The sequence below is a fragment of the Dermacentor silvarum genome, unplaced genomic scaffold (genome assembly GCF_013339745.2).
Source record: "Dermacentor silvarum isolate Dsil-2018 unplaced genomic scaffold, BIME_Dsil_1.4 Seq706, whole genome shotgun sequence".
NCBI classification, from domain to species: domain Eukaryota; kingdom Metazoa; phylum Arthropoda; class Arachnida; order Ixodida; family Ixodidae; genus Dermacentor; species Dermacentor silvarum.
The window spans coordinates 40,302-112,390 of record NW_023606656.1 but is presented as its reverse complement, the minus strand read 5'-3'; the positions used below and the strand labels follow the sequence as shown (position 1 = coordinate 112,390).

The window sequence follows — 72,089 nt, the reverse complement described above, 5'->3', positions numbered from 1 at the left end:
TGCGATACCGGCCGGCACGGCCCTAAATATGTTTGGAGTCTCCGGCTTGCCAGTCCATCCTTGGGCACAAGACGGGACGCATTTTTTTCCCGTAGGGACAGTCGCTTCGGACCCTGTACGCTCGCTTAATCGCGTGCACATTTTGCGGGGGCGAAAGACATCATTGTTTCCCAGAAGACGTCGTCAAACGCAACGAATCGCCGTCGGAAGGGCGGCTTGGTTGCCTTCACACGTTTGCAGGGCGAAAGGTTCCCTCGTTTCCCTGAAACCACACCGAAACGCAACCAGTCGTCCTTGAGGTTGTCCTCCCGGGTTGTTCGGCGCAATGCTGGTTAACCGATGCCTTCGTTCGCAACAGCCTTGGCGCCTGTCTGCTAATTAGGGGGCGAGACTCAACTGCTTCACACACTCGAATTCCTTCACTAACCTCGGCGCGCGTTTGCCACGCCGAGTATGTGCGCATATTCCGAAACCCTCGCAGCAGACGAAACCGAAGCCACCGAAGCGAGCCGAGTAAAATCTACCGCTTGCCTATCACGTGAAGGCCTATTTCCCATCATCCCATTCCTCCAAATTTTTTATGACTAGGCTTCAAGATTGTCACGTGACGCTCCCTCCTAGTTTTTTTCCTTCCTCCATGGGTTTGAGGGTAAGTAGATTTTATTACGGAGTCCCACGCCATCTGTGAGGGAGCTTGCCGCAGCAGATTTCTTGGGAGAGGATTATTCCTGCAACCCCATAGAATATGATTCTGATCAGCTGGATCTGTGTCGCAATATTTACATTTTGAATTATAGTCGTCTTTGGATAGATAAAGTGCGGAGGAATTGGGTGCTTGTGGGGTGGTGGCGCCCTCTCTTGCGCTGGTACCAGACTGGCGTTTCGGAAGCGATTTTCGCAAGTTCCCGCATATCCCTGGCTCATACCCGCATATCCAATGTGGGTATGCGCCACACGTGATTTTATTATCGTTAATCGTGACGTAACTGACGAGCATGTGATGTTATTATTGCGATATCAATTATATGGACTAGAGAGGCTCACTTCAGTGAGCGGCTCAGAACGGCTCATCTCACTGACATGAACCGGTTCATTTGAACGTGTCACCGGTTCACTTAAACGTGTAACCTGTGTTATGCATATTGTATAGTTATCTGGCTTTGAAAAAAAAAACGATATATGCATAATTTAATAACCGTGTTATTGGTATTTTCGCTATGTTTGAGAATATTTTTACATATATTAAAAGCGTGTATTTTTAGTTGTAATAAAACTTTCTTTTCTGATATTGGGGATAAAATGCAAATGATACTGTGACAGGCAGAATGCGACGTACTTTTTTCAGAAAAAAAAATATGTAACTTCATCGTCATTACAGAAGCTTGTCTGTTTTTGTGGCACTTTAACATCAACTTTTGTCAAAATAAGAACACAGAATGATTGTACATTATGTTTCAACTTTATTCATTTATTCACATACGTACGTTCACTATAATATTAGTAAGCTGTAACGCCGTGCAAAATGAATGTAGAAATCATTTCTTGAAGTACAATACAAAAATCATACGAAAGATGCACAAAACTGCCGCACGTACCTTTCTTTTTTTCTTCTCTTGTGTGCACGCGCGATACTGGCGATCATGCCATCATACGCCAGGCCAAAAAAAAAAAGAAAAAAGAAATGGAGTTCTATTACAACACAACAGATCATTGGCCTCCTTTTAATGACGTGCTAATGATACACGCTCAGAAAATGCACTGAAGTGGATGTCATGGGCGACATTTTCATGACTACACTAGTTAGCACAAATGAAGACCAGGACGTAAACTGCACGTTCACCTGTTGTCTTTAAAGACACGGAAGACAATCTTCGAATTGTTATTAGACCAGCGCACGATGTGCGATCGGTGAGAGTCGTGAGACATCGTTCGAACAGCAGCAGGCAACGAACGGTACCATCCTTTGCCAATTAATACTTCTCCCCTCGGTGGCATCGGGTGCCACACCATAGGACGCACAAAAAGCCAAAGGGACTGCTGCGCACACTACACACTGCGAGCGAGTACCAGTAGCGCGAGTCTGCCCACACCGGTCACCATTCGTCGGTCAGAAATCCAAACCTCGAAACCCAGCAGAAGACCCAGCTCTGACGGAACGGTTCGGCACGGCTCATTCAAGGAGAGAGAACCGGCTTCCTCACTTCGAAAGGACCGCCACTCATTTACCGAACCACGGCTCAATCGCTCTTCAAAAGAGCGGCTCAAGAGACCCGGCTCGTTCCTGAGCGCTCTCTAGGAACGGTTCCTAACGCTCACGGAACGAGAGAGAGCCCAGCCGGCTTCATCTTTCCGAAAGAACCGCCGCTCACTTACTGAACCACGGCTCCCTCGATCTTCAAAGAGCGGCTCCTGAACGCTCAGGAGCGAGTCGGATCTTTTGAATAGCGAGGGAGCCGTGGCGAAAAGAGCGGCTCTCAGGAGCGACCCGGATCTATTGAGCCGCTCTTTTGAAGAGCGAGGGAGCCGTGGTTCAGTAAGTGAGCGGTTGTTCTTTCGTTCTTCAGCCGAAGGCACGGAGCAAGAATCTTCCTCCGTGGCCGAAGGCGAGGGGGTGACGTCATACGAGGGGGTCCGTATGACGTCAACGGCGATGAAATCGTGGCCGCGCTCCGGACGCTGTATGTGCGAGTGAAAGGGAGCGAGGGACCCGGGCTTTCACGGGGAGCGAACGCACGTCGGAGACCAAACGCGCGTTCTGCGCCGTGCTCCCTGAAGGTACAATGATGATGATGATGATAAGTGGTTCTTGATGGAAAGGGAAAGGTTGGCGCTATCTTCTGCAGCCCTTGAGGGAGCACGGCTCAGCGCCAACGGGGAGGGGTAAGTGGGAGCGAAAGAAGGGATAGAGTGGAGTCGCCATGGCTGGGCGAAGCAAAACCGGCAGGCATAGGCGGCACGTTTCAGGCCGAGATGGAAGGCCTTGGTGTGCTGCAGAGTCTGCAGGGGTGTTGTGCCAGGCCGGTCAGGCCCGGGGTGGGGTGGGAGGCCGTGAGGCCTTCCCGCTTGTAGAAATGTCCTTAGAGGCGTGCGGAGAGCCCTGACGAGTCAAGGAACTCCACGACGCCTCGAAGTGCAGAAAGGTGGTGTCGGCCGGGGAAGAGGAGATCTTCCTCCTTGCCAGAGGGGAGGCCCAGGCGGCGGAACTCCTGCAGGAGTGGGCCCCGCTGCTGGAGGTACGCCGGCCAGGCCAGCAGGAGATGTTCGATCGTCTCCGGCTCCCCGCAGGAGCTGCAGGCCGGGGACGTCGCTCGTCCCAGTCGGTAGCTGCGTGCTGCCGTCCAGCTGCAGCCGATGCGGAGCCGGAGAAGGAGCGAGGTCTCCCTGCGAGCCAGGCCTCGTGGCTAGCCATTGTACTGAAGGGCTACAGAATTAAGCGTCTGTTTCCTCCTTTCCATATATAGAGAGCAAACGCAACTAGTTCCGTCGCGCGAAAGGCTGTGGGGGGACGGGAGGGAGGGGAGGCGACATTTAGCTGCGGCACCGAATACGTATTAATATAAAAAACGCCGCGCGCGTTCGGTGCGAACGCGGGCAAAACGCCGACGGCGTCGACAACAGTTCTGCGCGTTGCTGGTGCTGTTGCATGTCCAAGATTATACAGCTGATAAAACTACTATTCTTACTCCGTAGAGCTCTCTACTAATTTGCTTACAACAAATTATTCAGGACCTTAATCGAGAAAGTGTAAGAATTGTGTTGAAGATGAATATGCAGAAGACAAAGAGAATGTTCAATAGCCTGGCAAGGGAACAAGACTTCAGGATCGCCAGTCAGCCTCTAGAGTCTATAAAGGAGTACGTTTATCTAGGTCAATTACTCACAGGGGACCCTGATCATGAGAAAGAAATTTGCAGGAGAATAAAATTGGGTTGAAGTGCATACGGCAGACAATGCCAAATCCTGACTGGGAGCTTACCACTGTCGTTGAAAAGAAAAGTGTACAATCATTGCATTCTACCGGTGCTAACATATGGGGCAGAAACTTGGAGGTTAACAACGAAGCTCGAGAACAAATTAAGGACCGCAAAAAGAGCGATGGAACGAAAAATCTTAGGACTAACGTTAAGAGACAGGAAGAGAGCGGTGTGGATCAGAGAACAAACGTGAATAGCCGATATTCCAGTCGACATTAAGTGGAAGAAATGGAGTTGGGCAGGCCATGTGATGCGTAGGATGGATAACCGCTGGACCATTAGGGTTACAGAATGGATACCAAGAGAAGGGAAGCGCAGTCGAGGACGGCAGAAAACCAGGTGGGATGAGGAAGTTAGGAAATTTGCAGGCGCAAGTTGGAATACGCTAGCGCAAGACAGGGGTAATTGGAGATCGCAGGGAGAGGCCTTCGTCCTGCAGTGGACATAAAATATAGGTCGCTGCTGCTGCTGCTGCTGCTGCTGCTGCTGCTGCTGATGATGATGATGATGAATTTGCTATCGCAATTGATGCTTCTCCTTTCGGGTGAAACTGCGACAGTTTTGATGTCATGACCTATCAGTCATGTTAGTCATACATTCGCAACCTTCCATGCCAATTTCGGTATATACCAAGTGAACGAGGCGGGAGTTTTCGATATTGTTTTTGTGCGTGACCACGATGACATGACATCACATTAGACGTCGACAGCCCGGGTGTGGTATCGCGCCTCCACGATCTGGTGTCGGGGACTCGCACGGCGAGGCGGCCGGACGCGCATGACCTACGCGGTGAGCCCTAACGGTCGGGGCGCTAAGCGCCGCAGAGAAAACGAGAAGACGTCTGCTGTTGGGGACCAAACGACGACTCAGTTTATTTGTAGAGGGGGAAGGGATCAGCGTTCACGCTGATTACAACATTAGGCGCGGCGGGGCGCAAGTAGTCAGAAGCAATGCTAAACCGAAACAAGCAGAATACAACATAACCTCTCCCTTAAAAAAAAAGAAAAAAAAAACTGAAAGTATCTTCCCTCGCCAAAGAAGCATAAGTGGCAGGAGAAGCACCGTAGGGTGAATTGGACTAGGAACCTTAAGATATTTTGAAATATCACTTGACAAATGGAAAGAAGTGCACTAAGTACAGACATTATACAATAGAAAACGTCATCGCTAACAGTATGTTCGGAAAGACATGACGCAAGTAACTCTCGCACAGAAAAATGCACAACTGTACATAAAAACACTGGGAAAATGTAAACACTGCAAAATGTACACATTGCAAAATTAAATGACATACCCGTTCTTTAGTAGCGTTGTACACCAAGGTTGCATGAAATGAGGAAGAAATGTGAACACTCGAGTGACCTGCTTGGAGACACAAATATGTGGCTCACTCAACTGGAAGAACAGGTGGGAAATCATCATCAAGAGATGAGTATAATCGCTAGAATTACTCCCTTTACTTATGTTCTCAAAAGAACGTGGATGAGCATTGTATTTCACCAGTCTGGAAGCATTCCAACGCTTGCCATTCTCAAGCTGGAACGTGTATCGACCTATTTTGCTTATGTGTCTTGAAAGGACATAAATATTGAGGACCAGATTTACGCGAGTTCCGTACTCGTACAATATCTCTTGGTTGAAACTGAGGAATTCATGTTCCACGATGACGATTTACGTACGTTCTGACCTTTTTCCGCTTTTGTAGCGCGCGTTTTTGAACTTCCTGGTGTAACTTCGGAGAAGCAAATTCTGGATGAATAGGAGGCATGTTAGCGACATCCTGTCGACTGCTCGGTTGACGACTATGGAGCGGCATAGCCGGAGAGAGAGACAACTGTAGTGATGTGTGACGTAAACCTGTAAATTGCCAAGTATTCTAAGACTGCAAGCCTAAGGTCACGGCGTTCCAATAACGCAACCTGAATGAACTCTTTTGAGGACGCGGTTGAATCTCTCTACCTGGCCGTTTGCCTGAGGGTAGTAAAGAGAAGACAGGAAATGCTTAATGCCTGTCTCCTTCAAAAAGTTTTCGAACTGAGTGGAAACGAACTGTGCTCCATTGTCGGACATTATTGCGTCAGGAAAACCTTCACGACTGAAAATTGTAATAAGAGCGTGCATGATAGCCTCGCACGTGACTGAAGACATGAAAGCAACTTCCGGCCACTCTGAATGATAGTCAACTATGACTAAAGCAAAACGTGCGTTCACGATCTACAGGACCTATTATGTCTATGGCTAATTTTCCCATGGTCTCAGAGGCCATTCCACAGGTTGAAGTGGAGCGAAAGAAGCTTTGGCAAATTTATCTGCTTGTTGACAAACAAAGCAGTTCCTCACAAGTTTATCAACTTGTTTATCCATGTGAGGCCACCAGTAGATTTCTCGTAGTCTGAGTTTTGTTATAGTAATGCCAAGGTGACCTTCATGAGCGATGGACAGTAGTTTACGACGCAACGAAGCTGGAGAAATGATGCAATCTCCACGGAGTAGAAGATTATCCATGTAGAATAATTCAGACTGTAAGGATGCATATGCCTGTAAATCTGGAGAAAGATCGGAAGCATTTCTCCAGCTATGTACTATTTTATCTTTCAAACCTTGGCAAACAAATCATTCTGCGCAGCTGTCTGCAATTCTTCCTTTCAAACTGAAACGAAAGAAACTATTTCCTCATCTAGCACCGATTCAGTTTCAGGAGGAACGGGAAGACGCGACAATGCATCAGCTATGACATTTTGATCACCCTTGCAATACTCAATGTTAAAGTTGTAGTAAAGTAACCTTGCATTCCACCGTAAAATTCTTAGTTGTCATTGTCCCGAGCCCTTCGAGGCCAGTAGCGCAACTAGAGCTTGGTGATCAGTACGTAAGGTGAACTGTGTACCCCATAAGTAAACATGCCAATGTTCACAAGCAAAGAGGCAAGCTAATGCTTCACATTCGCCTACGGAATACCGTCGTTCTGCAGAAGTTAATGTACGAGGTGTGAAAGCCACTGTAAATAGCTGCATTTCTGCTGAAGGACGGCTCCCAAACCAGCGTCAGAAGCATCAACAGCAACAAAAATGAGTAAATGTGGTTGAAACATGCGCAGTACTGGACGCGCGAACCAATACTTCCTTGATAGACTGAAAGCTGTATTGAGTATCTTGGTCCCAGACAAAAGCTTTTCCTTGCCTTAAAGGTTTCCTTAGAGGCTCTACAATGTCAGCATACTGCGGAATAAATTTTGCATAATATCTCGTCAGGCCCAGAAATGAGTGCAAAGCTTTCTGATCAATTGGCTCTGGAGCTTCTACAATAGCCTTAATTTTATCTTCCATCGGCAAAATGCCTTGTGCGGAAATTTTATGGCCAAGAAAAGTTAATTCAGGAACACTGAATACACACTTGTGATTCAACTGCATGCCTGCATTGCTTATTCTAGAAAGGAAATTTCGCAAGTTTCTATGGTAATCACGTTGAGTACGACCCCAAACAAGTACATCATCAAGGTACCATAATCTACCCGGACAGTCTTCTAACACAGATGACATGATATGCTGGAAAGCCGATGGCGCAGATGCCAAACCGAAACTCACTTACTTAAAGCGAAAAAGACCCTCATGAGAAATAAATGTGGTAAGCTCACGGCTTTTCTCGGATAACAGAACCTGGTGATAAGCGGACTGGAAGTCAAACTTACTGAACACAGTAGCATCAGCCAGTCGATGCAAAAGTTCATCAGTCCTGGGAAAAGGAAAGGCGTTGACGATGATCGCCTTGTTGTGTTCTCGAAGATCGACGCAGAGTCGAATGGTATTGTCCTCTTTCCGAACCACGACGAGCGGAGAGATCCACTCGGACGCTGACAGTCGTTCGATGATATCGGCTGATTCTAGACGATGCAGTTCGGCGGAGACTTGCTCACGGAGAACCAGGAGTAGCGGACGTAGTTTCGCTGAAACTGGATGAACAGAAGGCCGTAGAAGAATGTCATGGATGAAGCCTTTTACAAGTCCTAGCTGACCTGAGAACAGATGAGCGAATTCCGCTGGGGCATTTTGCGGTAGAAACGAAGACTTGATTTTGCGAACAACCGGTGTATCGGTCACTTATTGACACGAAAAGGAAGATCCATGAACGTCGATGCCAAGGGCTTGTATCGCGTCTAGGCCCAGAAGTAAAGTGCCTTCGTCAGTGACGTCAAATGTCACGTTTTCAGAATTGTTGCGGTATTTCACAACCACGGAAAAATGTCCTGAATGCAAAATTTCCTGTTGTAAATAGTTGTTGAGTTGGAGACTTGAAGCAGATAACGGGAAGACCTTGAAATGTTTTTCGTACGTAGCTCTCAGCGAGACAGTAGCTCCGGTATCCACAAGAAGCTTGACTCCCAATGAGAACTTCGGCGAAAATTGTTGTCGCACGGACGTTTGGTGCTTGTATTGTCAGCACTGAAGAAACTGTATTTGGCGAATCTGTTGCAGCAGCAGAAGAAAAGAGCTGAGCTCTGGCTGGAGACGCGCGATGCGTTCGGTTCCGTGAACGGCAAACTGTAGCATAATGTCCGACTTTCTTGCATGCGCGACAGGTAACGTGCTTAGCCGGGCAGCCTGGATCGTATACGCTATGTGCTGCGTTGATCCACACCGGTAGGAATGGACAGTGGCGTCTTGACTGGGCTTGAAAAATTCTTGCCGAGAGCCATGTTGGTCGGCTTCCCCAGATCGCGACTTTACGCCATGTCGTCGGGCGCCATCTTAGACTCGTGTGGTTGAAGAAGAAGCTTGGCGCGGACCGCCATCTTGAGTACCCGGGCGAGAAAGGCGATGGTTGGCGACACCATCTTGCCGCTGAGATGAAACGCGCTGTACTGTAGATCTGGTGAAAACTTAAAGTTCCTTGTGAACTTGTTCAACCCTTCGCCCAATTTCTTATGCTTTCTTGAGCGTCAAGGATGGTCCCTCGTAGAGAAGTCTCTCGCGTATTTTTGTTGACGCGACTCCTTGCAGAATTTGGTCGCGGAGCCATTCGTCGTGCCAAGCGCCGAACGCGCAGGCTGGAGCCAAGCGATGAAGCGAAGTCACGAAATCTTGAAAAGACTCTCCTGGCTGCTGTCGTCGGTCTCTGAAGATAATGCGATGGACGAGGCTGTTTGTGATGTCTTCGTAATGCTTGTCCAACACGCGAATGATATATTGGAAATATAACGTAGCGGGATAGCTGATAACGCTCAGAATATCCGTGCCATACTCGGCCTCGATTTAGAAAAAGGCATTCGATACGATCGCCCACTCGTCCATCCTGAAGGCGATCGCAGACCTAGGGCTCGGGCGTCGGTTCTACGACTTTGTCCGCTCCTTCCCCACCCAGCGCAGGGCCGTCCTCCGCTCCGGAGACCTGGTATCGGAAGAAGTCGAAAAGCGGGGAATCCCTCAGGGGTCCGTCCTCTCGCCGACGCTCTTCAACCTTGTGATGATCGGGCTCTCCGAACGATTTTGGCGCTGAGCCGTGCTCCCTCAAGGGCTGCAGAAGATAGCGCCAACCTTTCCCTTTCCCTCAAGAACCACTTATCATCTCCGAACGACTCTCGAAGATCGTCGGGTTAAACCACACCGTCTATGCGGCCGACACAACCTTCTGGTGCTCCACGGGGTCGGATGGCTTCATCGAATCCGCTTTGCAGGAGGCCATCGAAACTGCCGAGTCCTACCTCGAACACACCGGTCTCAAGTGCTCCCCCACCAAGTCGGAGCTGTTGCTATACTTGTCCAAACGCCGTCGCGCCAAACCCAAAGGGTGGAAACCTCCGACCGAACGCAGTGAGTGGGCATTGGGAAAGCAGACGCAATTATTTGCATAAACAAGTTGTGCTTTTTCGTGCAGGTTAGGCCATCTGAGTACTTTTTTTTCCCAAACGTTCTGATAGCATTGCATTGCTGCTATTCCCATGCCCAAGTGTGCTATCCTTTATTGTGAACGACGGCGTTCATGTTTGCAAGATGCTCTTGCTCAGTGGGGACGTTGAGCTTAATACGGGTCCCCTCGGAGGAGAATGTTGCAAACAGCACAATGACATACTAACCGCTATCTCAAATCTTTCTAAGTACTTAGACAGTCGTCATGATAATCTCAATAAATCAATTGATGGAATGAAAGAAAATCAAAGAATACTCGATTCCAAGGTATGTGAACTTATATCACGATTAACTGATCTTGAAGGCAAAGTTAAATGTCTCGAAAAAAATCACAGCATATCCACGGGGTGAATGATGATGAGTGGGCGAAGCTCCGGAGGGAATCATCGGATCTCCCGCCTAAGGGGACGCTAGCACAAACGCGTTAGAAACGTGCAGCACTCTCTAGTAAGGGGGAGCGGCCACAGCGTCTTACGCAGCCATTTACACATGCCGGAACGTGCACCGCGTTTGCCGACGCCATCACATGACTGCTGAGAGAGTATACCCCCCGTATTCATAAACGCTCCTCGACTTGAACTCCACTTGCCACCGCCTTGGGCAGTGCGTTCGAAACGCGTTGAAGGTAAGGCGGAGAGGCCACAGCGTCTTACACCAGCTTCTTACACGTGCCGTAACACGCTAGCACAAACGCGTTAGAAACGCGCTACAAACGCGGCCTTTCTTTAATGTTGGGTATTTATAGCCATCGTGGTGCGTTTGTCCATGTCCGCTTCGTGGCGTAGTGGACGAACGCCGCGCGCTCGGAAGCGAGGGGTCCCTGGTTCGATTCCGCGCTACGGACACAACTTCGGAATTTTTTTCTCATTTTTCTCAGACTGGTTACACACTACTACTACTACTACTACTACGACGGGGACGGAACGGGTGCCGCTATAAGGAGCTTCGCCCCTAAAAGAGAAGAGAGATAGTTCTGGCGGCTCGTCCGCACATGGGTAGGCAGCAGAGGCGGCAGGGACCGGCAAGGGCATGTACGCTCAGCGGTATGCTGCTATCCCACTCGCCTCCACGAACTCCACGAGGCTGTGTAGTGCGGGGAGATGGTAGCGGGATGGGAACAGCAGGTTGGTCAGTGAGTCAGCAGGAAGTCCCTGCAGTCTATAGGCTCGGATGACCTTCGAACGTTCCTGTGCTAGGGCAAACCAAACGACGACTCAGTTTATTCGGATAGGGGGAAGGAATCAACGTTCGCGCTGATTACAGCATTAGGCGTGGCGGGGCGCCAGTAGTCAGAATCAGTTCTAAACCGAAACAAGCAGAATACAACAGCCGGTCCCTAAAGTGCTTCGCACTTTAAATAATCACCGTCCACCACTGATGAGACAATGTTTAGGCCGTCAGATTCTTCTTTATTCTCTCGAGCGAGAGCCCCACCACACATGACCAAAATGTTGATGATGAGCATGTACAGATGAGACAATGAAGCGTAAGAATAATGCTAACAATATATATATATATATATATATATATATATATATAATATATTATATTGTAAGGGAATAAAGGAGACACAGAGACAGCACCCGTCCCTGGGCCAGCTGTTCTATTATCTCCTCGTCGTGTTTTTTTCCCAGCGCCCGCCTTGCGAGCGCCCGCGGCCAAGTTCACTTCGTCTTTACACTCGGCCGCGCTGCAAGTTTTCGGCGCGCTTGGAATCGCTCAACTAGAGTTACTGTATAGGCTCCCTTCAGGGAGCCATAGGCAGCAGCCACTGGAGTCGGCGGCGTATAACAGATTTCGCTCGTGACACTGTGAAAGATGCCTTACTATTTTCGGTGGGGTTGGGACAGTTCAGCACGCAACACCTCGTCGTACTGCAAGCGCTGCCAATGCGTATATGACATTGGCTCTACAATTCACCCGAGAATACTCTTGTGATCACACGTCTCTCGACCAGCAGCATTGAAGAAAAAGCAAAAAGAATAATAACAGCGCCGATGTCAATTGTGCTTGACCTGCCGGAACCCGCGGAGGGTTGGCTTCTCCCCAGCGCAGCGGAACCACTTTTGACCACGTGATGGCGCTCGGCGAATAGTAGTGCTCCCAGAAGCGCTTGGGTTTAAAGTGGAAGGAAACATCAACAGATCAGCCGTAGAGATAAGCAAGAGACGATTAGAGTACTGGTGGAAAAAAAGCAGGGAAAAGATGGATACGACCTGATCTCTTAAGATAATAGGTAGCGGTACAAGATAAATTTTTGAAAAAGAAAAATAATGACAGGTATACAAAAATGCTAGATAAAGAACATGTATAGTATACCTCATTAAATCAAGCAGGCTAGGTGACTATTTGTCACCGCCCCGTTTCAAAGGGGATGCCAATAAATCATCATCATCATGCTGGAATCACTGGAGGCGGAGCGAGCGGCGCGCAGAAAACAGTGGCGCAACTCTGGCTCCCTGAAGGGAGCCTATACAGTGACTCTACACGCAACTTGTCCAGGTACTGAAGTCGTCATTTGTGAGCCGTCCAGAACGCAACCAGCTTCTCTGGCGGGCGGCACTGGCTGTTGCGGGCTGATCGCAGGTCTCGCCGACGATTATCCCGCCGCTCAGTGTTATCAATTTCAGCAGAAGTTGAGGAGATTCCCTTAAAGGGTGCTCCGTTGATTACTGCGAGTGGTCAAGTCTTCCCCGCTTCTCCTCAGGTTTCCAAGGACTATCAGAGGAAGATTTCGAGAGGCTGTCCAAGATGGTGATGCTCTGAATGACTGGAAAGCACAGTCGGAGCCATTCTGAAGCGGCGCTTCGTCGCGGTGGCCTTGGGCGCTGCACTGACTCCGAAGGGAGCACACGCCGACAAGTGCAGCAGGGGGGTTCTCGGAAATAGGTGACCGTGGATGGCCGCTTGCTTGAACGCCATCTCTGGTAGCAGGCATCGGAACTGAAGGATTTCCAACGACACCCTGGAACGCCTCAATTACAGTAACTATGTACAAGGGATGTAATTATACTACAGAGGTGAGACACACATCGTTTGTCCCGCACGACATGCTCCCTAGATCAACGAAATATAAGCACCAAGAAAACCGGAGAACAGCAACTACATGTCGTCTATAAAGTCGCGATAAGACGGGTATATATAGTAATTATTTTGAAACCACATCAATACTCTATAGGCACTGCAAAGTTTCGGCTCGCGCCACCCACAGAGCAGCCACCTCAAAATATGAAGTGTCTGCCATTTACGGTCTTAAAGAGGAAAACTCTTTAAGCATAACGTTTCTATACGGGCTGAAAACGAGCGCCTTACAATTTTCATTTAACCCCTAATTAACACAGACATTTCGAAATTTGCTTGCCCATAAAAGTCCTCACATTTCATAATTGTGTTAAATATTTACATAAAACCATGAAAACTGGCATTTAGAGTTTTTGATCGCTTCTAGTCGATATAACAGCTTCGCTGCAAAACTTGCATGGGCCTGCGCGCCATTGTGCTGAGGATGCGACCGCGCCTCGGTTCACGGTAGATTACGTCACATTGCGCAATACGCTGGCTTTTTTCGAGGCGACGAAGCTTACGCTTTGGGAATCGTCAACAACATCTTGTCTCGCTACTAAGACACTGTTAAGAATTAACAAGGGCCAAGCACGTGAGCTGTTGTTATGCGAGGCATTCTAGTCAAGTTGAACTCCTGTTTTCTGTATACCTGCACCGTATGCGCCCATATTCGTGGGCCCATCCCGAAGATAGGGCAGTGTAAAAATGGGGCCGCTGGGTCAAGGAACCCGTGTTCACTGCGCATTGTGCACAGGAAGGCATACTTGCGACATTGCGTGCATATCTCTTTGCTGAAAAGAAAAGAGTCAAGGAGGCTGTACTAGTAGCTTCACTTATTGCAAAGACCCGAGTGAACGACGCAGCAGTATTCACCACTCGCAAACAACAATTGAAAGAATGCGATTCAACCGGCAGTTGAGGGCGATCATCTTTCTGGGCGAGTGGTGGGCGAGAGCAGGCGGCGTAGCAATAGCGCCGGACTGATGAAATTTTTTCACTGCCCAAACTTGGGGATACCACACGTACCTGCGGGCCACGTCATTAGAGAGGCTGCGGGACCATCTCCGGGATGGGTTGACGAAAAAGGCGGGGCGGAAAAGCGGAGGGAACATTGTTTTCCAAAATTGCAACAAGGGGCCTCTCGCGCAGCACCGAAGAGTGCGAGGCGGCCTGCAGCCGCGTGGGCCTCATGGCGTGCGGCGAGTTGAAGGCGCTGGGCAGCATGCAGCAGATGCGCGCCACGTTCGCCAAGGGGGGCTGCACGCTCACGTTCGCCCTGCGCGAGAGAATCACCCCGTACGTGGTCGACAGCGTCGACAAGGCCGTGGCGCACGTGTTTCCGGGAGCCAGGCAGGCCGACTGCCGCGAGGTGAGTCCAAGCGGGCTCTTCTTTTAACCGCTAACATCAATCAATATTTGAATGAATCAGTAATTGACTGCGCTTGAACGTGTTCATTCTGTCTTGTCCATTTTCCCGTCTTGCGCAATCAGTGACACTCCTTAAAAATTAACTAGCTAGGCCCGCAAAATGATTTGGCAAGTTTCGCTAGTTAACGTTTACGCAAATTACTTTATGGAAGATATAGCAATTTACGAATCGTAGACGGCGACTTGGAAAATCATATCCACTCGGAAATAATTTTGAGAATGGCCCCAGTTTGGGATATGTATTGCCAAAATATCCGAGCAATGTCCAGTAATTCTTGAGCTTCGTTGTATAAGAAGATTTTCCGCCAGAAACTAAGTGGATCTGCGGTGCATTTTTCCCACAGCAGTTATCTGAAAACTGGGCCAAATTAAGTTTTCCCCCAGTCGCTGTGCCTTGTGAATCCACTGGCTTCGATTTCTGTATCGCCTTATTTTCGCCAATGTAATTAGTTAAGAAGCTAATTAGTAGAATGTTAATTATACAAATATTCATTTTGATTCTGAGTGTAAGTAACGCCCGCCTCTTTGTGTAATGCAGCTTACTTCAAATTTTAGCTTAGCACTTTCTTGGTTTTATCATCAATTGTTACTTTAATGCTTCTTTAGGTCATTATTTATCAACTTGTACGAGCGTAGAAATTCGCTTGCGCAAGGTGGTTGGCTGTCTCCTATATAGTATATGTGTGATAATAAACGATTGTTGGAAGTGAGTGCTTTGGCTACGTCTGTCATACTGCCTCTGTAGCTATCGTGCGATAAAAGGCTAACGTTTTTAGAAAATCTGCTAATGTTTAGTAAAGCACCCGGTATATTACCAGGTGACGCCAAGATATTTCTGTTGGGAGTGGACGGCGTAAATCGTGGTGTACGTTTAGTTGCGGAAGCTGGATCGTAGTATGAAGTACCATTGTATTAATTGTTCGTGCTGAGATTCTACCTGTGGTCACAATAAACAAGATATATTTACTTTTGTAGCGTTAGCTACACTGGCCTAGCCAAGCCCGTTTCGCGCGGCACATCAAGAGCCGTGCTGCGCATGCGCAAGGATCAGTGATGTCACACGGCTTGCGCACCGGAGCCACCGGAGCCACCGGAGCCGGCACCTCTCGCGCACTCCGCCGCCGCCGGTCTGCGCATTCCAGAGGAGTGACGTCGTAGCCGTGGTAGACGCACTGGCGCCGGCGCGCGCTCGCTGTGCAGTCGCCGTCTGACACTGAGCTGGAGCCGCTGCGCTTCTGACTGGCGTTTGCCAATGTGGTATAGCCATGGAGAAGGAGAGCGCAAATGCTGCTCAACAGCGCAGAAGAACGGAGAAGCTTGACTCATCGGATCCCGAAGTAGTTGCCTGGCAATTAGCGGTTGAGCGTAGGAGACAACCAGGAAAGCTAAGAATAATCAGCTGAACCTTTGCTAACGCTACGTATATCCTGGCATAGCCGAGCTAAGCCACTGCAACTTTTTTATGTCGGCGAATATCATATTAGAGTGGTCAAATCGCCCTTAGGAAGACAAACGAACAAATTGGAAACACGAGCATGTTCCCGCTGGTTGATGTTTACTGCTACAGTATATACGTGTGATTTCGTTCTGACCGATTCTGTTGGCGACATTAAGTGGTACAAAACGGAAAGAGCCCTTTATTCACTTCCTCGGTTGCGAATATTAATTAGTGTTCTTTAGTTCTTTCATATGGCCCGCATTGTTTGTGATAAAAATTTGGAGGACGCTTATGCTTCGCCTTTAAAAGCGTAATGCGATAGCATTCAAAGATCCCCGAATGCTTGTCAGGCCTCCCGCCAACTGCGGTTTTCTTTTTTCTCCACCTTCGCCTCTGCGCGCCGCTGCCGTTTCACGCTGCCGAAGAGGCGAGCGCCATCTGGATGGTGTTTCTGGAAGTAACCTATCCGGGCGTGCCACTGTATGAATGGTAGAAATGCTGGCAAAGGGGTTTGTGTTTGAGTTTCCTCGTAACATAATTGTTTTCTGGTATATTCAAATTACAACCCGACGCTATCATGCCTGTAGGTTGTGGTTAAGTCGTACTTTAGGATTTTTCTGCGCATTTTACTTTGAGAAATTCAATTAGCTCACTAACACCCTTGCGCCATGTGGAGGGCCTACGTGGTCGGCGTAGTTCGGGATGATTTTCTCCCCCACGGATGCCGGTGCTTACGTCGACACCGACGCCGGATTTTCTGCGACACGGGGCCCTTATCACTATTCGGTTAAAACGTGCTTAGTATAATAAAAGAAAAAGAAAGCGATTTGAGATCACATGGATCGAGCTCCCTTTATTTCTTTCGACAACAATTCTGGACGAGAGCAACGTTATTTTGTAGCCCTGCCTAGGCTACGGCTTTGGATTGCTATATATAGACCTTTTTAACAGGCGAGAAGGAAAAGGCGCGCGGTGAGCCTTTCCTTCTCTCTGGCTTGTGCGAGCTGGCGTGGCGCTGCTTGAATGTGCTACCGTCAGGAGACCGTTTACGGCGCACACTTCAGGTCGAGAGAGGAGGTGAAGCGAGGAGAAAAAAAACGTAAAAACAAATAAGTCGCAGTTTTGCCTGAAAGGGGAAGCATCAATTGCGATAACAAATGAGTGGACAGCTATACAAAGTAAGCATATTAGTTTTATCGTTCGTATGAACTTGTTAACATAGGCACACTAACTAAATTAACAAGCATATGTTGCCACGCGCGCACAAACCAGCATGAACGCATCTGACTCGATGACCGCGGGAACTCGCTGTGAAAATGCTGGAGTGAGTCAGCGCGGCAGCGAGCAAATTGAGCTTCGTGCCGCGCTCACATCAATGCGATCTTAGCACCGAATACACAGGGAGGGCAGACTCCGCCCCCGCCGCTTTCAAGATACAGCCGCGCGGGCAAGCACGCTTGCGGCGCAGTGAGACTTTACCACTGAGCCACGGAAGCGCTTACTATCAGGCAGCTGAAAAATGCCCTATAAGCGCGCTTGAGGCAGGCGCGCAGGCACAGACGACGAGCTGCGGTTCAGACAAGGCGCGCAATCAACGCGATCCCGAGCCTCCGCCAGTATGATGGCGCCATCTAGACGCCTGCAAACGCAGCGTGCCGGAAATGTAAGTTGCATATGTCGTTGCATGTTGCGTGTAACTGGACCTGGTTAACTCAAGCAGCCTAGGTGACTATTGGTCACCAGGCCATTTTGAAGATTCCAATAAATGATCATCATCATCAACAACAATAATGTATCGTGCGACGGGTCAAGGGATGTGAGATGTGCGCCACGTATTCTGAATACCTCTTCCGTACACGTCATGGCGTCTCCTCGCAAGGCACGCACCGCTGCTGACGAAGCGAATCGTGCAGCTACGTGCGCGGCTACAAGAGGCATCATCGGGCTCAGCAGACTGCTGTGCAAAGTGCATTACAAGCCGCAGCTCGCCGTCGACGCCGGGCGGACAGTTCAGATCCCTTCAGTTCAGTTCAGTTCTGGGGGATACCCCCCCCCCCCCCCCCCCCCCCGCGAAGACCCTGTTGTGCGTAGTGCCGAAATTGGGGCTACTCTTGAGCCGCTCCAACCGCTTACGCTGTGACTGTGCTGCGTGTACCGCGCAGGCATGTGACTTTTTTATCACCTGTGGACTTCATACGGAGCCTCACGGTGATGGCGACGATGATGGCGACTCCGTCGGCGACGCCCACGGCAGAAATTCGCCCAGGGTGCCCATATAATTGCTATCGCAATAAAAAAGGACTAAGGGATGTGACCACAATATTACGTCTAAATATCTCGGCAGCTCGGTTGAAGCGTATAAGAGGCCTTGTCGGCATTGTTCCACTTCATTCTTAGTTTTGAGATTAATTGAGTCCATAGTGTTGGCTGTGTGTGTGTGCTATCTGACTATTTCGTTGCTACGGTAGCCACTTTTCGCGTGTGCGTGTGTTTTACAAATGTTCGAAGTGTGCAGAGAAACGTTTCCTTTGGTGTAGCGGTGCTGCTTGGGCAAAGGCTGCTCATGCTGCGGAGTCTAGCGAACAACTCGTTAGGAAATTCTTATTAGCGCGGTCAATCATGTTAATCAAGCGATATCGTTTATCCTGTGTTCCTTATTTTCAACGAGTGTGTCTGAACCATGTGTACGTTTCTGCAGTCCCTGATTTGCCTGCTTTTGCGCCTAAATGTTCTTACTCATACATAAGACGACGCAAATTAATAATTACTTTACAGGGTTATAATACGAACCTGCTACTTCTAATTATTCTATTATTTTAGTATGTTGTACTTGAATTGGCTGGTTATTGAAAATAATTCAGCCCACATTTCCTGATGAATGGAATGTTTCTTGTTATTTCATTTAAGAATTGCAGACAGGAAAAATTTATTACTGCTCAATGGAGAAGCCAAATACAATTCCTCTGCTGGTTTTACGTAAAACTTGACATGCTGGACACTTACCTTGAAGTCTGGCCAGGAGTATTTCTGCGATTTTTATGTGCATTCTGACTATGCAACTTTTTTTTCCTAATTGGAGTTTCACTTTCCTTTTGGCAAAGGTATAGCTGCATCCCCGTCACTATCAGTGCTTGTATGCACACTGGAAAGACACGAAAACAGCCTGCTTCTCATAAATATAGTTTTGTTTGACATATTTAATCATTTAAACGTTGCAGCCGTTACCGAAACACGAACCGGCAAGGATCTCAAGAGGGTTGCATAATCCGGTTTTAAACACCGCGGTAGCATCACCGCGTCAATAACATGTTCACGACGCGAGTAAGAACATCCTAACGAGATGTTCACTAGACTCGGTAGCATGAGCAGGCATTGTACCACTGCATAAAGTTGACTCTGCCGCTGTAGCGTCGGTTATGCGGTGAAGCATAATAAAAGTGGCAAGGAACCGCTACGCAATCTACAGTTACTAAAAAAAAAAAAATCTGCGGCAGACTTAAATATAGGCTCAGCCAAACCAGCTAAACCATTTGCTTTAGGTAATACTATTAATAGCGACCAGCACAGCTCACCCTCAGCGCGCTTGACGCTCCAGCCAACCATGTGCGACATCAAATGTGGAGAAAGCGTGCCTGGACTTTGATGCAAAGCGGCTTCTCAAGAGGCGCCCATGGCAGATAATGCAATTATGTGCAAGCGAGCTTACGAGGGAATACTCCGAGTTCATCGGTTTCCATGCGAGATACAAAACGACATCGAGTTACGTATATGGGTGCTGGCACGACATGGTAGAACTTACGTGTAAAAGTGTCGCTTCACTCTCGAAAAATTAGGCTAGCTAATCTGGCTCGATCGCGATGGAAAGTGTGCCATGTGAACCCCTATTAGTCTCTTGACCTTAAGTGTACTCAATTCTTTCAGCCTCGATACGTGTCGACCCTCCTGTCTGAATTAGACACATTGAGAGCATCCTCATTTTCCATGTGTCCCATCCGCTGTCCTTTCACTTTGTTTGCTTTTTTAAATATTTCCGCGCAGTCTCATTTTACTTACAATGATCAAAACTTCAAGCTCACAACCAGATTAGGGCGGTGAAAGAAGACTGAGACACATGAGCGATAACTTGCAACAATTCCCATTTCTGGGTACCCAACTGATGTGCTATTCAGTGACGCCGAAGGCATCCTGAAGCTGAAGTCGTCAAAACTGCCTGATGCCTTGCGGGTTTATGATGGGAGGCACACGTTTGCGATGATTCCATACATTCACGGCTTGCCACATCGACTATAAAAATTAGGCAAAGGGCGAACTTTCAAATAGTCTTTTTCTGCTGCTGACAAGCTGAGAAAAATGTGCAAGCTGACCAATCCTAGCGCCTCGCACAAGCTTGGCTGCAATAAGAAGCACAAGGACAAGTTCGTCAAAAGCTGTCAGCCCTTCCACTGGGGTGGAGATGGAAGACCAGCGAAGCTGTACTTTGGTGGGAATCATGTATTTCCAATTATGACTATTAAGATGTGATGGTGTAATTGGTTATTCGAACTATTAAAGAATGAGCAATATATATGATCCGGTGGTTTATTTAGTTACCACAGGGACTATGGCCTTATGGTCGCTACGGTACACCGCCATAGGGTGTACGGCAAAGGTTGGCACGTTTTTCATAAACACGTCACCAACGCCGCGCGCGTTCGGTGCGAACGCGGGCATAACGCCGCCGCCATTGACAACAGTTGTGCGCGTTGTTTGTGTGACCGCACACAACCGCTGTCAAAACGCTGGTTACGTGACGAATGGCTAAACGCTGTTGTCGACACTGTTATAGGGGAGAGGCGGGCGAGAGCCCAGAGAGAGTCGGCGGCAGAGGCCAGCAGGGCTGCGCGCATGAGCCGCAGTAGGAGAACGGGAACGCACACGCACAGTCTAGGGTGCCACGATGCCCTCCTCACCCACTACTCCCCTTCCACTGGGAAGTCGCGTTTGTTATCCGCCGTGCGTTCGCTCCCCGTGAAAGCGCGCGTCCTTCGCCCTCGCGCGCTTTCATTCGCACTTACAGCATACGGCCAATGTTTTTTTTTTTAACACGAAAGTGTTTTATGCCGGGGTCCACCAAGACTTCACTGACGTATTTCCGTCACGGAAATACGTCATAGAACATAATACAAAGAAAGAAACCAGAAGAAAAAGTTTCACAAACATGCAAAATTTGGAAATCGAACCCACGACCTCTCGGTCCGCGACGATAGATCGCCGAGCGTTTAACCCATTGCGCCACAAACGCATTTGCAGAGAGCTACACAGACGCGCCTTATATATCTAACACTCCTCCGTGTACCCGCGCTCTTGCTCGGGGCGGTGCCGCCGCCTACGAGCAGAAAAGAGAAGTACTGCATTATGACACTAGACAGTTTTAGCAGAGCGTTGCTTACGCTCCGCTCCGCTAACGTTTCACGCACACCACTGGTTGCATGAACTGCTTTGATTTGGCTTGTTTGACAAGTGCGTCTGCCAGAGACGCCGGCCACGCGCGCTCAGCGCGGCTGTAAAACGGCAAAGCAACCAGTAGACGCACCCTAACGCTCCGCTCAAATGGCTTCGTAGCGGACCGTGGGCAGCGTTCTTCGTTCCGCTGCCGATATGAGCGTTGTGCGCACGCGCATTAGCGCTCCCGCTAGCGTTCCGCTGAGCGGCTCTGCGCGAATCGTTCGGACACGACGGTCTGAGCGGAGCGGACCGTGAACGCTCTGCTAAAACTGTCTACTAACGCGCACCGACAGTGAACGCTTCGGTGGTCTCAGCACTACGACGCCTCGATGCCAGCATTCGAAGGGACGCTGGCATCAAGAAGCACTACCAACGCCACCTAGGTGGCGTTCACCGTACTCAGCACAGCGGAGCGTGGCCTCCGCAATTAGCTCTGAAAATGTTTCTGAAGTTGATCGTGGAGGCTGCAATTACAACGCGCTGTACGCGCTGATTTGACTCGGTGACGATTCAGTTACGTGCTTTGTCTTGCGCGTTGTATTAGTGTGTCAGTTACGTGCTTCGTCTTTCGCGTTGTGCTAGCGTGTGCAGCGTAGTGCAGCTTCCATATGCACGACGGTTGCTCATGGTCATCGACGTTGGTAGTCGTGATGGAGGAGACGTGCCACCAGGCGTCAGCGTGGGTGCATCAACGCCTAAGGGCGCCTTAGCCACAAAACACCAATAGACATTATATATCAATGTGCAATAAACATTACACTACTTCTGTGAAGACACGTTTCACTTTCGTGTTCTATACCGATTCCTATATAAGAGGGATCAACCACATTTTTTCTCATTTTTTCTATTGCCGGACGCGACGATCGAAAGGTCAGTCCTTAACAGCTTCGCTGTAAAAACGGTATTCGCATAGGTACGCGGGCAATAGCACCTTGCTTGCAAGAATAAGAGTAACGAAAAAAATGTCACAGTTTCGCCCTAAGGGTGAAGCAATGAATGCGATAGCAACACAGCAATGTCATACGAAGTAAGGTGAGCGGCTTTGGTAGCAATAGAATTGTAGTAAACATCAGCTGATTAAGCAAGCAGGTGTGCTGCGGCGTAAGTAGACCGACATGAAGAGAGACTCGATGACCACGAGAAGGCGTGTGTGAAACGGTGGTGTTGATGAGAAGCGCTTCCCGTGGGCAGCGCGTGCGAAGGGACACACCTGTAGCGCTGCACTGCCGATCCGGGCAGCATTGCATGTGTAGCGTGCGTTGGAAAATGTGGCCCGACTATTACGAACTGAATGAACAAGCGTGGTGTGAGCGCGCACAAACACGAAGAGATCACACTGAATGACAGCAGACAACGACTGTCAAAACGCTGGCAGCAAGCATACGCCGCAGCGGGCGAAGGTACGTGCGGTCTATCGCTTCAACGGAAACTGAGCGGCGAATGCACGGCCCATAAAGGTCAGAGCAGTGTGGAGATAAGAGACGGTGCGAGCGAGCGACGAGCGCGGTTGTTGGCAGAGAAGTGCGCCCCCCCCCCCCCCTTGCTCCCTCCGGCGCTGGCTTCCTGCTTCCTTGCTTGCCCGTAGGAGATTGAGTGTGTTCGCTCTCCGTAATAGCGCGCGTCCCCGCACGCTTCCGCTCGGGCATACGGCGCGCGGCGAAGATTTTATATATACGGAACCTCACGGCGACGGCGACGCCGGCAGCAGAAATCCGGTTGAAGTGTCCATATAATTGCTATCGCAATAAAAACTAAATTACTGACGCAGTCAAGTGAAATACCTACGTGCGTGCAGTGACCACTTCGCTCACCACTACGCGCTGTTCATTCATGGTCAGTAGTGGTTTACAGCCGTACGTGTATGTATTTATTCGACATTTTTTAGCCTCGACAATACTTTATTATGAACAGAGCACAGTAAGAAAGTGTAAGGGAAACAAGAGAAAGAGCAGAGACGGCCCTAACACCGCAATATTGTTCGCTTATTTCGCTTTAGAGGTAGCGTACACGAACCATTCTTGCTGTAGGCTATCTCGTCAATACAAACTTCGCGCACGATATACCTTAAGGCTCACCGTGGGTGAAGCTTCTTTCACATTCAGACATTCGAAAAAAAAAAAGCCATTCCAGCCAATAGGTAAACCATTGGCTGGAACCATTGGTAAACATAAACATAGGTAAACAAATATATGTCTGTATGTATGTATAGATAGCTACTACTGGCCTATAGCCATTTACTCATTTGTTATGTAAAAATTATTCCTGCAATAGCCTTGTTTTAATAATCCGTGAAAACTCTCTGAAATTACCAACATATGTAACTTTCCATGATATCATAGTTATTGCTTAACGTGTAGGTTTTTACGTTTTTACGATGTTTTGTTTCCATTATATTGAGTGGAAAATCCTCTTGAAAATTACTGTCTTTGGTGCACTACAAATATCGCTATTGATTCTACATATTCCTAAAATAGTCACCTTCAATAATAGTACAACATGAAATATTTATGTTCTGGTGATTAGTTGTCTCTTTCATTACGCAACTACAAGTAGGTAATTATTGATCAGTAAGTATATTTGCTGTGTACGAACCAGCGAGCATACGCAATAAATATTCCTAAAGCTACTTTCATGTTAAAATTTGCTTAGTGTTTGCGCTCTTGCAACACAAGAAGGCGAAAGACGAGTTGCACATCCGTAATGCATCACGTTCGTTTTCTGACGTTCGCTCGTAATTATTAAATGAGGCATATACGTACGCAATGTTGCACTGTTACCGATTCATTTATTTTGGTTTGTCTTGTTTTTTGCCGCGTATATTTCTCGCGCGTACCCTTCACCTACACGCGTGATATAGCTTAGTGGCTTTGGTAGGTTGGACTGCTAAGCTCGAGGACGCCGGTTCGATTCCCGGCCACGGCGGCTTACGTTTCGATGGAGGCGAAATGCATAAAACACCCGTGTACATAGATTTATGTGCACGTTAAAGAACCCCAGAGGTTCGAAATTACTGGAGCGCTCCACTACGGCTTCTCTCATAGCCATATTATGATTTTTGGATGTAAAACCCCAGAAATTATCATTACTATTATTATCCTTTACCTGTGCTCTCAGTTCTTCATGATATATGGGTGAATTCGACACGTTGAGATCGAGATTGGCATTCAGCACGTTCTTATCGTCACACCCACACCATCTGGACGAAGAATGCAGGTTTGCACCACACGTCATATTGTTATCGTTAATCGTGACGTGAATGCAATTATGTCGAGTTACTAATGCCATGACCCACCAGTCATCTTAGTCACCATTTGTGCCTTTCCACGCTATACTTTGGTATATATAACAAGTGAACGAGACGCGAGAGGTACGCGGTTTGTACTTATTTTTGGTACCGCGGCCCCGCCGACGGAGACATTCCGCTACCCAAGAACTAGTTAAGGATTTCGCCTTAATAAAGAAAGAGCAGACCGCGGGAGGCAGTCCTCTAAAACAAATCGAATGCATGAAACAAAAGAAAGGAAATGATAGGGTGTAAAGCTTAAGCACGAGCTAGCCATATCTACTGCGTTCTCCTGGTTATCATCGCGATGTCCAGCTTATTTTCTTCTGCAGCACGTTCACGTTGCTCATTCAACGCATAACTAAATGAAGTATGCTCGCGGAATGCGTTACTCAAGCAACTGCGTAAGCGCGGACCAAGCGAGCTAGAATAATTTAGACAAACTACCCCTATTCACAGCTGGCAAACGCGTTCTCTGTGCGGTGAGTCACTGCGGCATTACCTTGCGGTGACGTGGTACTTAATATATCCCAAATTATCGCGATGTTGGCTAATAGCAACCAAAATATCAGGTTCGTAGCAGACGCCCGCCGCCTTGACGCGGCTTCGGCAGCGGAGAAACCCCAGTCCTAGCGTGCCTCAATGCCAGCGCCGCCGTTCAGGGTGGAGACAACACCGCTGGCGCCGCCATATTGAATCACACGAGCTCAGACTCGGCTACGCTTGCGTTCATAAAGTGTTACTCGCGGCGCGCTTCCAAGTGCTTTGCCTTGATGAGGATTTTTTTATCGGTATCGCATCTGCACATCTTTATAACCAATAGCCGTTAACTCGTCGAAGGTCGAAGACGTAAATATGTGGCGCCGGGAAAACGCCCCAAGTTGCCTAATTCAATCACATTTAATATGCCGTGTGTATGTTTGAAATGCGCAATATTTTTTTTTGCGCTTCGATGCTTGGTATATAAGGTTTGCGACCCCCTGTGTGTGGAAGTTTTTCTTCTTCGCAGTTGTATTTTGGTTTACACGTCACGCCTCCTTTACCGTAGCCAGTGTTAGATACGGACCCTTTCCAGGAATCACCAAAGTTTCCCCACCACCTTAAAAAGGTCTTCGCATTCCAAATTATGGTGCACCGAGGCGCGTCAACTACGCTACCGGACCCGTCAGACAGGTTGGCGACTCCTACCTCACGCACCGCACGTGCGAGCTATTGTCTCTCCTCCTGCTTGACTCTTCCCAAAAGTGGAACGGGAGGCTGGCACGGTTCCAGGAAGGGAGCCTTGGTCGAGTGAAAAGCGGTTTTGCAGCTCTGGAGGGCCGTTCCGAGAACATCCCGTCTCCTTCAGCCGAGCGCTTCCAGGCGAGGAGGCAAAACCGGAGGTAAATCAGCCATCGGACAATGAAGCCCTCGGAGGGTCCCCATTGGCCGAATATGACGGCACTTGCAAGGGCCAATACCAGGGGAGGAAAATGACGACACCTGAGCTGGCTCGACGATTGGCCAAAAATGACGGGACCCCAAGAGACCGAAGGGGTTAAAAGAGCGACAAATCGAGGAGGGAGAGCTCTTATTGCCACGGGCCGCAGCGTCCGAGATGCTGCCGGCCGTCGATCACTTTATGACTGTTCCTTACTTTGCATTTTAATCACTGTACATAATGTAAATAAATCCCTCCTGTTTCTCCCAAGTCCGCCTCAACGTCCCCCAACTCCCGCAACCAACGCCAACCAGATATAATAACTGGTGGCAGCGACAAGGATGAACCTTCGACCGAAGCAGAGATTCAATACCAGCCACTCACGCACGGCGGTTAGTTTCCCTTGCGCTGCGCGTGCTCTTCGCGTTCGTTGCAATTATTTGACGATGTCTACGCGAAATTTTGCTTTTTTTGCCCACAAAACTGTGTGCTGACAGGATTAAGCGGGTGTAAAAATAATTGCGATGTGAAAATAAGGTTTAGTTTGTGCTGTAGAGAAACATGTAACGTAACTTGTCTGTGTCAATCTTGCGTAGTACACACAAGAAACCAAACGATGCACAAAATACATTTACTTAGTAATGTCTAGTACAGTCAATCACGAAAGAGATATGTACATGAAAAATTATATGTAATGTGTGGCGCCTGAAGGTTTTGTTGAAAGACGAGATAAAAAAAAATTCGCAAGGTAGGCTCGACACACACAATGCGGGATAGGGAGAGTTTCTTTTTAAAATTTATTCATTACATGGGGGGGATTTCAAGTGAGTACATCAACCTTATTACACACAATATAAATCGTAAACAAGAATACAAACAAAAAAAAACGCAACCGCGGGTAATATTAATCAAGGTATCCAGCCAGAATACATCAGCAATACGTCGCATCAGCCAAACACATCGATGGTGAGTACAGAACATTTTATAAATAACCATTAGAACACTGATAACTACATTGAAAAATAAACAACACTGCATACATATCGCGTACAAAAACCGTAAATGAAACTAAGACAGTCAAATACAGATTAGCAATGTTTTTCACTTCGAAAATATAGTCCATGATGATGTAAGGCTGTTAACTTTGACAGACGGCGCCCATCCTGTCGATTTCCCTCGTACTGGTCCTCTTCAAAGTGTTTCTAAGTACAAGTAAAACAACAAAAGTGATTATTGATATGAAAAGTTGCCTTGCAAATACAGAGAACCCATTACAGTGCTTAAAAATAAATTTTCGCAGAAGTAATGCTGTATTACCTCGCTTCACACGTTTCGAAGAAATGCACAGGCTACAACAGACACCATGCCCGAAAGCGCCGAAACATTTTGGTCCCATGATGCCCTTAACTCTACTACACCTGGGCATACCGTGCACAGGCATTTAAAGACCGTCACAGTACCCACTACGATCGGGAATGAGCACGAATGACCGTCGGCTTACGAGCACCACGCTACAAATATATTCGTCTAAAAAATCAGCTATATAACGTAACAACCTGAGATCCGCAAGATATCTGCTGAGAAATCAGAGAAAATCACAATGCTTCGCTTGCCACGCACACAACAGCCGCTCTCCCCAGAAGAAGCACTGCGTTCTTTAGTCCCAAATAACCAGTAGCGAAAAAAGAAACTTAGAAAAAAAATGTCACAGTTTCGCCCTAAGGGCGAAGCAATGAATGCGATAGCAGCACAGCAATGTCATACGATGTAAGGTGAGCGGCTTTGGTAGCAGTATAAATTGTAGTAAACATGAGCTGATCAAGTAAGCAGGTGTGCTGCGGCGTAAGTAGACCGACATGAAGAGAGACTCGATGACCACGAGAAGGCGCGTGTGAAACGGTGGTGTTGATGAGAAGCGCTTCCCGTGGGCAGCGCGTGCGAAGGGACACACCTGTAGCGCTGCACTGCCGATCCGAGCAGCATTGCATGTGTAGCGTGCGTTGGAAAATGTGGCCCGACTATTACTAACTGAATGAACAAGCGTGGTGTGAGCGCGCACAAACACGAAGAGATCACACTGAATGACAGCGGACAACGACTGTCAAAACGCTGGCAGCAAGCATACGCCGCAGCGGGCGAAGGTACGTGCGATCTATCGCTTCAACAGAAACTGAGCGACGAATGCACAGTGCATAAAGGTCAGAGCCGTGTGGAGATAAGAGACGGTTGCGGTCGAGCGACGAGCGCGGTTGTTGGCAGAGTAGAAGTGCCCCCCCCCCCCCACCGCTCCCTCCCGCGCTGGCTTCCCGCTTCCTTGCTTGCGCGTGGGAGAGATAAGAGACTGTGCGAACGAGCGATGAGCGCGGCTGTTGGCGGAGAAGTGCCCCCCCCCCCCCTCCTGCTCCCTCCGGCGCTGGCTTTCCGCTTCCTTGCTTGCGCGTGGGAGATTGAGTGCGTTCGCTCTCCGTGATAGCGCGCGTCCCCGCACGCTTCCGCTCGGGCATACGGCGCGCGGCGAAGATTTTATCTATACGGAACCTCACGGAGACGGCGACGGCGACGACGACGGCAGAAATCTGGTTGAAGTGTCCATATAATTGCCATCGCAATAAAAGAAACAAGAGACACACACGATGTGTGCTTCCCGTGACAAAGTAAAATAGGTGGTTTACATGACGATTTGTAGCTAATGTAAGACTATTTCGCGGGGAAGCATCTTTGTCAGTCCTTAAAATAAGGGTACTACTCGCATAGACTGCGCGGATCAAAACGGCAAAACCCTATGCGACGCGCGCTCGCAAACCATAGGCTACTCAGACAGCATCGGTGCAGTGCTTAGTTCGTGAGCGAACGTAGGTACGTAAGCGAGGATCAGAGAATACTTTCCTATTTAAATGAAAAACACCGTGCGATAGTCTAAACTTTCTTGACACTTACCTCCCAAATGTAGGAGCTATCCGTTGCCTTCCAGTGATACCGCTTTACTTGGGCTTCCCATCTCTTCCTTCGCTCTGGGTCCCGGGGGAAGCGTAAACAACGAAGCCCTTTACGCGTCGATCCGGTACGCTTGGGAACACAACAGTCCGTCATGTCGACTCAATGCACTTGACAAGCTTGTCATTCATGTGGCTGAACACTGTCCAGCAAGTAGAAGCGTCAGCGCGCACTGTCTCTAACTAAGCACCGGCACCAAGCACTCGCAACCGCTCGCTGTGATTCAAGATGGCGTCGCAGCGAGAAAGCGGCGGCGCGGGAGCGGTCAAAGGATGGCACCACCCTGAACGGCGGCGCTGGCATCGAGGCACCCTACCCGGTCCGGTACAGCAGCGCCGCGGCGCGGGAGTTCGAAAGAAGAGTTCCTCGCTCCTCCCATGCATTCGCGCGGCGCTTTGGACACTCCCCAGTATTCTAGGCCACTCTAATTAAGCTGCGGTTGCCGGCTCACCCTCGCACGCTTTCACTCGCACGCACAACGCGCGGCGACGATTTTATCGCCGTTGGACTTTATGCGGAACATCACGACGACGGCGACGGCAAAAATGCGCTTGGAGTGTCCATATAGTTACTATCGCAATAAAATAGAGGCGCTGACTGTGCAGTTTTCCGGCGCAGCGGTAACTACACGGTATGCGTAAATTACTCTTGGCAGCGCAAACAAACGACGCTCGTCATCAGCCGTGGTTTGTGTCCGCGCTGTGAACTATTTTGGCTCTATCGGTTCTCCCTCGACGAACAGAACCGGTGTCTGTGAATTGCCATGTGTATTGGAAAATATTCTCACTATCTGACCGCTTGGCGTGAGAACTATTAACCACCGCGGCTGCGTCTTTCTTTCTTTTCTTTTTTTTAACACGAAAGTGTTTTATGCCGGGGTCCACCAAGACTTCACTGACGTATTTCCGTCACGGAAATACGTCATAGAACATAATACAAAGAAAGAAACCAGAAGAAAAAGTTCCACAAACATGCAAAATTTGGAAATCGAACCCACGACCTCTCGGTCCGCGACGATAGATCGCCGAGCGTTTAACCCATTGCGCCACAAACGCATTTGCAGAGAGCTACACAGACGCGCCTTATATATCTAACACTCCTCCGTGTACCCGCGCTCTTGCTCGGGGCGGTGCCGCCGCCTACGAGCAGAAAAGAGAAGTACTGCATTATGACACTAGACAGTTTTAGCAGAGCGTTGCTTACGCTCCGCTCCGCTAACGTTTCACGCACACCACTGGTTGCATGAACTGCTTTGATTTGGCTTGTTTGACAAGTGCGTCTGCCAGAGACGCCGGCCACGCGCGCTCAGCGCGGCTGTAAAACGGCAAAGCAACCAGTAGACGCACCCTAACGCTCCGCTCAAATGGCTTCGTAGCGGACCGTGGGCAGCGTTCTTCGTTCCGCTGCCGATATGAGCGTTGTGCGCACGCGCATTAGCGCTCCCGCTAGCGTTCCGCTGAGCGGCTCTGCGCGAATCGTTCGGACACGACGGTCTGAGCGGAGCGGACCGTGAACGCTCTGCTAAAACTGTCTACTAACGCGCACCGACAGTGAACGCTTCGGTGGTCTCAGCACTACGACGCCTCGATGCCAGCATTCGAAGGGACGCTGGCATCAAGAAGCACTACCAACGCCACCTAGGTGGCGTTCACCGTACTCAGCACAGCGGAGCGTGGCCTCCGCAATTAGCTCTGAAAATGTTTCTGAAGTTGATCGCGGAGGCTGCAATTACAACGCGCTGTACGCGCTGATTTGACTCGGTGACGATTCAGTTACGTGCTTTGTCTTGCGCGTTGTATTAGTGTGTCAGTTACATGCTTCGTCTTTCGCGTTGTGCTAGCGTGTGCAGCGTAGTGCAGCTTCCATATGCACGACGGTTGCTCATGGTCATCGACGTTGGTAGTCGTGATGGAGGAGACGTGCCACCAGGCGTCAGCGTGGGTGCATCAACGCCTAAGGGCGCCTTAGCCACAAAACACCAATAGACATTATATATCAATGTGCAATAAACATTACACTACTTCTGTGAAGACACGTTTCACTTTCGTGTTCTATACCGATTCCTATATAAGAGGGATCAACCACATTTTTTAAATCTTGCCTGTGCATGTCGACGAAGGGTGAACAAAATGTATAGCCCAAGAACACGCGCTCAAACCCTTCATTACAAGTATTTCACCGGCAACAGATGGTCTGCCGTCATGACGAATGAGTCGACCGACACTGCTCTTAGCTCATTCCACTCAGGCTTGCACAGAACTGGTTTACTCATGCAAAATGACTACCTGCTCGGAAAACAGAGTGAAATACTTGTGCTTACCCGTGGTCATTAGGAAACCTGAAAAAGTTTTGCAGAACTGGAATTCCCGGTGTTCGAGCACCACAGAGCCGCGCAACACATGTGATGCCCCGATTGAGCCATCTTCGTCTAATGTTTGGTTGACCTGGGGCGCGATCTTGTAAGCGTTCCAAAATGGAACGGAGGCGTTCCGTTCCATCGAGCCGCACACGATTGGTCAATTTGAACGTCGCGGTTGAACTTGGCCAATCGTGTGCGGCTCGATGGAACGGAACGCCTCCGTTCCATTTTGGAACGCGTACAAGATCGTGCCCCTGGTTTCCTGCGTCTTCCGTTCGTTGCACTCCTGATCAAGCTTCTCTATCTTATCTTTCCCATCTTCACACTTGGGACGACAACCAAAGCAGATGACCAAGCGCGATCTGACTTGTGATATCGCTGAGCGAGTGGCAAGGGTGAGCGGAGGTAAGCTCGACGGACGCACGATAGCGACCAGCCGGTAATGAGGCAGCGGATACCCTCGCCAAAACCGCCCACCATCCTGAAGTGCCGCTCACACGAGCAGTCGCTTCCTCAGATTTTTCAAGGCAGCGCCTGAAAAAACTGCTCACAATCGTCCACCCGGATGCCAGAGTGGCAAATGGCAACGGTCCCAGGCCACTTCCGGAGTGTGGCCTTACCAGGAGGGAACGCGCAACGTTGCTTCGACTGCGCACGGGCTGTGTTTGGACGGCGGCGCGGCTGCACGCCAAGGGACGCTCCACATCACCGGCCTGCGAACGTTGTGGTGACCCCGAGACCCTAGAGCACCTTCTCTGTGCTTGCCCAGCGCTGGCGCAGGACCGCTCAAGGGTCATCACTGCCTACAGACAACAGGGTCTACCTGCTGCGACAACCAGCGACCTCCTGTTCCCGTCGCCTCCCCACCTCCGAGCTCTCCATAGCCTTTTGGAGTTTGTGGAACTGAACGGAATCTCCGCCCATCGCTAAGCGCTCGTCCCTAGCAGGGCACCGCCTCCATCACCAGCCTCCTCCATGATCGGATGAGACTCTTGCTGCTTCTTCTTCTCTTCCCTTCCTTTCAACATCTTTATCTCCATTTTCCCCTTCCCCTGACGCTGCGCCGTGCTCCCTATTGGGCAGCAGAAATAAGCGTCACTTTCTTCTTCAATAAAATCACTACTACTACTACCACTTCCCGCGTTTCGCCCGATTTAAAATTCACAAAAAAGAGAAATAAGAAAAATAACTTAGGATGTACGGCAACCGCTAGGAGCGCGCATGTTCCTTGAAACCGAAACTAGCTTTACTTTCCGGGGGCTGGTACTAGCAAGTAATTTGAGTGAATGCGTGCAGGAACCCGCTTGGGACCCCGTCGCGCGTGCAAGCCGACGCGTTCCATCGCCGATGGCTAGCGCCGTTCGGCCCAGCCAAGCAGCCGACAATGCAACTACGGCTGCCACATTCGCTCCCATTGCAACGCGCCCAGTCTAGCGCAATCAACGCGATCCCGAGCGTCCGTCGGTATGTTAGCGCCATCTAGTTAAGGCGGCAGCAAAATTTACAGTGTCTGAAAGGTTGCGTTTGCCGGCGCCTTAACTAGATGGAGCCACCATACCGGCGGAGGCTTGGGACCGCGTTGTTTGCGTTGCGCGTCTGAATCGCATCTTGTCTGCGCCTGCGCGCCTGCATAGGGCGCGTTTATAGCACATTTTCCCGCTCTTGGATAGCAAGCGTTTGCGTGGCTCAGTGGTAGAGTATCCACCTCCCACTCAGTGGGCCTGGGCTCGATCCCAGCGGAGAGCGAGTACCTTTTTTCGCATGCGATAGCGGCTACGCGGGGTGGCGGCGGCAGCATCATCGCGGCCCGAAACGGCTATTGGAATGAGCCCATAACAGCTTACGCTGTAAAAGGCTTTGAAACTTGCATGAACTTGATAGCTAAACAATCATCCACAACACAAACAGGCCACTCAAGCAAGGAGGTCCAGCCGTCCGCTGCCGTCATTGCACTCACCCCCCATCCCCCCGACAAAAGCAACAATATGAAAGGCCTCAAAATGGTTACCTCCTTTCCGACTAGAGCGGAGCCATACGGCAAGGGCAACGATGGGGGAATCAATCATACATTGGAATCTTTCTCTCGCAAGAGAGCAGCCCTGCAGTTCGTCCTCACTAATTTCGACCCCAAAATTGACGTGATCGCCCTCCAAGAGACGGAGAATCTGGTTAAAATGACAGGATATGCCACCTATAATGAGCTATCATCAGGGCTAAGCAAACCCCGTACGGCCGTTGCAATTCAGCGTAACATAGCGGCTGAGCAGGTGGATTTGGAACTTCGGAGCCTTCACTATACGTGCGTACGGGTGCTCCCTAGGAGCAAGAAACAACTCCCTGTGCTTATCCTGAATATATATAGTCCACCAAAAGACAAATCTATTCTCTTCGGCACCCTCCTGAGGAAGATTTGTAGGGAGGCAGGAAAGTCGCAAAGAGTCGTCCTGGGAGCTGGGAGATCTGAACGCTGCGCATATGGCGTGGGGATATGATCGTAACCCCAGAAAGGGCCTCGCGATTATGAATGCCGCCAACAGATACGAGTTTTCACTCATCACCGGTTCGGAACAACCCACTCAAATCAGCAATAGCATCTCCCGGAATACCACCCCAGATCTCTGCTTTGTCAAAAATGCGGATGGTGCTGGATGGTCTAATACAGAGCTAAACCTCGGCAGTGACCATTGCATGCTTACCATTGACATCCCGGCCAAAGGGGTATCTCTTTAGATTGGTATCTCTTTAGATTCGAACGTAATAGAAAAGCCCCGTCTAGCATCACGGACCTAGGTCGATGTGTCAGGCAACTGATAGGGGATGCCGATAAACAAACAAAGGAGATTTCTTTCGAGGAAAACGGCCCTAAACCGGAGCCCAAGTTAATTAACCTCTGGGAACAACAGCAAACGCTACACGCAGAATGGTTGAAGAACAAGCATAACCGTCAGCTTAAGCTTCGTCTGGTGGGACTCGACAAAGAGATTCAGGACTACCCGGTACTCCTTAGTTCATCGCAGTGGTATCAAATCTGTGTTAGGATTAATGAACAGCTGGGTAACAAAAACCCATGGACATTGCTAAAACACCTACTTGATCCAGACTAATCGATATGCGCCTCTCAAGAGAAAATGCTTAAGATTTTACACTCCTTTCCAGGTGGGGAAAAGCCAATGAAGGACCTTCTCTGCTCCACATACCTAAACATCAAAGTCGATAGTGACTCTTATGAACCGTATAAAGGTGCTCCCAATGCCACTCTGGATCAAGATTTTACCGCAGAAGAGGTTCGTGAGGCCCTGGCCAGCCTACGCTCCACATCGGCGGCAGGCAAAGATAGAGTAACCAATAAAGTGCTCCGGAATTTGTATGGAGTTTCTATTGACGCCATCACCAAACTGTTTCATGATTATTGGCACAATGGTTCCATTCCTCCTGAATGGAAAGACGCAAAAGCAAACTTTATACCCAAGCCCGGCAAACCTATTCAATTAGAAAACCTTCGCCCTATTTCAATCACATCATGCCTGGGAAAAGTGATAGAACATGTGGTCTTGAGTCGACTTGTCGAGTTCATGGAGATGAGGCAGCTCTTTCCCCCAACCATCGTCGGATTCCGCCCCAACGTCTCAGCCCATGATATTTTATGACAACAGCAGAGAGATATTTTAGATCCAGGGACTCGACATTAAGAAAGCCTTTGATAATGTGGTGCATCCAGCTATTCTCGAGGGTCTCTCGGATCTAGGGGTTGGCGACAGAACCCACACCTATAGCAAGGCTTTCCTGCGCGAACGAACAGCAACACTTCATTCTGGCATTACCTGCAGCGACAAGATCTTCCTAGGGACTTGCGGCACCCCTCAAGGGGTTGTCCTTTCTCCCTTTCTATTTAACGTTGCAATGTATGCACTTGCAAGAAAATTATCGCCAATCCCGCACAAAAGACACGCCATCTATGTGGATGACGTGACCATATGGACGCGTACTGGATCTTCAGATGAGGTGGTGGAAGCGCTGTAGAGGGTTGCAGATGAAGTCCAACGACATGCTCGTAAGAACGGGCTCGAGTGCTCTCCGGCAAAGTCGGAAATCTTCTTAATGTGCAGGAAGCTCCCTAACGCCATAGACAAGTATAAAATTCAAATCGACGGCGCGTAGGTACCAATCGTACCAACCATCCGAGTACTCGGTTTGTACATCCAAGAAAAGGCCCAGAATTCAGTGACTTTAAGCAAGCAACGAACTACAGTCCAACAGATCAGTAGTATGCTCAGAAGGGTGACAAATCAGAACCAGGGAGTGAAAGAAAATGAGGCATGCAGAGTAGTCCAAGCCTTCTTCATTGGAACTTCATGTGCCTATATGTCTACCTCCCGAAAATCTGAGCTCAAAATACTAAATCTCATGATCAGGACCGTCTACAAAATTGCATTGGGAATCCCGAAAGGCACCAGTAGCCTGCGTCTCCTAGACCTCGGAGTGCATAACACTATAGAAGAAATAATTGAAGCCCATAAGGCTGCTCAACTGTGGCGCGTCTCATGTTCTGCTCAAGGACACAAAATTCTAGAAGCCATAAATCTCCGCCCCGTTGCCGGCATAGCGGATACAATTCGTATTCCCGACAGCATTAGGAATAAAATTATCATCCCCCCCTTCCCAAAAACATGGGAGAAAACAACGTAGGCACGAGGAAGGCTCGGGCCGAGGCAATCGGCAGCCGCTTTAGCAGCTAGCCAGCTATATACGTGGACGCTGAACAGGAGAGCGCTCACCCGTTCACAATTGGGGCAGTCAACAACGAAGGCCAGACAGTGAGCTCACGTAAAATAAGCGCAGGCTCCATTCACGAAGCCGAGGTAGCCGCGATTGTGCTTGGTATAGCATCATCGCGATACAGCTTCATAATATCAGACTCCATGTCAGCTATTAGAAGTTACATGCAAGGGTCGGTAGGCCCACGAGCCTCCAAAATACTGAGCGAACCGGCTGGCAAGGTTACGCTTATCTGGATGCTGGCCCACTCTGGGAATGGCGGGAACGAAATGGCCCACCATGCTTCCCGAGAATTAATTAACCAGGCGGCGGAGGCATTTCCGGGACCGCTACCAGGTGGAACGACACCCAGTCACAGCTACAGTGAAATTGTCACCGCGTACAGGGAGGACCGGCGGATATATCCACCACCGGATTGTTCCCTTAGTAGAATGCAAGCCACGGTTCTCCGCAGGGCGCAAAGAGGTACTGTTATGTCGCCCAAAATTCTATCTTATCTATCCAAAGGCGACTATAATTCAACATGTAAATATTGCGACACAGATCCAGCCGATCAGCATCATATTCTATGGGGTTGCAGGAATAATCCTCCCCCAAGAAATCTCCTGCGCCAGGCTCCCTCACAGGAGGCGTGGGACTCCATACTAAAATCTACTAATTAACCCACATACCACACGCAGCATGGCATCAAAGTGGAAATTCCAAGAACCATACGCGAGCAACTATACGTTCCCCCATTGCCTCGCAACATGTACCCCCAACACCACACGGGGAGACGTAAAACCAGAGCACAACACATGAACCAAAGTTACTCCAAAGACAACGAGGCAGTCTTCATCGACGCAGCCCGTTACCGAGACAGGAAGAGTTTCGTGGCGGCAGTTACTAGCCACCGAGGGAACCACCTCACGAGCGTCACCGTGAACACGGCACATGCCGAAGCGGCAAAGGAAGCTGCCATAGCACTGGCCCTAACACAAACCAAAGCTACATGCGTGATCTGCGATTTGCAAACGGTAATTCGAAATTTTGCAATTGGACGCATCTCGCAAGAGGCGCATCAAATTCTCCAGCGACATGCCATAGACCAGGGAGAGGCCGACTTCGATAACCGAAGGCACTTGCTATGGATCCCGGCACACACTGGACTGAGCACCCCCAACGAAGCGGCTCACCGCGTTGCTCACCCAACCAAGCGGCTCACCCCCAACCAAGCGGCTCACCGAGCATCATCGGAGGAAGAGCCCCCGCGGGGTACTGCAAACGTCTGGGCGTGGGAGGATCGCGTGACTAGGTTCCACGACATCACGACACACTACCAGTTACAGAGACGCGTATACCCATTCCATCACGCTAGGTTAGACAGGACGCAAGCAGTACACTACAGGCAATTACAAACTGATTCTTACAGAAACCCGAGACTCATGCACGCCATGTATCCAGACATGTACACTACAAACAGATGCACGTCGTGTGGCGAGATTGCGACGCTTAATCACATGTTATGGGAGTGTCAGGATTTAACAAACAATTCGGGCAGTGCCGACCCCTCCGTCTCTCCCACCGCCAGCCTCTGCTCGCGCTGGAAGACCGCACTGCTCAGCTTGAACCTGACAGCACAACTCTGGACCGTCCAGCAAACCGAGGAAGCCGCTACGAGACAAGGCCTTGGAACCGCGTCCACGGCGGGTGCCCAGACCCACTAAAAAGATGCCGCACTCGAATCCGATTGATTTGAAAATAAAGTTTATGTTCTTCTTCAAATACCAAACTGGGCTAGCGGACTGGGAGCGAAGGTCGAGGCCAGCTGGACGCCACTCTTGCCCCCTCCCCCCTCCTCCGCCTCTTGTCTTCAATAAAGTTTATTTCCTCCTCCTCCACTAGTCGACTGCGCATTTTGCTATGAGTGAATGTGGAGCAGTTTTGTACAGAACGGCGTTCCTGGAACTAGTTCCTTTTGGGAGGAACGGAGGAACGCCACCGTTCCATTAAGGGTCGGTGGAACTGTAACGGCAACTTTTACGTTTATGAAGGAACGGCAGAGGGAACGGCGTTCCTTTTGTAAACGTTCCACGGCATTGAACAGATGCACGCACGTACGCAGCACGTCACACAGGGCGGATGGGCGACTACGTGAGGCACAAAGAACTACCGCTTGCCTGTCACGTGACCGTGGGGCATTTTTTTCGTGAGTTCTCCGTTGTATTTTGTTATTACTAGACTTCAAGATTGTTACGTGACGCTCCCTCCTGTAGTTTCTTTCCTCCATGCCGGCCTGCCGCAAAAGAGCCATGACTTCAGGATCGCAACACCACTCGATGTACTTCGCGGCGGTTGGAACGTTTCCAGTCCTCACGTCCTCACGGGCACCGAACCCTTCCAGCCGAGGCACAGGATGAGCTGTCGCGGTACTTGCTGGTAGCAGTTGACTACCCGCGGTCAGATGAAGAACTTCGAGGGATTTAACCAACTTTTATTCAAGTACAACACGTCAGTACCCTCAAGCGCTTCGGTGGAATGGCTCTTGAACATTGCCAACGAAGTGATGACGAAAAAATCACCAGCCCTTCCCCTGTGGAGAAAAGGGGGGTAAGCCAAGCTTGTGGCAAGACAACGCTGTCGCAGGCGTTCTGCTTCGTTTGCCCTAAACTCAAGGTCGGCGGCTCTTCGCTGACTTTAGGCCCCAACATCGCGCTTCCGCAACTCGGGGTCCGCGGCTCTTCGCTGACGTTTCGCCTGGGCTACGGAAGCCCTCTTGCTAAAATCGGCGCGTCGACGACGAGCCCTTTCCCGAGCCAGTTCGCGGCGCCGTCGATCAAACGCAGCCTGCTCCTCGGCGGAGCGCACCATGCGCGACCCTCCCATCCGGACGCCGAAGCTGATCTGAGGCGAAGTAAGCCCGGTGGAGCGCGCGCCAAGCCCGTTTCCTTTTCTTTCCCTTCCCGTGACACACCAATCGCCCTGATTGGTCGAGCACGTCACGTGATCTGGCGCCCGCGCAAGCTTTCCCCGCACCAGCTCTACTCTGGGAGCGGAGCTGAAATGTGCGGCCCCGGCGTGAGCCCCACGTGATTTCTTTCCGTTCCTTCTTTCTCTCTTTTTCTTTCTTTCTTTCTTCCTTGCTTTCTTTCCTTCCTTCTTTCCTTTCTTGTCCTTGGCTCATATCCGCATATCTAACGTGAGTATACGCCGCAGGTGATTTTATTATCGTTAATCGTGATGGAACTGACAAGCATGTGATGTTATTGATGTCATGTTAGCCATACATTCGTACCCTTCCATGCCAATTTTGATATATACCAAGGGAACGAGACGCGAGTTTTCGACACGTTTTCGATAGGGTTTTAGCGTGACACTGCCACCAACACCACCACCACCACCGCTAACACTTGTGAGGCAATACAAGTTTCGCTTGAAAAACGGGTTCGTCTGTCAGGCACGAACATCGAGATGCAACTTTTGCTGAGTTCGAACAAGGGACTTAACTAAGTTGCGTATATGTATTCAGGACATTTCTTTTATTGCGATAGCAATTATATAGACACTTCAACCGGATTTCTGCCGTCGGCGTCGCCGTCGCCGTGAGGTTCCCTATCGATAAAACCTCCGCGCGCCGTGTGCCCGAGCGGAAGCGTGCGGGGTCGCGCGCTATCACGGAGAGCGAACGCACTCAATCTCCCACGCGCAAGCAAGGAAGCGGGAAGCCAGCGCCGGAGGGAGCGGGGGGGGGGGGGCGGGGGGGGAGGGCGCACTTCTGCTCTGCCAACAACCGCGCTCGTCTCGCCCGCACCGTCTCTTATCTCCCCACGGCTCTGACCTTTATGCGCCGTGCATTCGCCGCTCAGTTTCCGTTGAAGCGATAGACCGCACGTACCTTCGCCGCTGCGGCGTATATATGGGCTTGCTGCCAGCGGTTTGACAGTCGTTGTCTGCAGTCATTCAGGGTGATCTATTCACGTTTGTTTGTGCGCGCTCACACCACGCTTGTTCATTCAGTTAGTAATAGTCGGGCCACATTTTCCAACGCACGCTACACATGCAATGCTGCCCGGATCGGCAGTGCAGAGCTACAGGTGTGTCCCTTCGCACGCGCTGCCCACGGGAAGCGCTTCTCATCAACACCACCGTTTCACACGCGCCTTCTCGTGGTCATCGAGTCTCTCTTCATGTCGGTCTACTTACGCCGCAGCACACCTGCTTACTTAACAGCTCATGTTTACTACAATTCATATTGCTACCAAAGTCGCTCACCTTACTTCGTATGACATTGCTGTGTTGCTATCGCATTCATTGCTTCGCCCTTAGGGCGAAACTGTGACATTTTTTCCCGCTCATACTGCAATATTGAATTTGCATTCATTAAATGCCTATGTATTGTTCCTTTCGATGTGGTTTCTTGTGCAAGAAATTTAATTATATTGGTACATGTGAGTAACTTTCTATTTGCAGATTTGAATCGCAGTATCCTGACTGCGCATTTGAAGACCGAAGTGGAAAGTGCCATATGTGATGCACTTGTAATAGATAAGCACCAAAGGTACAGTTAGACATGTCTGGAGTATGTACGGTGCTCCCTGAAAAAATTTTTATAACACAGTTTCTTTGGATTATTTTTTGTTTCCAGATAATCTGCTGCCGGCGATGTTCAAATTCGTATGATATACGTAGTTCGATGTGAGTTTTAAATTGCTCATTTTCTATTGCCTCAGGATTACCCGACACTATATTTTAATTAAAGAATCATAAAATGTAACGTTAATGTACGACACGTTCCAATGTTCCAAGTGTAACTGGAACGCGTTTCTTTCGCATTAAAGGAACTTGTAGCGCGAACTCGTTTCAAAATTGGGAAGGAACGAGGAACGAGCGTTCTTTTCTGTTTTAGAGGAACGTGTACAACACTGATGTGGAGAGATGGACGTCCACCTCGAACAGCGTGTAAACATAAAATTCTGTGTAAAGCTTGGCAAGACATCCATACAAACGTATGAGCTCCTTCGGGATGCTTACGGCATCGAGACATTATCGCGGGCGCTAGTTTTCGAGTGGCACAAGAGGTTCGTTTCGGGGAGAACGTCGGTGGAAGACGACACAAGGCGCCCTGCAACCTCACGGAAAAAAAACAACGTGGCTCGGATCAGGGAGATCGTACAGTAAGACCGCGCCATTACAGTCCACATGCTATCGGATGCTCTCGACATAAATTTTGCGTGAGAACTTGGGGAAACGAAAGCTGAATGCCAGACTTGCGGCGGCACTCTCTCACACAGGACCAGAAGGACACGCGGGCATCAGTGAGCGATGATTTGCTCTTCGAGGCAGAGAAGGATGCTGCATTCGTCGACAGCATCATTGCTGAAGACGACACATGGTGTTTTCAATACGATCCTCAAACAAAGAGGCAGAGCGCCGAATAAGCTCTCCGGCGTCGAGAAAGTTGCGGCGACAGAAGACAAAAACAAAGACGATGCTGATAGTTTTTTTTTCGATGCCTCGGACTAACGGGCTACCAAGCGCTTGAACAGGACGCTCACCAACATGCTTTCCGAGTATGTGTTGGGCGACCAGCATGATTGGGACCTTGCCGTACCATATGGGGTATTCGCCTATACAATTCTTCCCGGCACGATACTGCTGGCTACTCCCCATTTTATCTTTTGTTTGGACGTGAGCCAAATTTGCCGTTGGATACGTTCCTTCTGTAATGAAGAAGAGTGACCTGTGCCTCAGCAGCATCGCCACCGGCATGAGCTCGTGGTTGCTGTCCTTGGCCGAACGCTTGTGACTGTTACCCGTTCGCCTGCATCCGTTGCTATTAAACCTCTTAGCAAGTGGTGGAGTCTGCTGGGTTTCGACCACCCTGGAACTGCGGAGTCGTACTCTACCCCCCATCATGCCCGAGGACGCAAGCGGCACTCCTCCAACCCCTCCACCGGCGCCGCCCACCCTGGTTTGTGCCGGCGCCTTGCATCTGCGAGATCCCCCTATCTTCTCCGGCACAGATGAAAAAGACGTTGAAGATTGGATCTCCTCATACGAGCGAGTGAGTGCCAATAACCATTGGGACGATGCTACCAAGTTGAGAACCGTAGCATTCTATCTCTCGGACGTTGCGAAACTATGGTTTCTCAACCATGAAGGCGACCTCACTACGTGGTTGGTCTTCAAGACCATGTTTACCCAAGTTTTCGGTCGGCCAGCAGTACGAAAGCTCCGTGCAGAACACCGTTTGCGCACACGATCCCAAGAGAGCGGAGAGAATTTCACGAGCTACATTGAGGACATTCTTGACCTTTGCAAACGGGTGAACGCGTCGATGTCGGAGGAGGAGAAGATCAAACATATAATGAAGGGTATTGAGGACGACGCATTCCAAATGTTATTATCGAAGAGTCCTCGCACTGTCGTTGAAGTGATCGAATTGTGTCAGAGTTACGACGAGTTGCGCAGGCAACGGCTTCACACCAGACGTCCCCCTGCGCCCGCCGACTCTGTGTCCAGCCTTGGTGTCAGCGACGACCATGCTGCCCTGTTTCTGAAGATTCAGGAATTCGTTCGCGCAGAGGTTGCTCGCCAGCTATCTTTGATGTCTTGCGTCCCGGAACCACCACCCGCTTTGGCACCTACGATCCGCGACTTCATCCAGGAGCAAGTTTCGCAAGCCATTCCTCCAGCACGTGATCCGACGCCAGTCAATGCACCTCTCACGTACGCAGAAGCGGTTGCCCGACCTCGCCCACAAACGCTCTCGCCGCCCGCTATGCATCGACCACCGACCTTTTCGCCGCATCCTATGCCGTTACCAGATCGACAGCATTTTCCGACTTCTCAGCCACGAGTCGGAGCTTACCCCCAACAATGGCGCACCTTCGATGACCGTCCAATATGTTTTGCTTGTGGTGGTGCTGGTCATGTGGCGCGCCATTGCCGTCGTCGCATGCTTCCTTTCCCGAACATCTGGCGAGCGCCACCGTTCCCCGCTCAATTTTCATCGTCGCCTTCCAGCCTTCCTACCTCTTCATTTTGTCCTGATCGCTCACCCGCGCCTACCCGCCGCTCACCATCTCCACGTCGTCGCTCGCTTTCTCCGATGCGTCGCCGTGCCGGACCCACCGAGCAGGAAAACTGAAGGCCGCAGTTCCCGAGGCACGAACTGCGTCTACGTCGAAATGCTCAAGTCCTCGTCCCTCTCCAGCCAACGTAATTGAAGTGTATGTCGAAGGAGTCGCCGTCCTGGCACTTGTCGATACAGGAGCCGCAGTATCTGTAATTTCCGCCAAACTCTGTCGCATACTAAAAAAAGTTCTGACGCCTTTATCCGACCTCTCCCTTCGAACCGCAACCGCTGAAAACATTACGCCTCTCGCTGCATGTACTGCTCGAGTCTTCATTCAAGGAGTTCTGTATACCGTCGAATTCGTCGTCCTGCCCTCGTGTTCCCATGACATTATATTAGGCTGGGACTTCCTTGCAAATAATAACGCCGTTATTGACTGTTGCCACGCCGAACTTGAACTTTCTGCGCTTCACGATTTTGAGCCAATCGACGACCACCCTTCTAGTGATAAACTTTTTGTGTCCGAAGACAATGCCGTTCCTCCGTGCTCTTCCCTGCTTGTCCCTGTGTCGTGCGCCGCTATTTCTGAGGGCACTGTTCTCTTTACGCCCTCTAAAGTGTTCCTTCGCCGCAAATGCTCTCCGCTGCCCTTTGCTCTCCTTACTCTTCGCAGTGGCGCCACGAAGATGCTCGTCGACAATCCCACGGCGTGCCCTTTACCTTTATTTCATGGCGAATGCCTAGGCCTTGTTCAGCCGGTCGACACCTTTTGCATCTTTGACGCTCCTGCGGCTTCTACTCCTACAGACCTTAGCGCACTTTCTTGTGACCCTGCGGTTGATCAGTCCCTGCGCGACGCTTTCAACCGCTCCATCGACGATGAAACGTCATCTTCACAAAGAAGCCAGCTGCTCGCTCTGCTTCAGAAGTTCCGCGCCTCTTTTGACAGCCCTGCTTCCGGTTTGGGTCGCACATCAACCGTTTTTCACCAGATAGATACCGGCAGTCATGCACCTCTACGGCAACGCCCTTATCGGGTATCCGCCTCGGAGCGCCGTGTAATTGATGACCAGGTTGATGACATGCTCAAGCGCGGGGTTGTACAGCCTTCGAACAGTCCCTGGGCGTCACCGGTCGTTCTTGTTAAGAAAAAGGATGGCTCTATTCGGTTCTGCGTCGACTACCGACGCCTGAACAAGATAACGCGCAAGGACGTTTACCCGTTACCGCGCATCGACGACGCCCTCGACTGTTTGCAGGGAGCGGAGTTCTTTTCTTCGCTGGATTTACGTTCCGGATACTGGCAAGTCCCTATGGCACCATCTGATCAGCATAAAACAGCATTTGTGACGCCTGACGGATTATATGAATTTACCGTGATGCCTTTCGGCCTGTGTAACGCTCCAGCCACTTTTGAGAGGATGATGGACAATATTTTGCGCGGCCTCAAATGGAACACATGTCTCTGCTACCTGGACGACGTCGTTGTCTTTTCCGCTGATTTCCATGCACATCTCAGCCGTCTCGAGCACGTTCTGAAATGTCTCACTGACGCGGGACTTCAACTCAACTTAAAAAAATGTCGTTTTGGTGCCCGAAAGCTCACCATTCTTGGCCATGTTGTCTCGCGAGACGGCATTCTTCCGGACCCAGCCAAGCTCCGCGCCGTCGCTGACTTTCCAAAACCGAAGAAGTTAAAGGAGCTTCGAAGTTTCGTTGGTTTATGCTCGTATTTCCGACGTTTCATTCGAAATTTCGCATCCATAATTGCACCCCTGACAGACCTTCTAAGCGGCAACAACGAACTTTCAGCTTGGTCGCCCGCCTGCGATGACGCCTTCACGAAATTACGCCGCCTGCTAACCTCGCCACCTATCCTCCGCCACTTCGACCCTGCCGCCCCCACCGAGGTCCACACCGATGCCAGCGGCGTAGGACTCGGTGCCGTACTCGCGCAACGGAAGGCGGGGTTCGATGAATATGTCGTCGCCTACGCGAGCCGAACTCTGACAAAAGCCGAGGCTAATTACTCGGTTACAGAGAAAGAGTGTTTAGCCATTATTTGGGCCCTTGGGAAATTCCGCCCTTATTTGTATGGTCACACTTTCGACGTCATCACTGACCACCACGCCCTTTGTTGGCTGTCCACCCTCAAGGACCCCTCTGGCCGACTTGCTCGCTGGGCCCTTAAGCTACAGGAGTACGACATCCGCGTTCTTTACCGTTCTGGCCGCAAACACACGGACGCTGACGCCCTTTCTCGCTCACCGGTCACAGCTGACAACGCTTGCCTATCCGCCCTTGAGCCCGCATTTGCATCACATGCACTGCACAACATGCCGTCGGAGCAGCGCAAGGATCCCTGGATCAGTGCTCTCATCACCATCCTTTCTGATCCATCCACCTCTTCACCATCTCGCGCTCTTCGCCGCCAGGCTACCCACTTCTGCATTCGCGATGGCCTTCTTTATCGTCGTAATTACCTTTCTGACGGACGCAAGTGGCTTCTTGTGATACCCCGACATCTCCGTGACCTTATCTGCGACGCTTTCCACGCCGACCCACAGTGCGCGCATGCCGGCCTCTTCAAGACTTACGCTCGACTACGCCTCCGATTTTATTGGCGCGGGATGTATAACTACGTGCGAAAGTTCGTTCGCTCCTGTACTCAGTGCCAACGCCGAAAATTACCTCCCGGACAAGTCTACCCGTCACAACCCCTTCCCTGCCCTAGTCGTCCCTTTGATCGTGTTGGTATTGACATATACGGACCGCTACCATCCACTCCAGCAGGGAACCGCTGGATTATTGTTGCCGTGGATCACTTGACCCGTTATGCTGAAACCGCCGCTCTGCCGACTGCCACCGCCCGCGACGTTGCATCGTTTCTGTTACACCATTTCGTTCTGCGCCACGGTGCCCCTCGCGAACTTCTGAGCGATAGAGGCCGAGCCTTTCTTGCCGATGCTTTGAAGGCACTACTCGACGAATGCCGAATCATTCACCGCACAAGTACAGCGTACCATCCGCAAACTAACGGCATGACAGAACGCTTCAACCGTACTCTTGGTGATATGATATCAATGTACGTCGCCTCTGATCATTCAAATTGGGACCAAGTTCTCCCTTTCGTCACGTATGCGTACAATACTGCGGCCCAAGCAACTACTGGATTTTCCCCGTACTTTCTCCTATATGGCCGAGAACCATCTAATACGTTCGATACAATTCTTTCATATAAACCTGATGCGTCCGAAAGTACTCCGCTGTCTGAAGCTGCTCGACATGCTGAGGAATGCCGCCAGCTTGCCCGCTCTTTTTCCACCGAGGACCAGTGGCAGCAGCAATCCCGTCAACCAGCCGACCGTTCTGCACCTACATTTTCCCCTGGCTCTCTGGTCTGGCTTCGGGTACCCGCTACCACACCCGGCCACTCTGCAAAACTTGTCGCGAAATACCTCGGACCCTACCGCGTTCTGGAGCAAACGTCATCCGTCAATTACCTCGTGGAGCCCCTCAAGCCACCGACAGACCTGCGCAATCGCGGCCGCGAACTTGTCCACGTCTGTCGCATTAAGCCGTACTACGACCCACTAGTAGTGTCTTCGCCTTAAGCCGCCAGGATGGCGCCTTTTTCGGCGGAGGGCGATTCTAATGAAGAAGAGTGACCTGTGCCTCAGCAGCATCGCCACCGGCATGAGCTCGTGGTTGCTGTCCTTGGCCGAACGCTTGTGACTGTTACCCGTTCGCCTGCATCCGTTGCTATTAAACCTCTTAGCACTTCATTCAAATACATCCAGTGAATATACACGCGAAGCTATTGCACGGGCTGGCCATGCACGGCAGCTTTGTCGTAGTCGGCTTTCCAAGAAAACCGTTATACGACCAGCGCCAATGCGACGCACGATTTGCTCCAGGTACCCTCGTGCTTCCTTGGTCCCGTCGCGTGGAGCTTTCTGAAAAGCTGCTCTCTTGATACCGCGGCCTTCGGTAAATTACCGACGTCACGTGCGAGGTCAAAGCCGCTCGTCTTCTGACCCGTTCTACCGTGATGTCGTCCACACTTCGCGGCGCAAGGTTTACTAGCTGCAGAAATGGCAGTACTGTGTTGTCGTTGTCACATAGATTTGAGTGGGAAAGCTGGCTGATGTTGCAGCTTAAAACCACCCAGAGGTCGAAATTTATATGTGGTGTTGTAGTTGTGCATAAGTGTGCCACGAACACGTAGCCCCGAGAGGTTTTGGAAATGGTGCAGTAATAGCGGAGTTACACGCATTTGATGATCGGAACACGGCCCTCGCCCGTTTCGCTCTTTCCTTCGCTACGCTCCGCTCGTCGGCTGGTCTGTCCTCCTCGCCGAGTGCTGCTCTAAACATCATGCTCTAAAAGCGCCGACGACATTACGGTATGGACGGCCCGAGCCGGGTTCGATGCCTGGATGGAGGAAGCCTTGCAGCGGGCGGCAACAACCGTGGACGAATACGCCAAGTCGTGCGTACTGAGCTGCGCTCCCCAGAAATCGGAGCTGCTCATGATCCAACCGGGAAAACCAAAGAAGGAGCTGCCGCCGAACGTGATCATCACCATCGACGGAACGGCCATCAAGCCAACACAGGAGATTAGGATTCTCGGCCTACTGCTTCAAAGCGACGGGAAGGCACACGCCGCCGTCACAAATATCAAAACTACAACCGAACAGGTGCTCAGTATGCTTCAGAGGGTGTCTAACAGAAACCGAGGCCTTAAAGAGGACGATGCCATGCGCTTGGAACGCGCGTTCGTCGTGTCGCGGGTTACCTACTCCGCCCCGTATCTCCAGCTGACGAAGGCGAATAGGGACACTCTAAACACGATGCTTCGTAAGGCAACGAAGCAAGCACTGGGCATGCCCATATACTCGTCCACGCAAAGACTGCTACACATGAGCGCCCACAACACGGTGGAGGAGCTCATCGAAGCCCAACTCTCTAATCAGAGAATCCGGCTCAGTCACACGGAACACGGACGAGCCGTCCTACGCATGATAGGATGGCAGATCGAGCCAGTACCCCTCAAGGCGGCCCTTCCGGAAGACTGGAAGACGACCATTCACACCAAACCTCTTCCTCGGAACATGACGCCAGGCAAGGACGACGAGAGGCGCACCACGCGGGCTAAAGCCATGGCCCGGAAGCTGGAAGAGAACCCCATGGTCCTCTACGCGGACGCCTCGCTCCGAAAACACAGTGACCGAGCAGCGGTGGTGGTTACGTCAAAAGACACGCTGATCTTCAGCGCGTCCCTGAAGACAACAGACCCCGCAGTTACCGAAGAAGCGGCCCTCGCACTCGCACAGCCGAACGTGGACACCGTGGTCACCGACTGAAAGACAGCCTACGGAAGCTTCCGCAGGGGGGTAATCTCCTCCGCGGCCCGAGCCATTCTATCCAAGTGCAAGCCTCCGGGAAGAGCCATACAGCTCGTGTGTGTCCTGGCTCACTCGCAGGTAGCAGGCAACACCATCGCCGACTACCATGCCCGAGAAATGTCAATCCGGGCAGAGCACGAGCCGAAAGAGCTACCGCACCCGGTTACCAGCTTTCGGGAAATTACCCGGATGTGCCGAGAGGAAAGGTGCAAACTGCCAGAACCGCACCCCAAACTCACCAGGCAACAACAGACCATCCTGCGTCGAGCGCAGGCGGGATCGCTTGCGCATCGCGTACTGATGAACCGCATGTAGCCGCATGTACCCCGCGGAACATGATACGTTCTGTCCTTTTTGCGAAAGGGAAAAGGGCACCCTGCCGCACATCTCGGCCGAGTGCACAGAACTCAAGACCCTCCCCTTCCCGCCAACACCCCCAATCCCCAACCCCTTGAGCGATGGGAGACCTTGTTATCCAGCCCCGCCCTACCGATTCAGCTCGCACTGACGGACAGTGGCCAGGAGCTGCGGGGAACATATGGGTCCCGTAACTAGGGAACCTCTGGTGCCTGTGGGCACGACCAATATATTTTGGGCCCAATAAAAGTTTATTCATCATCATCTAAAAGCGAGGTGGCGATGACGTACGCGCTTTTCAAAACACTTTCGATTAAAGGGTGTTTCACATACTGCGACTGGAGCGAAAAAAATCAGTGCGGTCGCACGCGTCGCAATGCGATTTTTTGAGGGCTCAATTCACACGATTTCAACAATGCGTCTGATGCGACGTCAATGGTTCTTGCTCCCAGGTTTTGTCGCACACGCCGCATAATTCTCTTAATGTAATGAAAAAGGCGTGCACGTTATAAGATAATTGGCCTGTCTTTATTAGGACCAAATACGTGTGTTTTGTAATTTAAAACCGTTTTGAAGTTTGTTTTGGAGTGCGCAACGGTGGTTCCTATGCATGACGTACGTAAACAGCTGTTAGTAGCTGGTTGTTCAGCGCTGTGTGTTGTCTCATGTGCCTTCTATGTGTCGCTCTGCCTGAATAGGGTAAAACGTCCGCAATATATTCAAGGTTTATTGGTTTCTGCGTACGAGAAAGAAGTTATCCATCATAGAAGATACAACTTAAGGTTCATGGAGTATTCGAAAAGAAGTTGACTCTGTTTATTCAAGCCACGGAGTTAAATATGCTGTCGTAGAAAATTCACTACAATAGCCTGCACGCTTGGCATGTCAAATTTCATAAGCAAGTGAGGCAAGATAACCTTTCAAGATGCATAGGGAAGTTTACGCGTGTGGAAACCGACAGGAAAAGAATGCATCTAAACGGTCGCGCATTCAGCGCAACGTTGAACCTTCGGGTACTTTGCTGCCGTGTCATTTGTCCTTGCAGAGGTTGCAGTTATTTAAACTGCTCCGTAAGCGCGATTTTTGTGTGCTACTCAACAAATTGAAATTGTGACGACCCGAAAAGGCCATGTCGTCTCGTGGGGATCGAAGATCTCGTAGTATTGGGCTCTCGCATAGGTGTGTCTACAGCATACGAAGCAAAGGTGAAAATGCACTTCGTTTGCTACGTAGCACGTCAACGAACGCATAGAAATGGGAGAATGGAATCTGCGGCACAGGGTTTTTTTATTATCCCTTCGCGTACGTACTGGATTCAGCAATTCACCTCCACGTGCATCGCACTTGTTGAGCGAGATGCCATTTTCCAAAACAGACCGCGACATAGTACTCGGCGCAATTTCGACAGAAAATCGCAGCGAGCGCTGCGATGAACCGGTTGGTCGCAGCCGGAAATAGCAGAGTCGGCACTGCGACTGCGATTTTCGTCGCATGCGACGGAAATCGCACTTTCGCTGCGATGAAAATCGCATCATGTGAAACGGCCTTAAGGCACGTCCATGCTTGCGCCAAACATACCGACGGCGAACCAGCCTCCAGTGCCGTAGAAAATCTGCCGCGCGAGAAGTGCCTAAAGTAAACGGCAGTTCGACCGGCGCACCGCCCGCCGCACGACTGACGGGCCAATCGACGACCGAGAAGCTGCGCGCCTCCGCCGACGCAAACATTGGCTGCAGCGTCTGTTCCAAGGAAAATAATTTCCGCTAGATAAACTGAAGCGTAAATTGTACATTTTATGAAAAGACATATCCATTGTCAAAAATTTATCGCCAACGAGAGCTCCGATACTTGTCGAGTTCAGCTGTATAGTGCACGGCTACCGACGGCAGAAGACCGGCTCGGCTGTGCTCGCATCGCAGCCAACGGCTCCAATAATATCAGCGTGTTTTCTTCTGTGTAAAATTATTGCGAAGAGTGACAACAACGGTAAGAGAAAATTGCGGCTTGTGAGCGTCAGTGATTCATTCCGAAGCGCCGTCCGCTTTAGCTTTTGAAGTGAACCGGAGAAGGCCTAGCGACGATATCGGCGCCGTCGAGCGATCGGCGGTGGTGAGGCTGCCGGCGGTGCCAGAGTGACCACTCCTCGGTCGCTGATTGGCCACTTCGCTGTAAGGCTGCCGCACAAATGGGTCCCGGTCCCATCCTCTCTACGGCAAGGAAATCTGGCCGTTCGCGAGCAAAACCACTGTCGAAAGGCGGCCAGCGAATGGCAAACGGCGTGCGGCGAGTTACCGTGCCGGCAACGTGGACGGACTGGCCTCAGCCGCGACTTCGCGCTTCTCGGCTACCCGCTGTTCATGCTGCCGTGCCGGCCCGTGCTCAAGCGAAGCGTGCCGCTATGGACCCTGTGTAGCGCGCACGTCTAGAAAGGCCAACACTGTCGCACTCTGTTCGCGCAGCTAATGAGACCGTTAAGCACTACTGTGATGGAACGTGATCGATTTGGCTCTTATGTTGTGGGCTGTAATAACCGATTCGCAAGTGCGACAAGCGAGAAACACGACGAGGAACAGCAGGGAGCGTGCGTATCTGCTAGCAGACTAACCGGAAGTCGTAGGTTCTTGTTCGACCAATCGACATCGTCGCCCCTGGTGACATCACCAAGAACCCCAGGTGCACGGTGTAAAAAGGAAGGTGATCCGACGGCGGCGCGAGGCGCGGCCGTGACTCTACGCACGCTGCTGCCGCAAGGAGCAGCACCTGTTCTGGGGGCCACTTTTTCGCTCGCTTTGCTGGCGCTTTTATGGGCACGCGCGCCAGAAGTGCTTTATTTCGATGAATATATGTCATTCGCCTGCTTAAAATGACTCTACTTGGTTGGAGGAACGCCCCTTTATATTTCTGCCGACATTCCGATTGACTCCAACGTGGCGAGCAGCGGTAAGCGCAGCGCGCCGTCTGCTCGAGCAGACGACGCGTCTCTCTCGTGTTCGAAATGACGGTATTTTGACTGTAAGTGGCATGAAACTTTTTACCTGCTCAGGATTTGGCGTCTAAATAACTAACAATTGCATATCTTTGGGTATGGGTGTTTAAATGCTGCCGGAGGTCGTAAATTATCCACTGTTGTGCCGCTTCTCCAAGGCCTCCTGAACACGTGCTGCCCCTAGCGGCGGCGCTCACTTCCCGTCACACGAAGTGGCCGCTCTCTCGCCCCAGCGCGGGCGCGCCGTCGGAGCACCTATCTTCTTACACCGTGCCCAGGTGGTCAAAATTAATCCCGAGCCCTCCACTGCGGCGTGGCTCATAATCAGAACTGGTTTTGGCACGTATAACCCCAGAAAGAAGGTAGAAGAACCACATGCACCCTGGTGACGTCATGACGTCCACTGGGGATGCCGGAAAGGCCCGGAGAGGAGCACGACAGGGGCGTAGCCAGAAATTTTTTTCGGGGGGGGGGGTTCACCGGCCCGACCGGGGGGGGGGGGGGGGGGGCAAGCTTCTGGTTTCCTCTAGGTCACGTGATCGATAATAAATGTCGGTAGTTTCAGCACACTCTATACATGTATATCAAAGACATTCAGTAGACCAGTCTCGAAAACGCATCATTGAGACGACCCGCCCGATCGGAGAAGACATCGTTAATCGTTGATCTCCGTTAAGCGTAGATGGCGTCGTCCTCGTCGGGGCGAAGCGCGTTTCACAAGTCAAGGACGGCTATACGCGTGAAAATGCACGTGTGACCAGGCTATACCTACTCCCATAGAAATAGCGTGTTCGCTGCGTCTTTGCGCTAGAAAACTTAAATACGCGCAAAAACGCGTAATGCTCTTTTTTCTTTCGAAGCTTTCGTCGCCCTGCTCCCTCATACGACAGGGTTGCATTTCCTGCGGCAAGTGCATGGGCCGCTCTGTCTTCCGCTGTGTGCGAGCGTGCAGCCGTCATTTGCCTTTACGTCAACAGATTCAGAATTGTAAAGAATATTTCACCGCACAGCGTAGATATGGCATGTGTACGCATTTTAAGTAGTGCGTGCAACTCATTTCTGCTTCACTTACGCCGGTGCAAACAGGAAGCCGCCTTGTACCTCACAGAATCTCGACTGATTGGTGTACTAGTGATGCAGGAATGAATTCCGGTATTGTTCAGTGCATAGTGAACATAATCAATTTCTCAGGACGCGTGAACTCCGACGAGAACTGTCAGCACCTGCAACAAGAGTTCACTTACGCTGTACTGCGCACAGCAGTAATTCATGCTTGTCGGCTGTCTGTTTCGTGAATTCTGTTGCCAGTCGGTGGAATTCCACTGCTGTCATCAACCCCTTCGTGTGTACATTGCTGGTTTGGGATTCCACAACAAAACAGCAACTACCAGCCTTCCGTAATTGCTGGTTTGGAATTCAACCACACAACAGTAATTACCAGCCTTCCGTATAGGGGCCCAATCGCAAACAAGAGACGTTTCTCGCGCAGACTAAGCCTACGTTCACACTTGGGAAGCGGCAAGCGGGCGGAAGGGCCAAAGCGGCCGGAAAATTTTTTCCGCGCCTGTCCAAGTTGTTTACATTTGTTTTGCTAGCGCCGCGGCCGCCGCTGCCGTTTTCGTCCAGATCCATCTAGTCTGCGTACGTTTGTCGGCGTGGTGGCGCTCATTATCGCATTATGTCGAGCGGTATGTTCATTCTTTGACCCACGTACCGTCATCAAAAGTGATCATTTTACGCAACTTCGCGTGTCATCTGTGACCTTCGGTAAATTCCTCGTTGGCGTTCCGTAATTCTCCGCAGACGGGCGCGGTAGCGCTGAGTCACAGGTTGGTGCCTAGGCGTGAGAATATTTCTTTAATAGCTTTTATTTACAATTTGTAATAACATTTCATCATTTCGTATTGTCGGCGCCTCCAGGACACCAAAGGGGCAACGGGAACACCACAGCTAAAACCCGGGCTGGCCCTTGTGTTGGGGCTCGCCAAAGCCTGCGCGTCCTACGTGAGACCTACGCTCCCAATCTATCGTCGCGACGAGAATGAATGAAATGAATGAAAAACTTTATTTTTACAAAGGAGTTTTCCCGGCGTGGACTGAAGGCCACAGGGGCCCTCAGTCCAGGGCCCCTGTGGCCTTTGCCATCTTGCGAGGTCTGTCGATCAGCTTGAGCTGTTCTTCAGGCTTCGAGCAGGATAGCGCAGCCTCCCACTGCTCCGGTGTTGGTGTTTTGTGTACTGGCGCTACCTTTGGTTTTTGGCAAGCCCATGTAACGTGACGAGAAAGCACCCGGCGACTTCTGCAACATACCGTACACGTGCGAGGAGAATTATGGAGCGCCAACGAGGAATCTGCCTAACTAGTGTCTGCCGTGGAAGTGGAAGAAGAAATGGCTTTTATACTTCTACCTACTTGTTTTCTAGAAATGGACAATGAATAAACGGAAGACGCGGACACCTCGGAAACGGCGGTGGTGGGTTCGCCTGGCTTTGCAAAAGCGCGAGAAGTTGGGTCACGCCAAGGCTTCGTTGCCGCACCTCCGGTCGCGCGACGTTGAATACTATCGCGAGTATTGCCGACAGTACGTTTTAGTGCCACTCTTGTCGTAGAGCAAGGGCTGGTTCTTGATCGCGTCGATCAGCATTACAGCCTACACTTCTGGTGCCACGTTCAATTTTACGACCGGTTGTTTACATGCTAGTGTAGCTTGCAGTGAAGCAGAACGACTTTCCGCCGCGTTTCCGCTTCGCCATGGCGAAAAAATCGGCCCGAGACTGATTTGGCTCGCAGCCTGTTTTTCTGCCTGTTTTGCCGCCTAGGCGGGCGTATTTTTGCAAGATTTTGCCGCTTCCGACAGCTTCGAGACCAAGTGTGAACGTAGCCTAAGATCCTGCGCGAGCGCGGCCTAACCGGCACCTGAAGGGAAGCGGCGGAAATGTATACCGGAGATTTCGACCACCTGGGGTCTTTTACGTGCACCTAAATCTATGTAAACGGGCCTCGAGCGTTTTCGCCATCATCTAAAATGCGGCTGCCGCATTTGTTGCTTCATTTGTTGCACATTTGTTGCTTCAGAATGCGGCCGCCACATTCTCGCCCAAAACTTCACAGAGTGTCAAAGCCTTGACAAACACCGTGACAGTTTTTTACATATGCAGACATGATTCGCTGTAAATTACCAACCAAACGGAAGCGCCCAGGAATGAAATTGTGATAGTAGCACCGGTTTCATGAATTATGTCAGCGCGAAGCGACGAAAACAAAGGGCGGGTAAGTGGGGGGGGGTTGCGGAAAAAATTTCGGGGGGAGGGGGGGTTGAACCCCCCCAACCCCCCCCCCCCCCCCCTGGCTACGCCACTGGAGCACGACATTGTTTTAAATGCGAATGCATTTCTTAGTCGGGGCATTTCAGGCGTCTGTCGGTGTCCGCGCGCCGGCAGGTGTTATCTCTCCGCTCTCACTCCCTCTCTCATAGCAACAGCTGCGGGCGCGCGCGCTTATCCTCGCCCCTAGCAACCGGAGCAAGTGGTGCGGGCGCAGTAGCGGAGAGTGAGTGGAGAGGAGGAGCACGCTCTGGCGTGTGAGGGCGCTCGCATCGCGGTAACTCGGCGGAGCTCCCGCGTGTGTGGAGAGAGTGTAGGAGAGGGTAGGTGCAGTGCTTCGCCGCTCCTTCTCTCGCCGTTCGCTCTCTCTCCTCTCTGCGCCCCACTCTCCCGTTCGCTCGCTCGCACGTATATATAAATGGAGTGAAGCGCGCGCCTCACTCTCGACCGTTCGCTGGCTGGGCGCCTCTCAAGGCGATGGCAGAAGTCGGTGAAGGCGAATGTCTGACGGCAACGGTACCCCTAGCAAGAAGTGTAATACAATCCAACCCGAGCATTACACCTCTCGCTGGAGGTGGCGTCACTCACTACTTTGCTACTACTTTGCACTGCGGCGTTAATCTCGTTGCTAACGTGTATGGGAACCTCATATCGCATGCCGTTGCCACCTCGCCCGTTCGAGACACGTCTCCGTACGAAGACTTCTACACCCTTGCCTACACCGGAGACGGAGTCTTTGTGGGGACCGTGTACCTCGCGCCCAACCTCGCTCGTGACACCGTTGCCGCGCAAATGGACGCGGCTATGGAAAGTGTGTGTGTGCGCTCCAAAGTATCTGACCCCGTCGTCTTGGTTGGTGACTTTAACGTGGACGTGAGAAAGAAGAGCGGCGAGTGGTTGGTGGTGTACATGTGGACAAAGTACTCTATGCAGTGTGCCTCCGCCGAGTCCGACAAGTGTCCAACTACCATTCACGGAAGTTGCATTGATCTCGCCTTTACCCGAAACTGTGACGTGCGCATGCTTCTCAAAGACCCTTTGACTGTACACTTTAGCGACCACAAGGCTGTGATTATGGCCGTCAGGTACAATGACAACACATACAGGTGCTGATGAATGTGTAAATTAATGGTTACGGTACAAATCCTCGTCTCGTCATTAATTTACGCCAATAAAATTACTACGCCGTGTACTCTCGGCGCAAGAAATGCATTCGCATTTCCTCACGATTCCCTTCGGGGAGGTGGGGGCAATTTTTTTTTTAACAGGGGAGCTGTTTAAGCTCTTGGTTAGGCCGCGTAGTGCAAACAAAAAACTGCGCCTGGCGATGTCGTCATCGTGAGTTACCTAGCAACGCCTCACACAGCTGGTTCGAGGCTTTGATAGACGACGCACGTGACGTCATCGCTCGGCGAGGTTACCACCCTCTCCCAGGTTATCCTCGCCACAGCGCGAGGCGCCGCCGACGTATCCGGCATTCGTCGGTGTCGAGATGCCGGCGGATGTTGCTGGCGGGTCGACGCCGGCGTCGAGATGGAACATGCTGCATTTCGCGCCGGCCTCGTCACCCAGAATGAACCGCGTATCGTCGAGCACTGGTGGAGTGCTGCGCTTTCGCTGGCGTGGCGTTCTCGTGCCGAGTGCGCTCGCGCGTCAGCGCTACGTCAGACTATAAAGTGGCCTGCGCCGTCCCCGAGTATCGTCCCGATACTCGGGGTCGGCTAGTTTGGCTAAGAACCAGCCAAGCCAAACCAAGCTAAGCAAAGGAAAGCAAAGACAAAGCTGAGAACCAGCTAAGCCAATTAAACCAAGTTGAGCAAAGGAAAGCAATGTTAAAGCTAGGGAAGGGCCGCCAGCTTCGCTGTTTGCCCAGTCTTCGCACCACTTAGTGTGAAGCTGACAGCATTTATTAAATCTTGTGGCGCGCCCGCGGCGCGTAGCGCTGCCGCGTTTGGCATCGTTCACCGTGACGGCATTCTGAACTCGACGCACGTGTTTACTTGAAATGCTCAAAAAATATCAGAGGTAATTTAAGGGCCCTTAAAAAGGGCAACTCCGGCGATTTTTCGATGTCGGCGGATGTCGATGAAATTCGCCAGGTACGTTGCTCTGCACACTTCCGTCATGTCCCCAAAAAAGCACGAATTAATTAACTGCCTCAAACACCCTATATATATACGTTACCTCCTCATCATACACAGGCCATATTGTGTATGACGTCAGGAGTGTTCCACGCAGAGCATGCCGGGATCATGCAGACGACAGCGACGAGAGCGTGGAGGAGTCCGCGATCGTGAGCAATTAAGTGGCGGGACGGCCTCGCGGCCTCCCATCCCACCTCGGGCCTAACAGGCCCGGAACAACACCCCCTGCAGGCTCTGCAGCACACCAAGGCCTTCCATCTCGGCCTGATATGTGCCGCCACAGCCTGCCGGTTTTGCTTCGCCCAGCCATGGTGACTCCACCCTATCCTCCTTTCTCCCCCACTTACCCCTTCCCGTTGGCGCTGAGCCGTGCTCCCTCAAGGGCTGCACAAGATATCGTCAACCTTTCCCTTTCCACACGAACCACTTACTACTACTGAGCAATTAAGTGCTTGGCGTGAGAAGTTGCTGTCGCGAGAAGTTGCGTTCGCTGTGGACGCGGGCAATTAAGTGATGTGGGGCGGGGGGGGGGGGGGGGGGGGAGGGGGTAAGTGGTGTTGCGCTGTTGGCTGCATGAACTTCAGCCCTCGCCATCCGGACACAAAGTTTGAACCGATGCCAATCGCGTTCAGCCGAGGTTAAGCGTAGCACAGTCCCCGAGTTCGTGCGCCTACTGCTGGCAGACCTGAGCGACTGACCTGAAGCCAATTAAGACATCAGGAAGAAGAAAACTGCTTCTGTAGTCCAGTTTTCAGCATACGGATTTGGAATAAACGTTTCTCATTTCGTACAGTGCGCACGCAAAAAGCTAGAAGCGTCGACACGACGCCCTATCAATATTCGTATGTTGCCGTTCTCGAAGGCAGCAGGTCGCACTCGCCAGCGCTTCCCTAAATTAAATGTGACTACGTACATGGGTGCATTTTTACGTAATAATTGTTGTGGTGACGCATTATTTAGCTTCCGAAGTGCACTATTTGCCTCGTATCCCAAATGGGCAGAGAGTGGAGACTGCTTTTATACCGTATAGCGTAAACAACCGCCTCGTTCAGCTGCCAACGGTGTCACATCGGCGTTTCCGCACGACAACTGTACGTTCTCTAAATTAACGATCATTCGCGCAAATTCCTCATCGGTGTATACTTACGAGACAAATTGTGTGCATGAAGAGAATACGAATAATGATATATAGGCAGCATAGCAACCATCCCGTACTACCGCCTCTCGCTCGCTGTTTGCGAATGTGTGTGGTCGATCATATCAGCGCGACTCGGAAGGATGAAATGGTGCTGACATGCACGAAATCTGCGTGTTTTGCTATGTTCCGACATTAAGTGATGTCACCGATGAGCGGCTAGCATTATATCTAAAGCGAACGTCGAGCGGTCGCTGTATACCTGCTGATGTAAAGAAAATGCACCAGGTCGGTGCTTTGGACTGTCAGCTGCGTTCTTGCGGGATACAAATGCGGAAAGTCGTGCTCCACATCTTACAGTGAGTATGCTAAGCGCTTTCCTGAGAAGGGGTAAGACACCTAAAATAGCCAGCAGCACGTATAAAAGCAGTGGTTAGGGCTACGCTTGGTCTTCATGTTGCAGCGTGATACGTTGCGCATGGGCGTTGGCTCTCGTGGTGGCGGGTCCAATGCGAACGGCGGTTCGTGGCTATTGAATTCGTTAGGATCATAGCTGTTACTGTTTGACAGATCCGAAGAGGTGGTCCAGCTTACAGTGTCACCCGAAGGTCAGGAACACTCCTGACGTCTCACGAAGAGGTTCTTTTGGCTGCTTGGTCAAATTTCGGTTTCGTTTTTGCGCTGTTTTGATTATTTAAAATTATTTTCAAAGTTGCGGAACAATTCTACTATCAGAAGCGTGACAGGGGGGTCTCGGGAACCTAAATATTTGATTACCTTGACATGATAAAAAAAAAAATCTCTGGAGTTGCCCTTTAAGGCGTAGTGACATATTTTCTATTTACTAGTATTATTTTTTTTTCTTTTGCATTAAATGAAGGTCCCTTCACTGTAGAAACAATAACGACAAGCCTCAGAGCGTCGTAAATAGTTAATAATGCCTGTGTAGGTTTCGTTTCTCAGGAGGATACTGTGTTGTGACGTCATGACACAGTGCCTGGTCACTTGCCAGCTGGAGATTGCGACGTTTTGACACTCGTTGCGACTAGCTCGTCGCCTCGAGTGCTGTTGATCGGTGGAAGGGCCGATGTAGCAGCATAGCGGACGACCGAGCGAGCCGAAGCGAGTGTCAAAGCGGCGCAATGTCCTGTGCTTGCGTGACCATAAGCTGCGTCATGACGTTACAACACAGTAGAAATGAAACCGACACTGGCTCTTGAAAAGATAAAATATTATTGCAGGCGCCATGATGCTTGTTAGTTTTTGAGGGGCGGTAGGTTTTTGTAGGTACCGCACATGCCTTTAAACCCCCCCCCCCCCAAAAAAAAAAAAAAAAAAGAGGGAGAGAAATCGAGAGAAGTCATGAAAATATCGCGAGTAATACCCCTTCCTAATCTATTTGAACAAACCTGCTTTGAACAAACGTGCATTCCTTCTTCCTTGCAGGGCATTTTTTTGTACTTCATACAGTACAGGCTCCCTTGGAGCCACGTGTTTTCGCGCATCGGCAAGCTCCGCCAATGGTTCCGACTCGAATCGGTGCTGGTAGTCGAGAGTTCGCTGGACGAGCTGTTCTTGGGCATGGCCCGAGCCGAAATGGCTGAGGACGCAGCCGTGGCCAAGCAGGCGGCGAAGGACGCGTCTTACGGAGACTTTGCCGGTGACCCGTGGGGCCGCGAGCCCAAGGAGCATTACAGGCCTCGGCAGAGAGTACGAGAAGCCCGCAAGGTGAAGCAGCGCACCACCCTCAAGCCCACGACGACCTATCAGAGCGGCTCTTGAGGGCGTCGTCCACTTGCACGGCCGTCGGGGGGAGATTTATCTTTGATGTGTCTGCTACTTTTCTTCCTGTTTAGACAATTGCACTTTCAGTTTGCCTACGTCACTGCATTTCAGTGTGTTGAACAATATTTGAAAATTGTGCAGCTCTAATTTTCCGTAAATTGGCCGTGCACACCTCACCGAACACTGCCATGCGCTGTTGGAAGAAGCAATCTCGTTCTGTTCAAGAAAGGGCAACGACAATTCTGCCATACCGCTGCAGCCAGGACCTTGTATGACTTTTTGCGTTTAATAGAAGTGAGAGGGAAAACGCTGCGTTTGGTCCAACGCCATATTTCAACAGCATGCACAATATTTTATAAAAGGCAGGATTGACTATAGTCTACCGATGGTTTGGGACTTGTGTCATATAGCCAATACGTTAATCTCAGGTATTATGCCACCTGCCTTTTGTTACTGTGACAAATATACTTCGCCCGTTGATCATGCAAAGTTTGAATTTTTGCAGAAGGAAATATTGACAAGAGCGAACGAAGGAACAGGCACGGAGTGACACATGATTGTGCAATTTGTTTCTTTGTTGGTCCTTGTCTATGCTGTACTGCATCTTTCCTTCGCCATACTGAAGAAGCTAGCTAACAAAAAATCGTATGAATTTGGCAATTTTCAAGGCTAATGAGTGTGGCACAAAGTCAACAAATTCTGCCAACGCTTTTCTTGTTGCCGTCTTGTGTGTGTAGGGATGCGCGCAGTTTACTGTGCGGCTGTAAAGTATTTTATGTCTGCCTCTGTGATCTGCAGTTTAAAAGTCCACCAGACCGATTCAGTTTATTCTGGTATTTTCTAGTGTAAACACCAACACGCTCTCGTGCTACCTGGTGTGCACACCAGAGTTGTCTGGTGTCACACCACAGTATTCTGATGCTACTTGATGTGCACATCACTGTGGTGTGGTGCTGTCTGGCGTGCATACCAGTGTGTTGTGGTGCGAGCAGCTTTTGCATACTAGACTAGTGCCTCGGGTTCTCCTGGGTTTCTTGGGCTTTATAAAGGCTCCTCCAAGTTTGGGTATGATTAAGGTTTTTAAATGCTATAAATTAGCTGCTCTCACAGTGTAAAATTATGAAAACAATTTATTTCCAAGCATTCCCCATTCCCGGGCATTATTTCCAGCACTTTAATAGGACAAATACACGGGCGACTTCGGGTTTCCAAAACTTGGCCTCAGGCTACGCGATGGTACGCTACGTACACAGAGATGACAACAACAGAGTTAGACCATGCTAGACGCTCGCAGAATGCCTTCTACTCGCACTCAAGACAAATGCGTGGGTGTAAAGCCTGTTTTCAGTCCTTTAGAAGACGGAATATTCAAATGACAAATTTCTGATATGCTCCTCGGCGTTATCTTTTGCGCGTTCTGCCGGCGCCAGCAACAGACTCCCATGTTATCACTCTTGGCAATCGCCCATCGCCTTTTCGACAAGCGGGAGTACCGAAAGAAGGTAATGTTATTGCAAGGCCACAAAAAAAAAAAAAAAAAAAAAAAAAAAAAAAAAAAAACGCCCCAAACTTGTCCCCCTAAGATTCATTACACGCCAAACTAACTTTGTCACCACGGCCGAGCTGCTTGTCGCTAACTGCGTCACAGCGCCCCGTGCGGCCAGCGTGCCTCAAAAGTACCCCAAAAAGTTACGAAATTACTTTTCAGTAACGTCTGGCGTCAGAGAAAGCGGCACAAAATTCTTCCAGTAAGATGCACTAAACTACGCACCACGGTCGAGTTGGTTCTCGCTAACTGCGTCACAGCGCCCTGTGCAGCCAGTGTGCCTCAAAAGTACCGAAATAAGTTACAATAATCCCCTAGGAAGCGTCGGAAACATGTCCCAGCGTGATTCATTAGCTCAAAATAATAGCGCCAGAACGGCCGAGCTGTTTTTAGCTAACTGCGTCATAAGTATCGGTCCCGTGCCGTAGTCAAATTTCGTCGGAGACTGTGAAACAAAATTTCTCACCTTGCCATAGTCCAATAGTGCAGTGGAGCCATGACCAAGTGCAGAAGGAACGCAAGAATACGCCGGGAGCCCAAGAAACCAGGCTACATTAAAAAAAATATCGCAGTTTCACTCGAAAGGCGACGCATCAATTGCGATAGCAAATTAGTACAGAGCTATACGGAGTAAGGATAGTAGTTTTGTCAGCTGTATAAACTTGGACACGCAGCAGCAACGCGCAGAACTGTTGTCGATGCCGTCGGCGTTTTGCCCGCGTTCGCACCGAACGAGCGCGGCGTTGATGATGATGATGATGATTTATTGGCATCCCCTTTGAAACGGGGCGGCGACAAATAGTCACCTAGCCTGCTTGATTTAATCAGGTATACTATACATGTTCTTTATCTTGCATTTTTGTATACCTATCATTATTTTTCTTTTTCAAAAATTTACCTTGTACCGCTGCCTATGATTTTAAGAGATCAGGTCGCATCCATCTTTTCCCAACTTTTTTTCCACCAGTACTCTAATCGTCTCTTGCTGATCTCTACGGCTGATCTGTTTATGTTTCCTTCCACTTTAAACCCAAGCGCTTCTGGGAGTTGCACGTTACCTACGGTTCTCGCTGGGTGGATCCCGTCACATTCCATTAGGATGTGCTGAGTGGTCTCTGGATCTTTACTGCAGCATACACATGTCTCATCTAATTCCGAATATTTGTTCCGATACGTTTTCGTCCTTAGGCAACCGGCTCGAGCCTCAAATAGCAAGGCACTGCCCTTTGTGTTATCGTACAGATTTTCCCTTCTAATTTCTTTCTTCTCATTCTTGTAAATCTCCATTGTCCTTTTCGTTTCCATTCTTTGCATCCAATTCACGGTCTCTATTTCTCTCACTTTCTTTCTGATGACCCCTGGTTGTCTATTTACAGTTTCGATTATCCTGTACTTGGTTGCCAACTTCCTTGACCTCTTCCTCCATTCTGTGTCCACGCTTTTCATGTAGAGATACTTGTGCACTTTAGCTGCCCATTTATTTTCATCCATGTTCCTGAGCCTTCTTGGTGACTGTTGCCGGCGCCTCTGGCGGCGGCGCGGTGGTTTTCGACGAGATCAGAACGGGACACTTGTCGAGCAGCGTCGGAAGTCTTTACCACCTTATCGCCTCGCAACGTTTTTATATAAATACGCATTTGGTGCCGCAGCTAAACGTCGCCTCCCCTCCCTCCCGTCCCCCCACGGCCTTTCGCGCGACGGAAGAGCTGAGAATGACAACAATTTGTTGATCTTGGTTTGTCAATTTATCAGGAACCGACGAGGTGTCCCTTGCTGTAGATGTCTGCTCTCACTCCGTAGGTGCATGTAGCCAAGCATCAGCTGCCGCGCTGTTCGAAGCTCCTTTATCCTTAGGGCTGACTGCACTTGGCCTGGGCGGGGGTGGTGATGTACGTGGCTCCCGTGGCACAGAGGCTTTGGAGGTTTTTGAACGGCGTCGGCAACGTGATATTCGTCGCCTTATTGATGCTGCCGCTTCTCAGTGAGACGAGTGGTTCCTAACCATTTTCTTCAAAACTGCCATTTCTTTCGAATCAAAAGGCATTCCTATGAGTATGCATCGTCAGGGCCGCTGCAGTTTGTGCACTTCAGCACACTGGCTTCGCACGTGTCAATGGTGTGGAGCCCTGTTCATCGAGAACACACGCTGGTGTTTTTGCACACACTACTCACATGGCCTAACTTGATGCACTTTCATCACTGCAGTGGTTTTGGTAGAAAGGGCAGAACTGCGTCTCGGAAGCGGCCCACCTATGTGTTGGGAGGGATTCGCCCTTAAGTATGATCTTTACACACCGTGACGTGCCGAGACGAAACGCGTTTGCGATGACGGTGTTTTCTGTAGCTGGCTTGAATAAAATGGACAGATCGGTGTTGGCGATGGTCTCGTCGACATCGTAAATTACGCCAGTACTGATATCTTTGCCCAGCGGAATATGAGGGCGGAATTTGATCCCGTGAAGTTCCGTGACCTTGCGCAAAGAATCCAAAGCAGCGGCATGTTCTACGTCAATCGCTAGGACATTCTTACGGGTGTTTACTCTAATGTCCTGGATTTCATTAGGAACCAGTGCCTCTAGATGAGAAGACACGGCTTGCCTGTTGAGGCATCTCAGGTTGTCCGTGGCGAGAACTGGCGTGAAAAGGATGGTGAGTACCTCGGTAAACCGTGATGACCTCATGGTGGACGCACTGGAATTTGATGATGTGCTGAAAAAGCTTCTCCTTGCTTTACGTCCGCTCCAGCTGTCGTCTCAAGATTCTTCACTGCTCTCGGTGCTGTTGCGCTTCCTCGAGGCAGCCGGCGAGTCCGGCGGACGCGCGTTAGAGTCCATCTCCATCGCAACTAAGCAGGAAACAGCAGTTCACCGGCAAAGTACAAGAAAATTCACAGAAAGATAAAGCTCGAACTAAGACGCGGCCTTCTGCGTAAACGCCAGAGGGATGAAGGAAAAATATGGACTTGGTATTTGCATGTAAAATGATGTAAGCCGTCCAGGATTAAATCTCAACATCAACAAAAACTATGAGAACGTAATAACAGTAGTCATCATTCTTGAAACCATGTCTTTGTAGTGCTTCAGAAACCAAGTCAAGTTTTTTCATGCTCTTGGCTTCGTCATATCGTGCGCTGCTCTCTCCAGACTCGCTTCATTAACCACAAATGTCATATTTCAGAACATTTTATTTCGAGCCATGCAAAGTTTCTACTATCGTAGGATGGCGTGCAAGATCGCGAGTCGCAAACAACGTATCGCCTTTTTATGAAGCCACGGCTGTAAGCCACGATGTTGCAACTACGGCGTTTCCGATGGAGCCGGAAGAGCGACATATCGTGCTTGGCGGACATGCACTGTATCTGCGACGACGCTAAATGGTCGCGGCACGCTACTTTCGTATTTGCTTGTGCAGCCGGTAGGAAAGCGCGTGTTGCCATAGCGATCGCAAATGATAAATTCGCTGTAGTCAGCGAAACAAACGTCAACGGCCACATTTTCGCATGTACGCGAAGGATCAGGAACAGGCTATCCTGGTCTGCCGCCGATTAGGAGGCGCTCGCATGCAGGTAATGGCATGATCCGTGTTACTGTAGAGTTTCACAAAGGTCGCTTGCATGCAACTGCAAGAGGAAGCGCAAATGAATCCAAAAGTAGGCAATGAGCACATTTGTTCGGGATAATGTATGTAAGTGATTACCGCAAATATGTTATCTAGTGTTTAGCTCCTGCCATATAGTCAAGCGGCAAATACGAGTTGAACGTGCTATTAACAGCTGTGGGGCAAACAGCCAATGTGCTACGAAGAAGGAGGCACTGAAGGTGTTCGTTCTTATATCAACAGTAAGGCATCATACTGCACGCGACGTGAAATAAACACCGTTTGAAAACAGAATCATATATAAATCTGTCCCACTTTGCATTTTCTTGGCTTCTTCTGTTGTGTTGCTACTGTTGTTATTATCAGGTAGGTAGCAGATGTCGGGCAACTAAAAGGCAACTTTCTTTAGAACGGATGCAAATTCAAACATACGTGGAACGTAGAATTGCTCTCGTTATGCAAACACTGAACCGATCTGAATAAACTTTGTCAAATTTTACAGCAGCGTGTATTACTCCAACTGCATGACGCTTTTTTTACGAGACTAACGAAAATCCGTTAAAAATAGTTCAAGCACTTACTTTGAAACTATGTAACCAAGGTGGAAAGAGATATCAGAATGTGACTGTCAGATCATCTAAATCGGACCAATGTTAGCTATATTTTTGCAGAAATATTGACAAAGCGTTGGCATATTTCACTGCAGTGTATAATACACCACTTTTGTTCGTTTTAAATGCCGCACTATATGCAGTTTACAAAATAATTTTTTTATTGCGGATCGAATTACAGTGTTGTAAACTTGATGCCCTATTTTTCTTTCAAAGTTGCGATTTCAGCAGCTTTTGCAGAAGGAAAATGTGATGTAGGTAGCGGGTGCATTTTAGCGGGTGCATGTCGCTTCTAAATGTAACAAACCTCACCGAAATTGCTTCAGTGTATGTTCAGTACATGCCACATATTCACAAAGAGCCTAAACTACCTCACGGAGCATTGGCTTTTTGTAAGGCGTGAGAGCAAGGCAAGGTTTATTTAATAGCAGGATCAATGTTTGGCCGAGTTGGTAAGGTCATACACCTGGTTATAATGTGAAAAAACATAAAAGACGCGAAACGAACGACCACTGAAAGACCATTGAATCACAACTAAAGATTTAAATTGAAAGGAATATATTGTTACGCCCGCGAAAGGCGTTTATTGAACAGCCAGCCAGGCAGACTTAGTCGCCACGGCCTTGATCAGCTGAGTGCCTGCGAGATTCAGCAAGCCAGCCGCACGTCGTCTTTTTCTTCACCCGTCTTGGATGCCCCACATTCTGTTAAGGCGGAAACCTCGAACGCACGTAAAAGTGTCACATTTCCCTCCACGCAGACGAAGCCCACCGGGTAAGTCAAACAGGCTGTCGAGAGACGAAAGGCTTTAAACGGGCGACATGCGTAGTTTCAGTCTTTGCAAACCGTCGGCCATTTGATGTGAGGCGTGCTATACGGTAGGTCAATTCGCTTATACGATCCGTGATAACATAGGGCCCCACATAGTGGGCCAGTAGCTTTTCACATAACCCACGTTTTCTTGCTGGTTTTCACAGCCACACGAAGTCACCAGGGTCATATATCACGTGTCGGCGTCGGCGGTTGTAGCGTGCCTTCGAGCGGTCTTGTGAAACTAGCGTGCGCAAAGAAGCAAGTCGTCGGGCCTCTTCAGCAAGAGAGACGGTCTCGGATAGACAAAGATTATCGTGCCTTGAAAACGGGAAGATAGTGTCCAATGTATAACGCGGCGGACGAGCATAAAGAAGAAAGAAGGGACTGTAGCCCGTAGTTTCGTGCTGTGAGGTATTGAATGCGTACGTAATGAAAGGTAGCACGCTGTCCCAGTTCTTATGATCGGACGCGACATACATGGACAGCATGTTAGTGAGGGTTCTGTTGGTGCGTTCCGTAAGGCCGTTTGTTTGTGGATGATACGGGGTGGAATGTCGAAAGCTTGAAGCACATAGACGGAGCATCTCTTTCGACCGCGTCTGCAGTGAACTGGCGCCCACGATCGCTGATGATGATTCTGGGAGGTCCATGTCGGAGAATGACGAAACGCAGCAGAAAAATACACACTTCCGTGGCAGTCGCCGATGGTATAGCGGCTGTCTCACAGTAGCGTGTCAAGTGATCGGCACACACGACAATCCAGTGATTCCCATCACATGACCGCGGGAATGGACCGAGTAGGTCGATGCCGACTTGCTCGAAAGGAGTGCTTGCGGGTGGATGTAGTCGACCAGGCAGAGCGCTCGTCGGACGCTGGTGACGTTGGCACTCGTTGCCGCTGGACACGTACTGGTCGATCGTCTGGCGCATTTTAGGCCAGTGGAACCTTTCTTGCGCGCGGTAGAGCGTTCGCGCCGAACCCAAATGACCAGAAGTTGGATCGTCATGCATAGCGCGCAAGATGGAAACACGGAGACTCTCCGGGACCACCAGGAGATATCGTGGGCCTGTAGAAGAATAGTTCTTTCTGTACAGTACTGCGTCACGAACCGCAGAAACGAGTGGATGGTGCTGATTTCCTGGCAGTAGTGAGCAGTGGCTCTAAATTTCTGTCATTTTGCTGCTCAGTCTTGAAGGTATTAATATCAGGAAATCCGGGCTCCAATGATGCGATATAGCGATCGAAGTTGTCCGCCTCGCAGTTCGTCGTCGGAAGTGGAAGGCGCGAGAGGCAGCCAGCGTCGGCGTACCGTCGGCCGCTTTTATAAGCAACGGTAAAATCATACTCTTGTAAACGAAGTGTCCAACGCGCAATCCGTCCTGACGGATCACGGAGATTAACCAGCCAGCAAAGAGAATGATGGTCTGTCACCACAGTGAAGGGGCGTCCGCACAGGTATGACCGGAAGCGCTGTACTGCGAAAATCACTGCGAGACATTCTTGCTCTGTGACTGTGTAGTGGCGCTCGGACTTGCTTAAGGAGCGACTCGCATAGGCAATGACGTGTTCTTTGGCGTCGACGCGTTGAATAAGGACTGCGCCGAATCCAATACCGCTAGCGTCCGTACGAACTTCTGTGGGAGCAGCCGGGTCGAAGTGTCGGAGAATGGGATGGGACGTCAGAAGCAACTTCAGCTCCAGAAAACTGGCCTCGCATTCAGGGGACCATTCAAAAGGAACGTCCTTCTGAAGCAGGCATGTCAGCGGATACGCGATGTTGGCAAATCCACGAATAAACCGGCGGAAATACGAGCAAAGGCCCAGGAAACTGCGTATCTCTTTTACTGAGCGAAGTTGTTTGAAGGCTTCGACAGCAGCAGTCTTCGCTGGATCGGGTCGTATGCCGTCCTTGTCCACTAGATGACCCAAAGCCAGTGTTTGGCGCTCTCCAAAATGGCATTTCTTCGAGGTGAGCACCAAACCTGCTTTTCCCAAGCAGTCTAGCACAAGCGAGGCGTGCGTTGTGATCACTGAACGTGTGCCCGAAAATCACTACATCGTCTAGGTAGCACATGCACACTTCCCACTGCAAACCACGCAGGGTGTTGTCCATGAAGCGCTCTAAAGTTGCAGGTGCATTACACAGCCCGAACGGCATCACAATAAATTCAAAAAGTCCGTCTGGTGTTACAAATGCCGTTTTCTCCTTGTCTGTCTTGTGCATAGGAATCTGCCAGTTCCCCGACCTCAAGTCGACAGAGGAAAAGTAAGATGCTGATGAAAGGCAGTCGATAGCATCATCGATACGTGGAAGAGGATACACGTCCTTTTTAGTGATGGTGTTGAGACGCCGGTAGTCTACACAAAATCGCCATGTCCCATCTTTCTTTTTAACCAGAATCACTGGCGCTGCCCACGGACTGCATGATTCTTGGATTACATTCTTGCTTAGCATGTCGCGGACTTGGTCGTTGATCACCTTGCGTTCCGATGGTGAAACTCTGCACGGCTTCTGTCGCAAAGGCTGGGCAGATGCCGTATCTATGCGATGGTGTATATGAGAAGGAGGAAACGATGGTGGCCCCGCTTGCTGCGAAAGTCAAACAGTGCGGCATGTTTTAGCAGAATATTCGCCACTTCATGACGCTGTTTAGTGCTGAGCGACTTGTTCACCATAGCTAGAACGGAGGAGTCCACAGCAGCGCATGCATTTGTAGCGCCCACCGACGCTGCTAAGCGGGAAAGCTAAGGTCAGCGCTCTCGGCTGGCGGGCCGGCTGCGACTGACGAGAAAAATAAAGTTGGGCGGCACGTGCCAGCGGCGCAAGCACGGCACGCGCTAGTCCGTTCTGAAAGCCTGCTGAGCTGGTCCTCTTGTTCTGGCGCTCCGCTGCGACCCCTTGGTTCCTGAACGAAATGGCGTTCATCCGCAGAATCAGGGGCCTCTGTAAGAATGGCGAGTGCCAGCACTTGATCTTCATGGTAGGCAGCAAGTTTCAGGCCCTGTGGTAGTATTGCAGGTTCACTGGAGCAGTTTATAGTCCATAAGCTAGTGCATCCGTGAACAACTGACAGCGTGCAATGCGGTATCAGCACATTCCTCTTGATGCAGCTCAGCCAAACGGGTGCGACGGTAACGTCAAACGTTCTGTCGGTGGTAGGGAAACAGGAGACTGAAACACAGCTTGCAGATAACGGAGGCACAACTGTATCCCTGGATACACAAAGCACACTTTCGTGATACGGCGGGCTCTCCATAAACGCAGCTGAAAAGCTCATACCTAAACTAATTTCTCCCGTCCCACAGTCGACAGTGGCACCACACAGTTTCAAAAAATCGAGGCCCAGGATTACGTCATGCGTAGAATGAGGTAGAACAGCGAACTCTGCGTTAAATATCTGACCACCCAAAATAACGTCCACATTGCACACCCCGACGGGATGCAATAAATCCCCACTCACTCCGCGAAACGTATCGGCACGGTCCCAGCGAAACATCACTTTTCGTCCTAGGAGGCTTTTAAACGCAAGACTCATCACTGAAACGGTTGCTCCCGTGTCCACTGAGGCCATTGTCGAAACTCCGTCAATCAGTACAGACACCTTATTTTTAAACATAGAAATGGGTGGAGGTATCTCAGGCGACATCGAAGATTGTCGAGTGACCTCACCTCCAACGGCCGCGCTGACTAGTTTTCCGGAGGTGGCGACGGGTAGCGACGCCGCGGAGACGGCGACCGGCTTACGCGAGGAGCGGGTGGTGGTGTCAAGCTGCGGTCAGATGCTGGAGAACGGCTCCGCAGCACCTCCGGGCGCTGGTGAGGGATGCGTCCTGGATATGTGTGCGAGGGTGAGTACGTTTCATGTGGAGTGCGGTACCACCTAGACATCGTCGATCGCTCGAACCTCGGTGGTTGGCGGCGATTGCAGTACCTGGCAATGCGACCTAAGTCGCCGCAGCCAGGTAAACGACGATCGATGAACTGCGCCTCGACGCGCTCAGCCGTGGGGGGTCGTGTAGCAGTGGCTGTGCCTGCTGCACAGGAGGGACGGTCGGCCAGTGTGCAAACCTGCCGGGGCGAGGGTGTTCTTCATGTCGTTGATCGGGGGTAAATGCGCCCTGACGTGGCCCTGGAGCCCCTCTGTGGTGGATGTCCGTGACACAGACCGACGGCTGCCACGAAGCGCACGGTGCTGCAGGCGACATGTGTTGCGGGGAGTAGGCAACAGGTTGTTGCGTGACGTTGCACACAAACACCTCGTGTCGCAGCAGTTCTTCACGCATGATCTGCCGTATAGTAGAGGAAAGATCGGCGGACGGGCTCTCATCGACGCTGGCAACGGTTGTCACATTTGCCAGTCGTGCAAATTTTGGCGCAATGCGACGTGTCTTCAACGTCTCAAATGTACGACAGTGACGTACGACATCCGAGACGGCATCAACGTGTTCCCTGCCTATCAGGAAATTAAAGACATCTTCTGCAATTCCTTTGAGGAGATGTCCGACTGGGTCTTCCTCAGACATCTGGGAATTCACTATATTGCACAGCTTGAGGATCTCTTCTGCGTGTGTAGTGCACGTTTCTCCGAGAGCTCTTTGAGGTAGTGTTCGCTCCGCGCGCTTCTGTTTGGCGTAGGAGTCGCCAAAACTCTTCTTAATTTCTTCAACGAAGCGCTCCCACGTTGTTAGCGAGTATTCGTAGTTTTCGTACCACATCAGCGCTGTCTCACTCAGAAACAGTACAACGTATTCAAGCTGACTGACAGAGTCGCAACGGTTGTGTCGGCTCACCCTTGCGTAATGCGTCAGCCACTCGTCGACATCTTCGCCCGCTTTTCCCGCGAACGAGCGTGGTTCCATGCAGTGCTGCAAAGGTCCAACCGGCGTCGACCTTGGAGCAGGGACAACTATAGCTGGCGTTTGTCCACTTCCGCCCTGAGCCATGGGGACGCAAGAGACCGGCAAGACGGCCGCTCAGGCGAAGTTCTAGGTGTTGCGACTCCGTGGTACGATGTGTCGTACCCAGCACATTCCCCAACTTTGTTACGCCCGCGAAAGGCGTTTATTGAACAGCCAGCCAGGCAGACTTAGTCGCGATGGCCTTGATCAGCTAAGTGCCTGTCGAGAATCAGCTAGCCAGCCGCACGTCGTCTTTTTCTTCACCCGTCTTGGATGCCCCATATTCTGTTAAGGCGTAAACCTCGA

The 72,089-nt window shown here is 50.4% G+C and overlaps 1 protein-coding gene across 1 annotated transcript; it reads left to right on the top strand.

Annotated features, from left to right (window-relative positions):
- Window positions 1-14,099: 14,099 nt before the first annotated feature.
- Window positions 14,100-60,671, top strand: LOC125941955 (uncharacterized). The gene is made up of 2 exons (XM_049659837.1): window positions 14,100-14,309; window positions 59,978-60,671. Exons 1-2 carry the CDS (start codon window positions 14,130-14,132, stop codon window positions 60,311-60,313), a joined length of 516 nt encoding a protein of 171 aa, XP_049515794.1. The 5' UTR covers window positions 14,100-14,129; the 3' UTR covers window positions 60,314-60,671.
- Window positions 60,672-72,089: the final 11,418 nt, after the last annotated feature.

Bases quoted from the DNA above. Each gene is read 5' to 3' on its own strand.
- LOC125941955 (XM_049659837.1), top strand. From the start codon at position 14,130: ATGGCGTGCGGCGAGTTGAAGGCGCTGGGCAGCATGCAGCAGATGCGC. The intron at 14,310-59,977 runs GTGAGTCCAAGC...TCTTCCTTGCAG, and splicing joins GGCAGGCCGACTGCCGCGAG to GGCATTTTTTTGTACTTCAT.